A 72,089-nucleotide genomic window follows, 5' to 3' on the forward strand; every position below is an offset into this window, starting at 1 on the left:
CAGATTTCTCTCACAAAGCCATTTTCCAGACGGACCTTTACAGAAAAAAATGGACATCATTAAGAAAGGGCGGTCAACTCTGAAGCTAGCAAACCTGTTACAGCCGGGAAAATGGTGTGTGCGGCACTTTCAGTGTGCTAACTTAGCTCCACAACCAAATAGTATATTGTTGTTTTGATTTAAAGCCATTTTCAAAACGGACTATGCCAGAAATATGACAGGACAGGCTCGATTTTCATCATTAGCTTCGATGGCGATAGGAAAGAAGGAAGAAAGAAAGGAGGATGGATATTGTGTAAAAATGATTTTTGGTGAGTAAAATATGGCTATATTCCTAAATAATATTTCAATTGTGGGCCAAGTTCTGATATCTGAAAAGCTCCAGTGTTTGTATTTAATCACAAAATGTTGCTAGGAAGTGGATTTTACCCCAGTTTAATTTTTGGCGTTTCACCATTGACGTCCATTGCTGTCTTTTCCCGGGAAAAATTACCGCCCTGGCCTGGTTGTAATGTCTCAAAAGCTCCAGTATTTGTATTCAATCAATAAATGATGCTAGGAAGTGGATTTTACCTAATTTTAGTATTTTAGTGCATTTTTTGTCATTTCACGTATGGACGTATCGACGTTCATCGCTGTCTTTTTACCGGGGAAATGATACTCCGGGCCCGGTTCTGATGTCTAAAAAGCTCCAGTATTTGTATTTAATCAATAAATGCTGTTTTCGGCTGGATTCTACCACATTTTCGGGCAATGTTGGCCCGTACGCCATTGACATTCATCGCTGTCTTTTCTTTTATGTGTTGCAGCTGTAGCTGCAGTAGAGGTTTTATAGCCATAAAATAGTTTTTGAGGGTTGGATTGATACGTTGAAGGCGCTACCAGAAAATGCACCGCCCGCCACTGACTTTTTCACACCCTCCCTAACCACCGCAATTCCTCAAATATCACGGATATTGTAAACCAGAGAATGGCCGCGATAATAAAAAAACGCGAAGTAAGATAACCCCTATCACTCCTACCGTACTACATGTTTACGCGCCTATACAAAAAACAGTACAACAGAAGTGCATTTATAATTATTAAAAAGTGTATTTAGTAAATGTTACAGTTATAAGCCTACAAAAAAACTACTGTATTATTATAATGTTGTTTTTTTGTCACATGGCCAGTTTGCCTCCTTAAAAACTCCCTTGCCGAGCTGTCCTAGTAACAATTTACAGACCACCCAAATATGATACAAAGTTGCCGGGCCTATGATTGTGTTGTTTTACCAGGATACTTCAACATTCATTGTTGTCAAAGTAACAACACATAACAAAGGATGCATACTCGAATTATATCCAAAGGTTTTAACTTTGCTGGGGTTATTGATATTGTTATGAATGATATTGCTCATTCTGATCATTACTGCATTCTTTTTAAAATGACCACCCCTGCCCATCACCCGAAAAGGGAAACATAGATAATTAAGAAGTTTTATTTGAACTATAACACCTGTGCAATATTCACCCAGGTTTATGCATTACTGTTAACCCTTACAACAGCTTCAGTTGACAAACCTTTTATCAGTTTCGGTTACAGTATTTTGACTGTCATTAACTCTACTACTACAGTTTTAAAACAAAAGCAATTTAGCAGAAGAGCATAATGCAGGGAAACCCCAGGTATGTACAATAACGCCTTGACATACGAGTGTCCCAACATAAAAGAAATTTGAGATACGAGGAAATTCCAAGCAAATTTTTTGTTCTGATTTTGAAAAGAAATTTGAAATACGATGCGGCCGCTAGGTGGTCCTTTTAAAGCTGCACAGTGATATTCATATTATATTTGTGAGGACTCGGGACTCCCTAGTCCTAAGGAGGAGGCGTGATTTATCGTAACAGATTAAAGCTTGGCGAGCTGGCGGCTGAGTGGTTAGCATGCTGGACTCACAGTGGGGGACCTGGGTTCAAATCCAAGTTGGTCCACCTGTATAAAGTTTGCATGTTCTCCCCGGGCCTGCGTGGGTTTTCTCCGGCTACTCCGGTTTCCTCCCACATTCCAAAGACATGCATGGTAGGCTGATTGGACACTCTAAATTGCCCCTAGGTATGAGTGTGAGCGTTGTCTCCTTGTGCCCTGTGATTGGCTGGCCACCAATTCAGAGTGTCCCCTGCCTCTGGCCCAAAGTCAGCTGGGATAGGTTTCAGCACCCCCACGAACCTAGTGAGGATAAAACAGTTCAGAAAATGAGATGAGAGATGAGATGAGATTTAAGCCTGTTTGTAAGCTTGTAACGAAATCCAAGTTATATACATGTATAAATATGTATAAACATTTACATCTTTTATATGATAACATAGATGTTTGATGATCATCAATTTTGCCAGTACAGCTGTTTGAATGCCTGCTCAGCAATGGGGTGCCAGTCTTTTTGCTCTCGTATGAGAGCATAGCGCCACATTGACTACATTCAGTGAAGCCAACGCAAGTTTCTGTTGCATTTTCTGTTAGGAGTAGCCTGCTATTGTTTTTCCCTTTGCCTTTTCCCTACTTGTTTGGTTTCGTGTTTCATTTCCTAAATCTTTGTTATTTAGTAAGATCCCGCCTAAGTTATTCAAGTTTTGGTTATGAGCAATATTTCCCTCATCCTCGCCTGCTTCCCCGCGATTGGGTCGTAATTCCTCGTACCTCGCCTCGACGTCCCCCCGTGGACGTAACAGAATGATCCGACCTCATGGACCCAGCAAGAATCACTGACGCTTGCGCCGACGCCCTCGCCGACGCCAGCCACCCAGCTCATAGTCCACCGATAACCCGCTCCATCGCTCAATCCGTCGCTCCTGGCTACTCGCACAACTAAGTGTGAATAGTACCCGAATTCTGTCGCCCCTGTTATCTGGATTCGAACTCTAGCTATTCTTTTCTTCAATGGAGGGAGACTCCTCAGCCTCCATCGCCCCCTGTTGAACACCCCAGCTATCTCTGGACTCCGATTTTTCTGAGTGTGAGGATGGTCGGGAGCTAATTGTTTTGTGGGCTGGAGATTCGGACTCGGACTGTGATTCCCTCAGCCGATTCAGACTTTGATACATCCACCTTCTTCTCTGATTACTCCGACCTGGATTACTCCGACCAGGATTCGCCATGTCGGCTGGCCATCTACAATGGACCACCATGTGGCGGCCGGCGGGGAGGCTCAGGTAGGAGTTTTGAACACTGCCCGTCTTGTCTTTGTGGGGTGGCCCAGCAGCAAAGTTTTCTACGATGGGCCGCCGCGTGGGGGCTGGCGTGCTGCGCCGTCCTCCCGGAGGAGGCGGCGAGCGCCACGCCATAGGGAGAAGCGGAAGGAGGGGCTGGACGCTCGAGCCCCTGAATTAGCTCCTTGTTTGGCCTCGCCCGTCCAAGCTCCTCGCATCCCCGTGCCGGCTGGACCGCCAGTCGCACCGGTGCCGAAGCCACGCACAATATTCCCCGTGCCGGCTGGCCCGCCAGTCGCACCCGTGCCGAAGCCACGAACCAGCTTTCCCGTGCCGGCTGGACCGCCTAGTTCCTGCCCGCCTAGTTCCTGCCCGCCTAGTTCCTGCCCGCCTAGTTCCTGCCCGCCTAGTTCCTGCCCGCCTAGTTCCTGCCCGCCTAGTTCCTGCCCGCCTAGTTCCTGCCCGCCTAGTTCCTGCCCACCTAATTCCTGCCTGCTTAGTTCCTGCTCGCCTAGTTACTGCCCGTCTAGTTCCTGCCCACCTAGTTCCTGCCCGCCTTCTAAGATTCTGGTGTCTGTTAAGGGCAGGGTGCTTGGCCATCACTTAAAGGGCCAGCTGGGACGCCTGCCGGACCGGCCACTCCCACTCCTCGCCAAATGTCGGCGGGGACGCCCGCCGGACTGGCCAATTTGACGCCTCGTCACCGGCCGTTGCGGATGTCCGCCGGACCGGCCACTCCCATGTCTTGTTTCGGGCCGGCGTGGACGCCCACTGGACCGTTCACTTCTCTGCCTCGTCACAGGCCGGCGTGGACGCCCCGCGGACTACGTTATGTTGGTTCGCTATAAAAAAAATTCTTTGGAAAAATGGGTTAGATGAGAAAGGAACATTTCTGTTACACACAGAGCACAGCAAACGTGTACACATTTATGTACAGGTATACAGAAGCAGGAGTAGTATGCCTTTTAAGAAAAAGTAAGGAAAACTGACGGTCAATTCCAAAAGAAAGGATGACGAATTTTATGTATTTGGGTGTTATTTTTGTTAAAACATTGTTAACAATAGTGAAAAAAACCTCACAAAATAACGGTGCTGTTGCATAGTTCATCCAACTAACTTCAAGCGGAAATGACTAAGCGGAAGCACTGTAGTGTGCACAGAAGAAGGTATGGGTATTTTGAATCTCTAGAGTGTAAGGCTTAAAACTACCACAAGAGAGCAGCAAGTTAACATATTCCGTAACTTGCACTTATTTAGGTCTTTTGCCGTGTAAACGCAGCTTATGGAGAAGCACCACCAATTTCGTCACACGCAGTTTCTGCGTGTGATGACAAGTAGGCTTTTGTGTGTTATTGATAATGACGACATGGCCTATGTCCGATTATTATTATTATTATTTCTGGTCTCCCATATTCATTGATAATCCTTTCAAATGCTCAAAGCTTGAGTTTACACACTTAGAAAAGGTAAAGAAATTCATTCACTCGTCTATTCGGATCCGACAGCCATTTCTGGCCACCATAATTTTTTTTAACTCTTTACATTGCACGGTTTGGACAAACGTAGCGAGAGAATCATAACATACACACACATACCCATCCATAAATTACGCTTTATAAGGATTATAGACTAAAGTAGGGTTCGGTAGCTTCAACAAGGTTAAGAACCACTGATTTGTTTTATAACAAGTATTTCTTAGTTTAGTATCCAGACATCGTTTTAGTATACATTTTTAAAAACATATTTATTAAGTCAGCGAGAGAGACTACACATCGTTTTAGTACACATATACCGACCCAAAGCAAATCCGAAGTAATGATTGACATTTTAGGCCCGACCCGACCCGAAAGATCTCACCTCTATACAGTTATATGCATATAAAAAGACTGTAATGTTTTAAAATTTAAATATAATCTATAAATGAAAAAAATGTTAATACTTTAAGTCCTGTACTGAAAGTGAAAATAGTTCCTGTCCGCTGGATTCAAACTATAAAAAGCAGGTTATTGGAAGCTTAAGTCCAAGTCCTCTTTGTCAGATTTGAGAGGTCATTGGATCACTGATGGAATCTTCAGGGAGTGTCGTAAGGGCAACAGGAGGAGCTGTGTTCTGCGAGAGGTTTTCAGCGCACAACAAACACGGCAACCATTGTTTCTTTTCTTATACAAATATGCTTTTGTACAAGGACATGGCACTGTCAAGACGTTTGCCAAATTCAATGGCCCCAACCATGTTGTCATCAATCTCCTGAACCCGTCCGTTGTTGCGAAATGCGTGCCATATTGAAGAACTCCTACTGATGTTTTAAAGAAAGACCACATTCTTCATCGTCAGCCCCATCGTTGTCTGCTGCTTCACTTGCTGATGGGGTCATTTTGATGAGGTCCTCATCAATTGGAGACGGAAGGTGTGGGACTTTTGGCTCTCGAGGAGTTTGTTGACGTCCCCTCACCATGCCCGCTTCATGGATTTATCTACAGTGTAAATCCCTCTTCATGCTGGTTCATTTTCTCTATTCCCAGTGGTTAACACATGCCTGGTGTCCTTGGAAAAGGATATTGTTGCAGTTTTATGAATGTTCGCTTCTTTCTTTGTATTACATTGTCATCATGTCTCGTGTTTTCCCTGGCTCATTGGATGCCAGGACGCTTAGGAGGCATTTTCAACGGTGACTCAAAATCCAAACAAAGCTGAAATTAGATGGGAGAAGTCTTCCTCCACAGGTGATGTGCGGGACAAGAGCATGGTAGATTAATTTATGCATTGGCGTGCTACGCCTTTATCATATGTTGCAACATCACTTTTTCAGTCACTGTCATCATGTCTTGTTTTTTCTTGGGCTTATTGGATGCCTGGAATGGCGCAAGATGCTTAGATTCATTTTCAACGTTGAATCAAAATCCAAACAAAGATGGAATAAATAGGCTTTGTGAAGTCTTTCTCCACAGGTGATGAGAGCAATGGAAAATTCACTCCCAACAAAACAGAAGGCAAGATGTTGACCTCTTGGCCTTTAATATTAGTTGGCGTGTCATTTTTCTACTGTGAAATTTAGCTTCTTCTTCAGTGCTGAGTGCCACCCAATTCAGCGCTGAAGAAGCGATGCCCTGACTTCCGCTTGCGAGTTTCAGTGTTAACTTTGACATTTTTATGAACATTTTTATTCTTAATATAAAATAAACGCGATGTACTGAAGCCGCAAAGTGGTGAAGGATGACAGTAGATAGAATCGGCTAGATAAATAGAGGCATTGATAGACAAAATCATGAATGGACAAAAAAAACGTCAACAAATGAATGATGAGTACAAAATGTCTGTGATCGGCTGGCCACCGATTCAAGGTGTCCCCCGCCTCTCGCCCGGAGTGAGCTGGGATAGGCTCCAGCACCCCCCGCGACCCTAATGAGGATAAAGCGGTTCAGAAAATGAGATGAGATGAGTACAAAATGTCTTTCTGACTTCACTGTTGGATGAAATCAAAGAGCTAATGTACAATTATATTTGCAATTGTGGGACTCTCCAACTCAGATGATGGGTACATGCAATGTACGCTGCTGCAGCACACAACTCTGAATTATGTCAAAAATTGCTGGCTCATGGGTGGTATGGAACAAAATTGCATGCTAATGAATGGAGGTGTCTTGGCAGTCAGCAACATTTCGGCTAAATGGTTTTGCTGCTCCCCCTCGGAAGCCAAATCTATGAAGTAGCTACTTGGGCATTAAGAAAATCCATTTACAATGATTGAAGCTATCCAGCTGAAACGGCAGCAGTCTATCAGTCTTTTTACTCTCCTGGGCCAGTACATCTTACATTTACTTAAAGAGAGGCAATCTTTGTGTGAATACAAAAATATTCTCTTGCCGTTATGCCAATAGAATATTAATCCTTGATACGGTGTCACAGGGGATTGAGTGAGCAACAGCGGGGATTTCAAACCACATGAAATTGAGCATCCATTCGCTTCTTCAGAATGTGTGTGATTACTCAATCGTATCTTCGAATAAGAGATACCTCCCACACAAAGACACTGCTTGATTATTGGAAGCAATCTCTCCAGAGTGACTCTTTCCAATAACATATGATTGAGAATATGCGATATATTTTTTATCCATGCTCAGTAAAACTGGAGTATGTTATCAGTTTTCATATTAGCATAGTCCAATTACTACTATTCCTTTCCTTGGTCAGGAGATAAAAATAAAAATATCTGACAATAATGGAAAAAAACATCTTGCATCAAATGGTCATGTACGAATTATGGATTTTACACATTTATGCCCAGCAAGATTTATACTTGGCGGGTCACACCTTCACATAGTGATGTGTTAACATTCATTAAGTAATTCATTTTCGGGCACCAGGCAGGGAGACACCCTGAATTGGTGGCATGCCAATCACAGGGCACAATGAGATGAACAACCATTCACGCTCACACTCATACTCACACAACTAGAGTGTTCAACCAGCCTACCCTGCATGTTTTTGGGATGTGGGGGTAACTGGAGTAGGCGGAGAAAACCCACAGCAGCCCGGGGAGAACAAACTCTCCATAGTGAGGACCGACTTGTGATTGAAACATCAACCCCAATAGTGTGAAGCTGATACACTAACCACTTGTTCACCGGGCTGCCGATGTATTAACAATTGCGGAAATATATAACAAATATTTTAGTAGTTAATAATTCTGTACATTTGCAGCAGATTTTAACCTTTCACTGAAGCCTGGTTTGGATTGGATTGGATAACTTTATTCATCCCGTATTCGGGAAATTTTGTTGTCACAGTAGCAAGAGGGTGAGGATGCAGGAATAGGTAAGGCATTTTAGACATAAATAGATAGGTAAAAGTAAGTTAATAAATAAATACATGAATAAATATATAAATAAATAAGCGTGTTGCTTAGCACATATATACATACATACACATAAATATACATGCATGCATACGGTAGGTCTCAACACAGCCATTTTTTTGTTAAAGAGCCTGACAGCTAATGGGAGGAAGGATCTGCGGAAGCGCTCCTTCCTGCAATGAGGGTGCCGCAGTCTATTGCTAAAGGAGCTTCGGAGGGACTCCACAGACTCATGCAGGGGGTGGGAGGTGCTGTCCATGATGGACATCATCCTGGTCAGCATTCTCCGCTCTCCCACTTCCTCCACAGAGTCCAGAAGACAGCCCAGAACAGAGCTGGCCCTCCTGACCAGCTTATTCAGCCTGTTCCTGTCCCTCTCCGTGCTCCCGCATCCCCAACAGAGCACTGCATAAAACACTGTAGATGCCACCACAGTGTCGTAGAAAGTCCTCAGCAGTGTCCTGCACACTCCAAAGGAACGTAGACTCCTCAGTAGGTAGAGGCGGCTCTGGCCCCTTTTGTACAGGGCATCTATGTTTGTGGACCAATCTAGTTTGTTGTTGAGGTGAACACCCAGGTACTTAAAATTCTCCACGATTTCAATGTCTGTACCCTGGATGTTCACCTGAGTGGTCTGTTGAGGATTCCTCCGAAAATCGATGACCATTTCCTTTGTCTTACTGGTGTTGATGTAGAGGTGGTTTTGCCTACACCAGTCAACAAAGGCTGTGATGACTCCCCTGTACTCCAGGTCGTTCCCGTCCGTCACTCGTCCAATAATAGCGGTGTCGTCAGAGAACTTCTGGACGTGGCAGGTGTCTGTATTATGTTGGAAATCCGATGTGTAGAGGGAGAAGAGGAGTGGGGAGAGCACTGTGCCTTGTGGGCACAGTGCTCTCCCCACTCCTCTTCTCCCTTTAACATACTTGTTAGCATTATCACAAATGTAAGAATGACAGCACAATTCACTAAATCTTTTTGATAACAGTAATCTGAAATGGTTCAGTAGTTGTAACACTACACATTTATACAAACAATTAAACATAAATAACTGATGATTCTATCTGCTCAGATCATTAAATTGATTATCCAACCTTGACTGCACTTCGTTTATTAAAACAACAACTGTTACTTTCCTTTTCATTTCTTTTTCAGTTTTGATTGATTTAAAACCAAACGAATAACGGGCTTTCCTCTTTATTCATTCATTCATCTTCATCACTGCGTATCCGCAGCGGGCCGCTAGTCTATGTATTCAAGCTGACTCCAGGCGAAAGGCAGACTGCACCCTAAACTGGTCGCCAGTATCCTCTTTAACAAAAAAATGTATGAAAGAGAACATGTTTGGATGGAATGTTGACAGTACATTTTTGAGAATACAAACACACTTGACATATTCATAAATCAAGATCACTGTAGGTGTATTTCCAATGATTTCAATACACCTATTGAAACCGCATTAACGTGGAGTTTTGAACGCAGACGACAGGACAAAGTTATATTTATTCTATTTAATAACAATCTTCATAACAAATCATGTCGCGTGGTAAAAAAAAAAAGTCACTATCAGCAGGCGGTTTCATCTTACTGCCGAAGCTGAGCCACACCTATCAAACCCGAGAACAGGTCAAACTTCCAAACCAATGAACTCCAAAAAGAACTATGTGATGAAATTATCACAATCCCCCCAACTAAATGATCAAACATGAAAACATTAACGGAAATATATACAAAACATCACACCAATAAAGAACATGACCCAATCAAACGTTGATAGGCCCCTTTAATCACTGTCAAGTGGATGCTTCACTACACAGCAATTGTATGATAACACAGCATTTTAAACATACACTTGATCTTTTCATGGACTAAGGAATAACACACAAAATAATATTTTAGATCAAGAAATTAACGTGGATGTTACGATTGTCACGTAAGCAGGCACACACAATCTTGATCGTAGCGGTATATATTTATTGTCAATGTAAGGAAAGGAACCAGTGAGGGCAAGTCGGTGAACATGCCGTGGGGGTCGAGAACCGTGAGGTCCGTGGGGCAGGTACAAGAGGCGTAGTTCAGGCAGGTCGGTGAAGGTGAACATGGTGTGAAGATCAATAGCTGTGAGGTCTGTGGAGGGATCCAAAGTGAAGGTACAAGGTGCGTATGCGTAGTCGTGGTCCTAGGACAAAAACAAGAAGTCGGAGCTCAGGCAAGATGAACAAGGCGTGAGAAGGTACTTAACAGTGAACTGATTAAGACGATCCAACGATGTGGTCAAGCTCTGGGTGGCTTAAATAGGTTTGTGATGGTTGATGAGCCACACCTGGCATTGCTTGACCCATTGGTGCTCTGGTGACAGGTGCATCCCCCAACTGTCTGGCCCTGGGCCTGACAGTGGAAAATAATTTAGCAAGTTCATATCTTAGGACAGGGGTAGGGAACCTATTGCTCGGGAGCCATATGTGTCTCTTTAGATAGGTGTATATGGCTCTCCGCTAACCTATGTGGTAAAATATGGGAACCGCTGGTGAGAGACCTAAGTCTCGAATGGACCAATGGGAGCGTCACACCAGCACTGTGTCACCAACACTATCTCTAGCACCTTTTTAATTTTAATTTTTCTTCATTAAACACTTCTTGATGAATACTCTCATTGATACTCATTGATTAGCAACAGTGAAAAAACATGTTCTCAAAATAATTCAGACTTTTTTTTACTTTCAAAGTGGCGAAATGATTAATAAATGCACACATTTTCATGTATTTTTACTTTTAAATTCTGAGTATGCTCTCAAGGAATATTGTTTGAAAATATGAATGGTTTATGGCTCTCTTTGTCAAAAAGGTTCCCGACACCTGTCTTAGTAGATCAAGGTTTCTGAGTGCTTTGAATCCGGGAAAATGCTGTTATAAATGTAGCTTCTACTTTTGATATTCATTCATTTATTTAACCTTCTGCTTATCCAAACAAGAGTAATTTGGGTGCTAGAGCCTATGTTAGCCAGCTTTGGGCAGTAGGTAGGGGACACTGATTTAGTTGCCAGCCAATCGCAGGGTAGAATGAGGGAAACAACCGTTCACACACTCCTAGGACTTATTCAGTGTTCAATCAGTCTACCATCATGTTTTTAGGATGTGGGAGGAAACCAGAGTACCCAATGAAAACCCACGCAGTTAGGGGAGAACATGCAAACCCCACGCAGGAAAGTCGATATACTTACCAGGGATCAAACCCTCAGTCTCAGAATTATAAGGTGGATGTGCTAACCACACATACATCGTGCCACCTTTTAATAGTCCCTCGCTTTAAATTTGTTGCCCACAAGTCAGTTTCAATTGGGTTGATAGAGCAGCAGTAAAGTTAAGGAATGCTCAAAAACAATTTTTGGAACAAGTGAATTGATTCATTGGACACAGGTGTCACAATTCCCAAAAGGCACAAGACGAGACTATCTGAGAATAAGGGCACACCAAGGAAGTCCATAGTTTGATTCCTTTGGTCCAACCCAAAATGTGATGTATCTTTCTTTGGTTTGATGATCTTTCTTGTCAAGTTGCAATTTTTCAACAGTCCAAGAAATTGACAATATATGCAAATATTGTTCAATTATTGGACAAAACAGTCTAGATGTAGTAACACAAATATATGGAAGTAAAGCAGGGCTCCAGTGTGGTGCACTCATGCTCAAAAGCCTTTCTTCTTCATCGTAGTGCTCAACATCGTACATGTATCAACATTTTTGGATGAATTTTCTGGTACCGTATTTACTCGCAAATAAGCCGCTTTTGTTGGACAAAAAATGATGACTGAATCGAGGGTGTGGCTTATATGCGCATAAAACACGACATACAAAAAAACTGCAAGTTGTGTGAAATGATGACGTCGCGACAAAATGGCGCTGTTGCGTGCGCCGTGACGTCATGACGCAAGCGGATGCCAATTTGGTCATTTATTTTAAAATAGAGAAAAGATAAACAGATAAAACGCTAAACAAATTTTATTTTTACATCTATGAATGAATTTCAAGGCACAGCCATCTTACCTAGGTCCCGGGCAGCCATCTTATCTAGGGAGCTGACGTTTAACTAGTTAACTGACTGGCCAGACGCGAGTAGCCTTGATTTTGAAATAAAACAAAATTCCACTTTGATTTTTTTGTTGTTGTATTTCTTGTTCGAAAGTGACAACTATTTGAGATATTTTGACATTAGAAACAATATGGCTGCCACAACATCTTAAACTTCTGGTAAGAACATTGTAATTTCTGTGAATAGAAAGAATCAGGCTCTCATCAAGATAGACTTATTTATCAAATTGAATAATTTGATATTTTGCATTTACAAAGACAAGCATATTAACTTCCTAATGATATTGACCCTAATAATGTTCTTTTGATTCATACAATATCTCAGAAATACCACTTGTGATGATTTTTCTAAAGATTTTCCCTTCAAAGTAACACATTTGTACTCCCTATTAAAACCATAAATATGGGGGTGAAAATTGGGACTCAGGGGGCGGCTTATACGTGAGAAATTGTAAAATTAAAAAAATTCAGGGTGCTTCTTATACACGCAGGCGGCTTATATGCGAGTAAATACGGTATGTTTCTGGTTCCTCTAGGCCTGAGCTTAGTTGTGATGGGCTGGAGGTATGTAGGAAAGTGTGCTGCACTCTGTCAAATCCCTTGAACAATCTGAGTTAGGAACTACATCCGCCATTTTATTTTGCCCCACATCCTAACAGTGAAAATGACATGCTTAGCTGATATTAAGAAGAAATCTGGCTGGGTGTCCATAAGATACTGTACTTTCAGCATATAGGTCCTATTATCTATTATGTTTTACAAAATTTTCACAACTTCATGGAAATTTTGAAGGTGTGCGATTGTTGCATTTGAAATACAACTCTCTATCTTTGAATTAGGTGTGATGTGTGGAAACATAAATTATTGCACAATTCTAGCCAACATCTGTATTCTGGCTAGAAAAAAGGTGATTCTTCTCGCTGTACTGCGCGAGAACACTTATTAGGTTGCCTCTAATTGGAATGGAGATTCACATAGCTGCAATGTTTAACCAACACTAGCTTTTTAAGCAACAATTCTAATTATTCAGCAGTTGTTTGGAGTAATGTAATTTGCAGATACTGATACGCATAAAACCTTTCACACAGACAGCGATAAGTGTCTTGCTTTAATTAAACTCTTCTGAAAAATTCCCTCGGGAACCTCCTGTATATGCAACCAAAACAATGGTAAGGATCCATGGTCGACTGAGCATGACAACACTGCAATAGCTTTGATTTGTAATTCTTGTTTATAATTTTAGTGGGTATATATTTATTAAAAATAATTCAGGTAGGTGAACGTGGTGTATCACCTCAGTGAGAATGGTGTCTGCCTAATGAAATTCATTTAGTATACAGTATGAACATATAAAATTACAACTTTGTTGCTATTTCATTCAGACATACTAACTATATTAACCACAGTTCAGACACTTTAACCATAGTTTGAGTGGGAAAGTGAAATTATTCCATTCATTTTCTGAATCGCTTATCCTCAAAAGGGCCGCGAAAGGGGTGCTGGAGCACCAGCTGGAGGACACCCCAGAGTTGGTGGCCAGCCAATCGCAGGGCACAAGGAGACGGACAACCATTCACGGTCACACTCATACTGTCAGGTTTGCCATTAGACATTTCCTAATTCACGCACAAATAAAGAAGACAGTTTTCTGGATTTTTACTTACAAGGGGAACGGCCGTTGAGACAGCTTCCCAAGTCCATTCTGGCCTTACACACCTTTTCTGTTGTTTTATTAAATTTGAGGGCCCTGATTACAATGTACATCTCAACTCTAAGGGGAGGGGTGGAAACACAAATGAGACGTCTGAGCGTGCAGGTGCGTTGATATGTGTAGTCAAAATAGATGAGAATCAGGTGCCTGTGGTGGATGCAGTTGCAGTTCCCAGACCAGATTCCCAGCACTGCAAGGCATTCTGGCTCCTCTTTGTTTTGTCCACTCTCAGCAGTCCAAGGCGTTTTGGCTTATCTTTGTTTAGCCAAAACAAGGTTTTCAGGAGCAAAGCTTTTACTTCGTTGCAAGCAACTATATAATAATCTCATTTTCTGAACTGCTTTATCTTCACTAGGGTCGCAGGGGGTGTTGGAGCCTATCCCAGCTGACTTGGGGCCAGAGGTGGGGGACACACTGAATTGGTGGCCAACCAATCGCATACAAACAGTCAGCCTACCATGCATGTCTTTGGAATGTGCGAGGAAACCGGAGTACTCGAAGAAAACCCACGCAGGCCAGGGGTAAACATGCAAACTCCACACAGGTGGACCAACCTGGATGTGAACCCAGGTCCCCCAATGTAAGGCTGACGTGCTAACCACTTAGCTGCCCCTATATAATAATATCAAATAAAATCCTGACATACCTAGGGGCAATGTAGTCTTCAATCGGCCTATTCTGCATGTTTTGGGAAGTGGGAGGAAAATGCAGTATCCAGAGAAAACCTATGTAAGCCCAGGGATGCTCATTCCACTCAGTCACCAGGCTGCCCTGAAATAACTTTATCGTGCAAGAATTAAATACTTTATAGAATTTTTCCGTTAAATGCTTTTAAGACCCTTTTAATTGTCAAGAAGCAGCATTGAGTAAATCATTTTATTTCTAAATTTTCATTAGTCTTCGTAAGTAAACATAAAACATATGCACTTACCCACGCAAAGACACAGTTTAACAACTTGTTATTGTTACACACTGAGAAAAATTCAAGAAACAACTCCTTGACGAATGAGGGTCCAACATAATCAAATCAGGATTGCATCATCGATTGGAACTAAAATCACCGATAGTCCTGAAAATTAAAATTTCTGCATTCGGCGCTTTTGTTCGGATGGTCACTCGGCTCTGGCATCTGCCTGAAGCGCACCGTTTTCGTGTCGGGCTGGCACTGAGACAAAGGCACACAGATGATTGATCAGCTCCCTTCATATGAATTTCAAGTAATTGACAGTGTATGGCATTTCTCTTTACGAACGCATCAGTCAACTTTAAATGAACATTGAAAAACTCCGCCGAAGACGTTCGCGGTACGCCACACAAAACTACAACTGTAGGACCCCAAGCTGTCCGCCTAAGTACATAGCGAGAAAACCTAAGGACCTTGAGCTGCCCACATAGGTGCCTGAATGAAAAGAAACAATATAACCTGCCTTTTAATGAAAACACAACAGGAAAACATAGGAAATGTATAACAATCCATGTGAGTGTGAATGGTTGTCTGTATCGTTGTGAGTGTTAATGGTTTTCTATATCATTGTGAGTGTGAATGATTGTCTGTATCATTGTGACTGTGAATGGTTGTCTGTAACATTGTGAGTGTGAATGGTTGTCTGTATCAATGTGTGATGACCCTGATGAGGACAAGTGTTGTTAAAAATGGATGGATGGATGGATGGATAGTTATATGAAAGCAGGGAAGGACCTGTGGGTCCCTACTGTGTGGGGCTTGTATGCTCATCCTAGTGTCTGTCTGATTTTTTTTTACAGGTACTTGAATTCACATTCCAAATTCGTCATTTGTGCTCAATTCCTGTCTATGTCTAGCTGGAATGTGCTACAACATGGAGGATTTTTCCATTGATCGTAAATACTGACTGAAAATGTATATAAATAATCTTTATTTGATAAAATCCATGAGAAATCATGGGTTGAACTTGAAGGACAAAGCCTATCATCATTCTGAAAAAATGTAAAAAGAGAATAGGCTAAGGGTTTCAGATTGACGTGGATAAAAATATTTTAGGCCTCCCATAAATACATAATCGGGGGGATGATGTCCTTTTCTACTTAATTGGATCAGCAATTGTGACTTTCACATTGACAGAAATAGCGCGTGACAGCACAGAGCTCAGACTAACCTTCTTTGGTGCCCTCTGTGCATCCAGCGTTAAACATGGCGGATGAAAGAAAAGCTGACAAACGTCGCTCTCGTAATTGAGATTCATGGAGATTCATTCAGCCTTGACCTGAACAACAAAGAAATCCTCTGAAGCGTGGAGACACTTTTGTTACCTCCCCTCTCAGAAAGTTAACAGGAAATGTGACACCACATATTTATTCTTATTTTGCACATCATAAATCTAAGATTTTCTGTCGACCCATTTTGTTTATCAGTACATTCAAAGAAGGGTGTGTAGAGAAGGTGAAATTAAGTCACATTTATTCAAGACTAATTGAAAACAGTTTATTTTTTTTACTGCATGCCTTTCAATGAAGGCAGGTTAGAACCAGATAAGGATTTCCATTACATCTTGTTAGAACTCATGAAATTGCAAGCCCATAAGATCTTATATATCCGAATTGGACCGATATTTCTCCCTAAATGCAATTCTCAAATCACAAGCAACATTTGAATTTAAATTGTAACCATGCATCAACTCAATACTCACGTATCAAATCACTTAATCATTGTCGTCTGTTTTTGTTTTTGAATAATTTACAGTATATGTACTTACAGTAAATTATGTGAGATGAGCACACCCACAACAGAAGAAATGCCACTTATCTTTTAATGTGTTGAGAAGGTTTTAGAGTCACCTCAGTGACACAGTATGACTCATTATCTGCACATGGAGACGCTGTCTTTGATAAGTTGTTAGGACTGGTGCCAGGTGGGTTCAGTGGTTTAGAAACTTTCCCTGGGTTTCTTAGGGATTAAGATTCTGTTACAACGGGGGGTAGACACAACTGGACTGAAACGCACGAGACTAGACAAGAGGGAGTTTGTTGATCAAGGTTTTAGTGACCTGGCGGGAACCTCAGGTCAGTTCAAGGAGAAACACAAAATTAACTTGTTTTCCAAACTGGACAGGACAGAAAACTTTAATGAAGGTTTGTCGTGGCTCAGTTTCTTGGCAAGGTGACACACTGGCAAAGAACACTGATATAGGAAGTTATATACCGTATTTTCTCGCATATTAAGTGCTCTTGTATAAGCCATACCCTTAAAATTTCCTTCAAATTGTTGAATTTTGCAATTTCCCTTATATAAGACATCCCCTGATGAACAATTTTCACCTCCATATTCATGGTTTTAACAGGGAGTACAAATGTGATACTTTGAAGGTAAAATCGTAAGAAAAATCATCACACATGGTATTTCTGAGATACTGTATCAAAAGGATCGTCTGCTGGATTGCACATTCCGAGAAGGTGGTGCCTACACGTAGACAAATTCAAAAATGAATTCACGTGAGCAGTACAACCAGGAAGTGTGTCCGTAGTGGTGTACTTCTCACTAAGTCTCTGGGTGCAATAATAGCATGAGATACACATTATATAGGTATCAAGGCTGATATTTTAATGATCAACCGCAAGACCTTCGATCAGCCTTAAACACTATTGGGATGTGCTGACATGGTAAACATTACAAACACATGTATGTATCAAGGCTACTTGCCACTCACCAGTGAGAGCACATTTAACTCCGGTAAGATGGCGGCGCCCTGACTTAGCAATTCCAGCCACGAGTAAGTGATTTTTTTTTACGTTTTATGCAAGATAGGTTTTTTTTCTTAAATTTCATTCATAGACGTTAAAATAAATTTTGTTTAGCGACTTATGTGTTTATCTTTAGTTACTCTATTTTGAAATAAATGCACACTTACCCAGGGCCAACGCGCTAACCACTTGCGCCATATATATATATATATATATATATATATATATATATATATATATATATATATATATATATATATATATCAAGGCCTTCTCTGCTGGCCTAAGAAATATCTGAATCATATTATATTTTGTCCATCAATACTTATTATTCCAAATGGTCTGTTAGCTTCCTTTCATTGCTTTTCCCCCTGGTTGCACTGCTTCCAGATCTGTGTTTTCATATTGAAGCATTTAACCAATCACATTTCAGTCATTATTTGTTGCCAGATCAGATCTGCCTCAAAGCCTTCACAATCAGTTCTGCGGGGTCTGCTGCATTAAACTAGACTGTTGCTTTTAACCAATCAGATTTAGAGTTGGCAGCCCAACAATGATTTTTCATAGGTGTTGGCATTTTGCTGGGTGGGATACGTCATTGCTTTCACCAACTATGATTGGCTAGTAGGCGGGTCAAAGCCATAGTGAGGCAGCCAGAGATCGCAAACTCCACCCACAATGGCCGACAGATTTGGTTGCAGATTTGCTCACAAAGCTATTTTCCAGACGGACTTTTCCAGAAAAAAATGGACATCATTAAGAAAGGGCGGTCAACTCCGAAGCTAGCAAGCCTGTTACAGCCGGGAAAATGGTGTGTGCGCCACTTTCATTGCACTAACTTAGCTGCACAAGCAAATACATTGTTGTGTTTATTTAAAGCCATTTTCACGGCGGACTATGCCGGAAATATGACAGGACAGGCTCGACTTTCATCTTTAGCTTCGATGGCCATAGAAAAGAAGGAATAAAGAAAGGAGGATGGATATTGTGTACAGTTAAAAATAATTTTTGGTGAGTATAATATGGCTATATTCCTAAATAATATTTCAATTGTGGGCCCGGTTCTGATATCTGAAAAGCTCCAGTGTTTGTATTTAAGCTCCAGTGTTTGTATTTAATCACTAAATGCTGCTAGGATGTGGATTTTACCCCAGTTTAATTTTTGCCGTTTCGCCATTGACGTCCATCGCTGTCTTTTCCCGAGGAAATCCACCCCCTCGCCTGGTTTTAATGTCTGAAAAGTTCCAGTATTTGTATTTAATCATGAACTGCTGCTAGGAAGTGTATTTTACCCCATTTTTGTGCATTGATTTATTGATTATTTTTTTTATGTGTCGCAGCTCTAGCTGCAGTAGAGGTTTTATAGCCATAACATAGTTTTTGAGGGTTGGATTGATACGTTGAAGGCGCTACGAGAAAATGCACCGACCGCCACTGATATATATATACCATGCACACTCACACCCAGGGCCAACGCGCTAACCACTTGCGCCACCGGGCCGGATATATAGAATTATGTACGTTGTATTTTAACACCTAGAGGAAGCACCGCCTGAAACGGCATTGTCTCAGTTGCTCGTGTCTTGTCTGTTTTTTGTCAATAGAAAAGCCACTTTGTTTCAAAGGACGCGCTGCAATGGTTGTGCTAGCATGACACACAGGTTAGCATGCATACTACCGTATATTTTAAAAAAGGCAACAGGCGAAAAACTGAGTTTTATTTTATTTTATTGATGTAATGTGTATTCGCAAAACTATAAATGAAAATATTCAAACATCTACAAATCTGTCAAGGTCCTCATCTTCTGTATACGACATGACAAACGACAGGTCTACGGTCCTTTGGAGTGTGCAGGACACTGCTGAGGACTTTCTACGACACTGTGGTGGCATCTACAGTGTTTTATGCAGTGCTTTGTTGGGGATGCGGGAGCACGGAGAGGGACAGGAACAGGCTGAATAAGCTGGTCAGGAGGGCCAGCTCTGTTCTGGGCTGTCCTCTGGACTCTGTGGAGGAAGTGGGAGAGCGGAGGATGCTGACCAGGATGATGTCCATCATGGACAGCACCTCCCACCCCCTGCATGAGTCTGTGGAGTCCCTCCGAAGCTCCTTTAGCAATAGACTGCGGCACCCTCATTGCAGGAAGGAGCGCTTCCGCAGATCCTTCCTCCCATCACCTGTCAGGCTCTTTAACAAAAAAATGGCTGTGTGTTAAGACCTACCGTATGCATGCATGTACATTTATGTGTATGTATGTATGTATATATGTGCTAAGCAACACGCTTATTTAATTACATATTTATTCATGTATTTATTTCTTGACCTACGTATTACCTATCTATTTATGTCTAAAATGCCTTTCCTATTCCTGCATCCTCACCCTCTTGCCACTGGAACAACGAAATTTCCCGAATACGGGATGAATAAAGTTATCCAATCCAATCTAATAACACGTTCAGCCAATCCCAGTTGACTTCTGGCACGAGGCCGGGGAGAGACCCTGAATTGTTGGCCAGCCCATCCCAAAACAGACATATGAACATTTCTGCCCACACTCATACCTAGGGGCAATTTAGAGTATTCATGCATGTTTTTAAAATGTGGAAGGAAAGCAGAGTACCCAGGGAGAACATATAAAGTCCACACAGGAGGACCGACCTGGAGTCGAACCCAAAACCATAGAACTGTGAGGACAACGTGCTAACCACTCATCCGCCGTGCCGCCTAGGATAGAATTCTACTTTACAATTATGTTGTCGGTGGCCCGATGACCAAGTGGGTAGCCCGTCGGCCTCACAGTTCTCGGGTCGAGGGTTCGATCCTGTCAGGCCCCAGACTAGACTGGTGGCTGGTTGCGCCTGTCACCCTGTCACAGGTCCAGCCCCTAATGACTCGAGTGCTGCCAGGTGTGAGTCATTAGTCTACAAGGAGTATTTAAAGCCACCAGGAACATGACCATGCTGCTGGATCGTCTAAACAGAATACTGTGAGGTACCCTCTCGCGTTTTTCCTTGCCTGTCTTATTGATACTCGACCTCTTGTTTGCCCCCATGACCACGGATCACGGATCACGCACCACGGACAACGACCACAGATCACGGACCACGGACAACGACTGCGCCTTCGAACCTGTACACGCCACACGGACTCCACGGCAACCGACATTCCCGCTACGGCCAACGACCCGCCTCTGCCGTCCCCTCTTGTGCTCGCCCGCCTCGCGGACGATCGAAATAAATATTTGAAAGAACCAGACTCGCACCCTCGCCTGCTTTGGGGTCCTCCATCCCCGTACGTAACAGATCCCAGGTTGAAATTCTTTAATAAAACAGTTTTGACTCCAAAGACGTAATATTAGGAAAAAATATAAAATGAACACTCATTTTATAAATATTTTATGAATATATCCACTACTAATCAATACAATCTTATACGTATGCACAAAACATTGTAAGAGAATATTAATGACAACACGAAATAATGACTGTGCTTACTTATACTTCAAGGAGGTAGCCCAACTCGTCAGAAGACTGATCGCAAGCCCGGATAAATGCAGAGCGTTGCGTCAGGAGTGACATCCGGCGTAAAACCTTGGCAAACATATGTGGATCGATATAACCAACATATCAGCACTGGATCGGTCAAGGCATGCTGCTGAAAATTGGATTGCTTTGGATCCAAGACAAAGAAGAGGAGGAAGACGGATCCATCAGCAGTGAGAGAATTAGAATTAAAATTAAAATTGAGAGTGGGAAAATGTAATGTTGGAAACATGACAGGAAAAGCTAGACAGCTTATGAACATGCTGATCAGAAGAAAGGTTGGTGTGTTTCTTGTCCAGGAGACCACGTGGAAAATCAGCTCAGCTAAAAGTTTACGAGAAGGATTCACATTATTTTATAATGGAGGATATTAACAGAAGAATAGAGTAGGAGTTATCTTGAAGTTTGTACAGAGTGTTCTAAAGCTAAGAAGAGAGGGTTTCAAAGTAGATATTGTTAATAGGTATGCGCCATGGATAGGATGTGAATTAGAGGAGGAGAATTTCTGAATTGCGGTTGATGAGGAGATTTGGCATTCAAGAGAGGTACGGACAAGGACAAACGGTGGCAGACTTGCCAAAAAGGGTAGAAATGGCAGTATTAACACTTATTTCCAGAAGAAATCAGAGCATAGGGTGACTTAGAAGAGTGGGGGAGGAGCACATAGGTGTACTTTATCTTGTGTAGACAGGGCAGGGTTAAAAGGGGTGAGCAATTATTCCACAACAGGCCATTGTGGGTCCTAGTTTTTACTCCGACCAAACCAGCACAGAGAGATTGCTAAAGGAGGTTTCTGCTGAAACAAGCAGCACCTGATTGCAATCAACTGAATGCACTTTTGTGAAAGTGGATTGGTGACAAGGTGTCCTAACATTTGTTTGGACTAAAAACTTTCACCCACTTCGGCCGTTTATGGACAAATTGCCCACCCCTGTGATGAAAGGAGGTCAGGCACTATATGGACAACACAGTCAACACGGGCTGTGTAAGATGACTCTAGCATTGAAGATGAGGAGGATGCAAGCAGAGCAGAGGAGAGGACATAAGGGGTGGAGCCTGAAGAATATAAAGAGCGCTTTTGCTTTCAATGGAGGTGAGACAGGCTTCGGGTAGACAAGAATGCTCCTTCAAGATTGGAATATGTACAACAGCTAAGGTGGTGGTAGTGGACAGGACAGGATGAGACAGGACAGGATAGGATAGTGTGTGGGAGCATAGCGTTCCTGTGCCCAGATATGGAGTGAGATCATCTCCGTAGCATCCAGGAATGAGTGAGTGAACCCCTCGGTGTCAGCATTATATTCTACTGATGGTGTCTTACGGCACCTAAAAGAGTTATTGCCCCTGAAGAAAAGTAATCTTTGGCCTGGCAACTTTCTTTGCCTGTGTCTGAGAATGGTAGTAGTAGGTTCTGTCAATACATCGTTTGTTTATAAATAAATGTCTAAAGTTGGATTTATATTTGTCAGTGTAAACTTGAGGTCTCAAACCAATTCTCAAAAGGGCCGCAGTGGGTGCAGGTTTTCATTCAAATCGTACATCTTTTGAAAGTATAATCAGTTGATTGCAGTCAGGTGATACTTACTTTAGAAGACACCTCATTGGTTAAACTGTCAACACTGGATCGGTTGGAACAAGAACCAGGACTCACTGCGGCCCTTTGCAGAATCGGTTTGAGAACCCTGGTGAAGAGTGAATGTGGTTCACCTTCCCCCTTATTTGAGTTTCCAGGCTGGAATATCCCGCACACTCATTGTTTATAAATCAAAACATGATGGAAAAAAGTAAATTTGGAACATTTAAAGACATCTTTAAAAAAAATACGTAAAAATTCAAGTTATAACAGTAGCAATTAGGCGAGTGAATATGATCGTTATTAAAAAGTGATAAGAGAACAAAGAAAACAAAGTACAAGTATACATTTTAACTGTTGTGGCTACGGGAGTACCACTAGTTGACAAAGGACTAAGAATAGATGAAGTACAGTTTGTGAAAACAATTTAATAAGACAAATCCATTCATTAAAGGATGCAATAACTACTGGACAAGCGCTCTTTCGAGATACGTTCAAACTGAAGATCACGTTAACGCTGTGATAAAAGCCTGCATGAAAAATGACTTTTTTTTCATCTTGTCCTTCAACAAAGGTGGACACTTTTGCAGCTGATTCCCTTATTTCTGTCCCATGACTGTTCTCTTTGTATGTGTCTGTCCTCTTATGAGCTAAGCTTCAAAGTGGAGCCCAGCTACTCCAGTAGAACTCATCCAGCCAACAAATGTCTAAAGTAGGCACTAGGCACTCCGGGTGCATCACTTATCTGCCTATCTTCTCCCAGATTTATGGGTCATTCAAGATTCAAAATGTGATTAATCCATTTAGACAAAAACTACCCAACTCCATGAAGATACACCCATGAATACTCTTGGACAGGATTTTATCATTTAATTAGTGTTTAAAAATTGCTGATAGTGAGACTTGCTCAGAAATGTTTAATCAGATCCTTATGGGTTAGTAAGTGGATAAGTAATGAATCTATTTGAAATTCACATTAGCTTAAAAGGCTTCACAAAATACAAAAAAACTGAGTTTTCATTTTAGCAGTGGTGGGCTGTTAGGGCCTTCAAGGCCTTCTCTGCTGGCCTAAGAAATATCTGAATCATATATTATATTTTGTCCATCAATAATATTAAATAATTCCAAATTGTCTGTTAGCATCCTTTCATTGCTTTTCCCCCTTGTTGCACTCCTTCCAGATGTGTGTTTTCACATGGAAGCATTTAATCAATCACATTTCAGCCATTATTTGTTGCCATGGTCAGAAATCTGCCTCAAGGCCTTCACAATCTGTTCTGCGGGCTCTGCTGCATTAAACAAGCGGTGATAAGACTGTTGCTTTAACCAATCAGATTTCGAGTTGGCAACACCACAATGCATTGTCGCAGGCGTAGGGATACGTCATTGCCTTGTCGCAGGCGTAGTGATACATCATTGCTTTCACCAACTATGATTGGATAGTGATTAGCCAGAGCTACCAAACTGTATTTGGAGCGAGCTGCACAAGCAAATATATTGTTGTGTTGATTTAAAGGCATTTTCAAGACGGACTATGCCAGAAATACGACAGGACAGGCTCGACTTTCAGCATTCGCTTCGATGGTGATATAAAAGAAGGAAGAAAGACAGGAGGATGGATATTGTGTACAGTTAAAAAGGATTTTTGGTCAGTAAAATATTGCTATATTCCTAAATAATATTTCAATTGTGGGCCAAGTTCTGATATCTGAAAAGCTCCAGTGTTTGTATTTAAGCTCCGGTGTTTGTATTTAATCACTAAATGCTGCTAGGAAGTGGATTTTACCCCATTTTAGTGCATTTTTTGCCGTTTCGCCATTGCCGTCCATCGCTGTCTTTTCCCAGGGAAATCCACCCCCTGGCTCTGTTGTAATGTCTGAAAAGCTCCAGTATTTGTATTTAATCAATAAATGCTGCTAGGAAGTGGATTTTACCCCATTTTAGTACATTTTTTGCCGTTTCGCGTATGGACGTATATGGACGTATCGACGTTCATCGCTGTCTTTTTCCCGGGGAAATGATACTCCGGGCCCGGTTCTGATGTCTTAAAAGCTCCAATATTTGTATTTAATCAATAAATGCTGTTTTCGGCTGGATTTTACCCCATTTTCGGGCAATGTTTGCCGATACGCCATTGACGTTCATCGCTGTCTTTTCCCGGGAAAATCACCCCCCCGGCCCGGTTGTAATGTCTGAAAAGCTCCAGTATTTGTATTTAATCATTAAATGCTGCTAGGAAGTGGATTTTACGCACGGACCGCCACTGCGTCTTTGTAGTTAATGTGTAGATATTGGCATGTGAGGAAGGAAAGCATTGAGATGTTGTTGTCTTGAAATCATCTGACGCATGGTCGTTTTATCATGGTATGCTGACGTGCATATACAGTATGATTACTCTTGATAAATCACCCTGCTTTATCTTTTCTATTCAAAACCTGCCAAATCTGAGTTGCCAACCTCACATTATTGTTCATGTAGCAATAAGTCATCATCAGATAGTCAAAGACAAAAGTCATTTGTCTTGAAACAAATGATGCTTATCGCTGTGGAAACAAACAACTTATCCTTTACAACAGAGAACAATCACAAAGGGGAAAATATATATTCATGGGTGTGCACTTAGGCTGTAACAATAGGCTTCTAACAAAGTAAAATTCAATTAATATCATTATTTTCACGCGCTTATCCCACTTTATCTGTCTTGCACATGTGCAGTCTACCATGTAGTGAATACTATCCTTCGCTCACTCACTGAGAGGAAGGGCTTATAGCAGTATTTGAAAATATCAAATAAACTGTGTAAAGATATATACAATGAATATATTATTATGGTTTGCCTTGTGTGTTCAGCTGGTCAATCAGATTTAAAAAAAATAATTTATGAGACTTTTATAACATCCACTAATGACGAACAAGGAAAAATTCAGTATTTCTTGATTAATAACTTATATTGCTGTTTTGTTCTCAAAAGCACTACAATATGTGTGATGTTGAATTACATAGCTTAATAGAGACAAGCAGACATTTAAAGAAAATACATAATAATAAGACAAGGCGGAGAGAGAGGCGATAGGAGCCCTGTTCTTTCTGCCTTGTGAAATTCACAGCATTTGCCACTGAAGAGAAATATTTATTATAATCACATGTATTGTTTCATTGCTTTAAATCAGGGGTGCTCACTTTTTTTTTGCCTCAAGATCTACTTTTCAAGTAACCAACCTCCTGCAGTCTACCCTGTTCAAGCAGCCAACCTCCCGGGGGGTGTCGGCACAGAGGTTGGAGGGAGGGCAGCTCAGACGCGTATCTGATTATCAACAAAGGGCACCGAAATGACGCTGTTCAACATCAAAGGGAAGCCTTTTCAAGCAGCTGTTAGAAGTTGTACAGTCATGGCGAAAAGTTTTGAGAATGACACAAATATTACATTTTCACAAAGATGTTTACCAGATGTTTCTATGGTGTGATGGCATAAAATTAGAAGCATTTCACAAGTATCATTACATGCAATAGGTCAATATTTGCTGTGTTGATCCTCCTTTTTCAAGACCTCTGCAATTCTCTGGCATGCTGTCGATCAACTTTTGAACCAAATCCTGACTGATGGCCGTCCATTCTTGCATAATCAATGCTTGGGGTTTGTGGGTTCCTGATTGTCCACCCGCCTCTTGAGGATTGACCGCAAGTTCCCAATGGGTTCAAGATCTAGAGAGTTTCCTGGCCAAGGGCCCCAAATCTTAATGTTTTGTTCCCTAAGCCATTTTCCTATGACCTGCTGGGAAAGGCATTCTTCATCACCAAATTGCCCCTGGATGGTTGGGAGAAGTTGCTCTCGTTCCATTCTTTGTTCATCGCTGTGTTTTTAGTCAAGTTTGTGAGATAGCCCACTCACTTGACCAAAAACCAACCCCACACATGAATGGAGGCTTCACTGTTGGCATGAGACAAGACCGAAGGTAGAGCTCACCTCGTCTTCTCTGAAGAAGCCTTCTTCCAGATGCCCTAAACATTCGGAAAGGGGATTCATCAGAGAAAATGACTTTACCGCAGTCCCCAGCAGTCCAGTCCTTGTAACTTCTGCAGAATATCAGTTAGTCCTTGATGTTTTTGGCTGGAGACAAGCGGCTTTTTTGCTGCCCTCCTTGACACCAGGCCTTCCTCCAAAAGTATTCACCTTAGTGAGCGTGCAGATGCACTCACACCTTCCTGCTGCCATTTCTGAGCAAGCGCTGTACTGGTGTTGGTCCGATCCCGTAGCTGAAACAACTTCAGGAGACGGTCCTGCCGCTTGCTGGAGTTTCTTGTTCACCCTGGTGCCTGTTTGGCATCAATTCAACCTCTCTCCCAATCATCCAGGGGCAATTTGGTGATGAAGAATACCTTTTCCAGCATGATGGAGCACCTTGCCATAAAGCAAAAGTCATAACAAAATGGCTTACGGAACCAAACATTAAGATGTTGGTCCTTGGTCTACATTATCCGTGATATTCGAGGGATTACTGTACTCACCTGATGAAGTGTGGGATCGTAACAAACGACCTAAAAACACAATTGTCTATTATAAATGAAGACTAAGTCAAAACATAGGCTTTGTTCTTGTTTTTTTAAAGCATGAGAAAGGTCAAACTTGTTGATTAATGCTGGCTTTACCATGAAGCCAGTCAGCAGCATCCCCACACATGATGCTGGATTCCGACTGAATATTCATCATTCTTCTTCTGCAGTGAAATTCTTTTTTGGCACGTCATTCTTCGGTACGTCATTCTTCGGCACATCATTCTTTGGCACGTCATTCTTCAGCATGTCATTTTTCTTCTGCGGTGAAATTCTTCTTTGGCACTTAGTGCAATCCATTTCGCCGCCATTTTTAATCTCCCTTCTTTCGCTTGCGATTTTAATGTGAATTTTTATGAACTTTTTATCTACTTAAGATAAATTCTGCAATGTACTGAAGCCTTACTCTCAGGCGATCTACCAGTACTGCCTTGGAGATCGACCGGTCGATCGCGATCGACATAATGAGTTCCCCTGCTTGAAAATAATGTACCATATTTTTACGATTATATGGCGCACCACATTTAAAGGCGCAGTGTCAGAAATGAGTGCTATTTCTGTATTTGACACACAGGACGCACCGCACTTAAAGGTGCAACCAGGCATGGCAAAACATACACCACCTTAAACATACACCATCTTAAACATACACTAGCTTAAACACACACCAGCTTAAACATACGGACACACGCTAAAAACATACGGACACACGCTAAAAACATGTTTTTAAAAAGGCAACGGAAGCAAAACTGACTTCGATTGTACTTTATTTAGCCATTTTACAATGTACTCACGTCATCATCACCCACAAATCCATCAAAGTCCTCATTTTCTGTCTCCGAAATGAACAATTGTCCAAATGAGTCATCGAAAACGTCGGGTTCCCTCTCTTTGTTATCAGAGTCACTGTCATTGCCATGTGGCTCCACAGAAATGATGCCGGCTTTGGCAAAAGCTCGAACAACCGTGCAAGCAGACACGTTTGTCCAGGCGGCCACAATCCATTCGCAAATAGTAGCTAGCGTAACTAGCCCGGCGCTGCCTGCCACCCTTCGTAAAGCTGTGTTGATGCCGATGTCTAGCGGTTTTCAAGCATCTGTTGTTAGTGCCTTTAACAACCGTGCAAGCAGACACGTTCGTCCAGGCGGTCACAATCCATTCGCAAATAGTAGCTAGCATAACTAGACCGGCGCTGCCTACCAACCTTCGTAAAGCTGTGTTGATGCTGATGTCCAGCGGTTTTCCAGCATCTGTTGTTAGTGCCTTTAACAACAGTGCAAGCAGACACGTTCGTCCAGGCGGCTACAATCCATTCGCAAATAGGGGCGTAACTAGCGTGGCGCTTTAGTTAAGCCTCCGGGAATGACGGCAAGCTCAGAGTTCATTTTTGTGACTTGGTTTTTCACCGCTGCTTCGGGGGGGGCTTAGAAACCAAACCGAAATTGTTTTGCAATAACCACATGCCCACACTATATACGGGTACCTTGTAGGGGCATGCCTTTAGCGTCTGACCCAACCCACGTCCACCTTCTCTCTATATAAGAAACGTGTCGCCAAGAGGTGTTCTCAGTCAGGCTTTAGAGCTTACACACGGCGCTCCGCATTATAAGGCACCCTGTCTATTTTGGAGAAAATTTAAGACTTTTTAGTGTGCCTTATAGTCATGAGAATACGGTAGCTATTTAGCATTTTTTAGTTTGGAGTAAGGACGCCTGTGGAATTTACAATCTTTTGTTGGCTGTGTAGGTAAAACTAGTTTTTTTACACGATTAACTCGATTACCTAGGCATTGTGTGCCCAATAGGAAGGAATGGTGGCTTTGTTCCTGACTTGAGGGAACATCACACCTTTTGTTCCAAACTCTTCTCCTTTTTGTCAAGGCTTGCTACAGACATGCCTTTTGTTAACACTTATATGTACTTGCAAAAAAGCAAGTTGTGGATTGGCAGGGACGGGACAAAAGGGAGAAGGGTACTGGAGATGGGAAGTGTTTGTTTTTCTTTGGGGGGGAAGTTTTTCAACTCCTGGGAAGAGACCAGCCCGGTCTGTTTAAATTGTTTTAATTTTTACTTATTTTCCTTTTTTTAGTTTACATGATTTTGTTTGTATCATTCTTCTTCTGTCCACTTGGGAGAATTAAAGAATTTGCAATTAAAAGAAGCCGCCCTACTATGTATTGCAGCACACACACAATGTATCCATCACGGCAAAATTGCCAGCAAGTCTGAACTCTTGCCTGAGAAAAGTGCACTTCGTGGAGAAGCACCTTCAATTTCGTCATACGCAGCTGGGTATGATGACAATTAGGTTTTTGTCTAGTCAATGATGACGACAAGCCTAAGTCTGATTTTATTTTTATTTTTTTATTTTTTTTAAAAAGCATCTTCCACACTACCTACATAATAAAACAAGTCCACCAATTAACATAACAATCCAAACACGGAATACAGGTAGGCTGAAGAAAAATGAGGAAGGACAAGGAAGAAATCGCGTGATTGCCCAACCAAGAAGGCCTCTAAAAACGACGCCTAATCGGCATCACTAGCCAGCATGCTTGCTCAAAATGTATTGAACAAAGACTTTAAATATGGAGATGTTGAGCTAAATTTAGTGGAAATACTGGCATTTGATTTGGTTAAACCTGAGATCACATTTTTCGTGAATGGAATTCGATTAGATTTTTTGTGTGATACTGGAGCTTGTAAAACTGCAATTAAAATGGATATTCCATGTGCTAGGCGTACCGTGCGTAGGATACCGCCATTTCGGAAACAGTTCTGGTTTGGATAAGAGATCCGAATGGATAGACGTGTAAAATGTCTGTGTTAGTAGTACCTGAATGTCCTGTCAATTTACTGGGATGAGATGGTCTATTGCAGCTTGGCCTGGCTTTGATCTTGTCCGCTAGCGGAAATATGGTGGTTAAAAGACGAAAAGAAATTCAAAACGGCCAATTAAATGTTTTGCAGGGTTGCTAACCTGCGTCTTTATTATACTCTAGACTTGGGTCTTTCAAGGTGATAGACAATCTGTTTGGTAAAAGATTGGTTTGTTTGGCTTCAAAATTGGGAATAGAGCAAGATAACCATTTTTGACCAATTTGTTGATTTCGAAGTGCTCTTAATTAAAGAAAATTAGCTTTTGGAGGATAAAAGATTATTAATACTGTTTTTGAATGTTTGGTTTGTTCAAAATACTTTAACATAAGAGATTAGCTGGTTAGAGAAAAAGGGATGAGAAAATTTACAATATTATGACATATTGGTGACAATTTGTGGGTCCTTTATTAAATAATGAAATTTGTCATTAGGAAATGCCTAGTAGAAGCTTATTTTCTCCAATTTACTTATTGTAGGTTTTGCAGTAAGGAATTCAGCCAGTGAATTTAGCTATCTTTGTGTGGGTTAGCAATATGGGGGTGATTAGCGAATTAGACCTTAAGTATTACGAATTATTTGGTTGTTAATGATATCAAACATGAAAATAACAATGCAGAAATGGCATTTATCCATATAATTAGGTAAATTGTACCTGGCTGGTTTAGATAAAATAATTGATTTAGGATAGGCATAATTTCCCTAGGACTGAAGAGGCATGGAGTGTTTTCAGTGCACGGAAGACGTTCCCTGTTTTGTCTTGAGCGGGTGAATTATGCTTTGGCGTGGGTCATATTGATGACTATTAGAATATTACGGATTGCATAATCATCGAACAATTGATGACAACCAAATGACATTGCTTTCTATTGCTTTGAAGGCATACAAATTAAGAGAACTTTAACTTATAACTTACAGACTTGGCTTTGCAATTATAGGGTTAATGCAGCTAAATGTTACAGAGATAACGATTGGCAAGGACAATCTTAGATAAGTGGGAAATGGACAATTCTCCAAGGTCCAAAATCTGGCGAAGAAACAGATTGTCGCTTTGGATTTGACAAAATGCGTTGGCGCATGAGTTCTGGAATATTTGGGGAATGTGAATCCCATTTCTAAAACAAATACGAGGAAATTTGGAAATGGGCTCTATTTGGCACTGGATGCCCGGAATCTGGGGGGCCTTTCACGGTATGAAACAAGTGCTGGAATTATGGTCAAAAATAACACTTCCAAATTATGAAATACCAACTTCTGAGTAATGCTTTAAGTAGACGGGTTGTCTAAGAATAAATGGAATGGACAAAACTCGAACGGAATACGATATATATTGACTGCTACTATAAAAAAAACTTTAGATGCAAAACTATTGCCACCTCAATTCTATGTACAAACAGCTAAACTGATAGCATTAATGGATGTGTATAACTTAATACAAAACATGGATGTTATTTTTTTTACAAATGGTTAATATACTTGTGTGGGTGTGCGTGTGTTTTAATGTGTCATAGTTTTTCCGTTATTGCATTATTGGCAAACAAAGACTTAATCACAGCCACTCGCATGGCAGTCGCTCATGCTAACTGACTAGGGCGACGAACGGCGGCAATTGAACTTCCAATCCAACTCCCACAATTCAAAATTATGGATGCTAAACTGGTTGAACACTCTAAATTCCCCTGATTATGAGTGTGAGCGTGAATGGTTGTCTGTCTTCTTATGTTTTTGATTGGCTGGCCACCAAGATATAATCAATCGATCAGATATCAAGGTGGAAAAGGATTTGGAAATTTGAAATCGATTTCTGAAATCGCCAATAAGCCTTTTTCAGGGATGGCGGTGACAAATTATGGAATAGAAAAAAAATAGATTTTGTCAAATGATTTTTTTGATGAGAATGGAGCAGTAGTACTCCAAATGTGAACCTTGACGTGGAGGAACAAATAATCTGCTCTGTGAAATGGGAAATTTGGCAGCACTGAGAAAAAACAAAAAACAAATTTGTAAATCAGCTTACTTGGGTGAGCTGCCATATTGAGTCATGGGAAGTCCTATGTCTCGACAGGGGGGATGGTGGCCTTGGTACGGTGCCACTACACAACGTATAGGGTTAAGTTAGTTGCAGCGCATGCTTAACCTGTGCTCGGCATATCAGTGCACAATTTTAAATTCCAAAGAACCACTGATTTATAGTGATAATGGCACTCAAATTGTGTTAACAAAATAATTGGCTGGATTGACAAAAGGTTCCATATCTTGTTATGAAATCACTGCGCCTACATAATAAGTTCAACCGGACAACAACATATGAAAATCCTATTTGGTAGACCATACAAATCGCCATCATTCACTGCATGATTGGAACTGGATGATGAAGCTAATCTGGCTGACTACATCAAAAGAGAAAATCTTTAAGAAAACACATTGAATTTGGGTTAGCAGAAGGAGACTTTGGTTCTCAACAGGAAACGGACTGGACCAACGGTGGTGCCAGGAACCTGGGTGCTCAACCTGCAGTATAAAGAAGAAGCACTAGCACGACCCAAAGTGGGAACCATGCCAAGTGTTGCTGACCAACCAGCAGACATGAAAATAGCCAAGAGGGGGATGTGGATCCACCTTTTACAATGTAAGAAGGTTCTCTCAGTTGAAATGTTTGAGGAGGCAGGTGAGATAAACTTTCTGATGTAATAAAATGAAACGGCAACCACTCCAATATTGATTAGAAAGATTATTGCCCAGGGAGCAATGCCATAAACCATAGGGAACTCTTTTATATTGGTTTTATTGTCTCCATATGCAAAAAGGTGAAAGTATTTCAATTGAGACTCAACCTTCTTACAAAGTGTTAAGACAAACGACCAGACGAGGGAAAATACGATCGGGTATAACAACAACTCCCTCAATCACCACTCTTTGGGGAAAGTGTTTTTACAAAAGAAAAAAAACGTCTCCTGCCTGTAAAGAAAAGGAAAAATATTGAAACTGTGTCCATCCTGTTGCGAAAGCATTGAATGACAAGCCAATTTTTCCACTGTGCTAACTTTACCTGTTTGAACCTTACAGGGCATGGTCTGAATCTGGGTGTGGTAGATGATACATGGTGTGCCCATTGTCCAAGACAAATTGTGCCACTGATTCCACGTTTTGGCTTATGATGGTGAAGTCATGCAAATAAATTATATAACTCCTGCCAAAAAGAAACAGGACTATGTGCTTTGGTTTCACTGTTTTTACCAGTATCTGTTATACAGTCAAGGAGAGGGATGGCGATCCGACTTATGGGTTGGTTTGCCAAATTGCAGCAGGAGTCTATTTTTCTTTGGGTTACGCCAAATAAAAAATATGAATAGGGTGGACAACATCCATTACAATGTCCAAAAAAAAAGAAATTGGAAATAATGCTGAGCAGGGATTTGCAGCAATGAAGGAACAGCTGGCAGCCACCAGTCTCATGGCTTTCCAGGACCGCAAAGCGGTTGATATGCTTCTGAAGGTTGATATGCTTCTGAAGGTTGATATGCTTCTGAAGGTTGATATGCTCTTTGTGGAGCAGGGGGCGTGTGCAATGTTTGGAAATGTTGTATTCAACAACACGTCACCCAATGGGTCCCCAACCAGAGCCGTTGAAGGCCTGCAGACCCTGAACCGGAAACGAAGAAGCACTCTGGAGTGGAACTATCCGCCTGGGCAGACTGGTGGGATAAGACCTTCGGTAAGTGTAAAAAATTGGCCTTCACCAAGGGTATATCAAAAGCTGTTTTGCTAATACTTTGACAATGTGTGAATGTTGTCTTATCCCCTGCTTATGCTCTTTGCTAAGCCGATTTATGGTTACTGCAATTGCTCTAACAAATTCCAAATTGCAAGAATTGTATCTCCTGATTAGACAGCCTTCTGGTGAGAACATTGATTATGCTAATTATGAAAATGAGTTGGACGAGAATGATTTTGTTCTTCCTTTTTCAGACCAGACATGCAGGTAAGGTGATTTTGGGTAAAGATCGAGACAACTGACTTCCCCCAAGTGTATTTGTATTTGTCATAAAAAAATGATAATGGGATTACGTACAGATATAAAATAACAGGGGAATGTTAGGGTTATTAGTCTTACATTATTATATATTTGCTCGCAATGAAGAACACTTTGCTTTACTTAGCTTATTAGTCTTACATTATTATATATTTGCTTGCAATGAAGAACGCTTTGCTCCTTAGTTAGACCAAACAATCCTCTTGGACAGCTAAAATATGGAGAAGACCTTCATCTGTTTTGAGAACTAAACCTTCTATTGTAACTCGGGTCCTTGACTAACAACTTCTCACGCCTGTTTTCCCACCCCTCCCTTGAGAGCTGAGATGTCCATTGTAACTAGGGTCCTTGAAGCTAATAAACAGGATAAAGATGCAAGTCGGTTCGATTCTCTCTTGCAAGAAAGGACAATCATGTGGGTTGTCTCTTTTATTTGTGCGTGCATTTGGGAATGCCTAGTGGTGAACCTAACAAGGTGTCTGTCAACCTAAATCCATGCTTGTGTTCTCTGTACTGCTCACATACAGTGGGGTAAATACGTATTTAGTCAACCACCAATTGTGCAAGTTATCCTACTAGAAAAGATTAGAGAGGCCTGTAATTGTCAACATGGGTAAACCTCAACCATGAGAGACAGAATGTGGAAAAACAAAAAACAAAAAAGAAAATAACGTTGTTTGATTTTTAAAGAGTGCATTCAGCCAAAAGCACCTTCTCTGTCCGTGCCGCACATACCTGGAACTCAATACCAATCAACATACGTGAACTCCCATCTCTGAACATCTTCGCCAATCATCTTAAAGCCTGACTGTTAGACAAACAAAATTACGATCACAACGCTTTCTAAAAAACTGTGCTACTTGTATATGTTTGTCTAGTATTTGTCATCGTCTATTTTCAACCTACACAAGGGAATAAAGATGGGAATTACCTCTCGGCTACAATCTTACATACATATTTACATTTATATGTTCATTAATATGTACTGTCACTCATTAGATAAATTAAACCCGCCTCGTGCCCAAAGTCAGCAGGGATAGGCTCCAACTCCCCCAGGATAAAGCGGCATATAAAATGAATGAATGAAAAAGGAAGTTCCAGTGATTTAGTGCATATGGTATATAAAGGAGAGGTTATTGTTACCAGATTTCTGTTGACGTCAATTCAATGTTAGAAAATAATTTAAAATATATATATATTTAAAAGAATGGCATTGTACATATCAACTGTGAAGGAGCTGGATAAGTTGTTGCTGGGTATGAGGAGTTCACTTATGTGGAGAACAGAAATTTGGTATTTGATGACGCAGAATTTTTGTAGTTTGAGAAATGGATTGACTAAACTGCATTAAGAACACTCTTGTATTAATTAACGTGGCCAAGGTATGCTTGGTGATGACCCTTCAGACCAATTTACTTGCAATTTGGAGCCTGTGCAAGATTTCATCTGGTAGAGTTCAACGCTAAACCAGGGAGCAGAGTTTCTGAACATTGACATTTTTTTTCATTTTAAAGGGGGTAAGCAGATTGAGACAGTAAAGTGAGTGGTTGCAATAGGTCACAAGGATATACAGTGGGGCAAATAAGTATTTAGTCAACCACTATTTGTGCAAGTTCTCCTTCTTGAAAAGATTAGAGAGGCCTGTAATTGTCAACATGGGTAAACCTCAACCATGAGAGACAGAATGTGGGAAAAAACTGAAAATCACTTTGTTTGATTTTTAAAGAATGTATTTCCAAATTACAATGGAAAAAAGTATTTGGTCACCTGCAAACAAGCAAGATTTCTGGTTGTTAAAGAGGTCTAACTTCTTCTAACGAGGTCTGACGAGGTATCCACTCGTTACCCGTATTAATAGCAACTTTTTAACTCATTATCGGTATGAAAGACACCTGTCCACAACCTCAGTCTCTCACACTCCAAACTCCACTATGGCCAAGACCAAAGAGCTGTCGGTGGACACCAGAGACAAAATTGGCACCAGGCTGGGAAGACTGAATCTGCAATAGGTAAAACTCTTAGTGTAAAGAAATCAACCGTGGGAGCAATTATTAGAAAATGGAAGACATACAAAACCACTGATAATTTCTCACGATCTGGGGCTCCATGCAAGATCTCACCCAGTGGCGTCAAAATGAAAACAAGAACAGTGAGCAAAAATCAGAGAACTACACGGGGGGACCTAGTGAATGACTTACAGAGAGCTGGGACTCAAATCCTGCACTGCCACACGTGTCGCCCTCCTGAAGCCAGTACACATACAGGCCTGTCTACGGTTCGCTAGAGAGCATTTGGATGATCCACAAGAGGACTGGGAGAATGTCTTATGATTAGATGAAACCCAAATAGAACTTTTTGGTAGAAACACAGGTTCTCGTGTTTGGAGGAGAAAGAATACTGAATTGCATCCGAAGAACACCATACCCACCATGAACCATGGGGGTGGAAACATCATGGTTTGGGGCTGTTTTTCTGCAAAGGGTCCAGGATGACTGATATGTGTAAAGGAAAGAATGAATGGGGCCATGTATCGAGAGATCTAGCGTGAAAATCTCCTTCCATCAGCAAGGACATTGAAGATGAGACGTGGCTGGGTCTTTCAGCATGACAATGATCCCAAACACAGTCAGGGCAACAAAGGAGTGCCTTCGTAAGAAGCATTTCAAGGTCCCGGAGTGGCCTAGCCAGTCTCCAGATCTCAACCCCATAGAAAATCTGTGGAGGGAGTTGAAAGTCCGTGTTGCCCAACGACAGCCCCAAAACATCACTGCTTTAGAGGAGAGCTGCATGAAGGAATGGGCCAAAATACCAACAACGGTTTGTGAAATCCTTGTGAAGAGTTACAGAAAATGTTTGGCCTCCGTTATTGCCAACAAAGGGTACATAACGAAGTATTGAGATGAACTTTTGGTATTGACCAAATACTTATTTTCCACCATGATTTGCAAAAAAATCTTTAAAAATCAAACAATATGATTTTCTGTTTTTTTCCACATTCTGTCTCATGATTGAGGTTTACCCATGTTGACAATTACAGGCCTCTCTAATATTTTCAAGTAGGATAACTTGCACCATTGGTTGTTGACTAAATACTTATTTGCCCCAGTGTACACGCAACAAGCAAAGCTACTATGTTGCTGTGATTAACAAAAATTGTAAAATTGATGAGTGAAGAAAAAGCAATTTGTCCTCTTTGATCCCAGTAGATAAGCTTTGTATAGCTCCACATAATGAAAACACTAACCACCATTTGTCAGGAAAGATATTGAATTTTGATTAAAAGCTGTGTGTGCCTTAAAATTCAACGAATGCTAGCTGACATTGAAAGGAGTTTGCCTACCAAGCATTCAATGGGTTTACAAAAGCGGGATGCCAATAAAATAATTGGTTTGTTAGCATGAAAGGCGAACGAATGGGAAGAGAAGAAAGACGATGTTGCTTTTGTTCATCGACCATGCTGAGCATGAGCTTTACATACCAATGTGCTTGTCAATGGCCATCTATTTACATTTCAGCTACGCTGAAGACAAGATTGCAGCAAATTTAGGAAAAAATAGAAATAAAGACAGATGAAAATTAAAAAAAAAACAAATAAAAAGAAAAGAAACCATTTAGTTTGACAGTGCATGGAATATTAATACACTGAACTTTAAAGGGCATCATGTAAACAGTATGGATCTTTGTAGACAGAAAGAAAAATGTACTTGTCAGACAGGAGTGCAGATATTCCTCATATTTTTATGAAATAGCATCTACTAATAAAGGTGACCATGTGGTGAAGCAGTACGAATGTGTTGGGTCATACAGTCCATGATGTAAAGTATATCAAAATCTTTTAATCACGTTTTCATTGTTAACAAACGATTAATGGCAAATCTTCCTCCATACTTGCGTATGTTTTGAATTACATGTGGAAACTTGATATAAATCTGAAGTTTTTCACCTTACTGAGTTTTGAAGTTTGCTAATTTAATAAAGTGTTTAATTGCCAAAGTAAAATAACTTGATTGTTTTTCTCTTTTTTGGGTAAGGTTGTGCATACTTCATTTAACACTATAATGCGCAAAATGCGCAAAATTTTTCTACAAGAAATTATAATTATAAAACTCTGAGCCTTTGTACCTCAGAAAAAAACACTTAACATTTTATGTGATAGATCAGTCTATATTCATTCATTCAGTCATTCATTCATCTTCCAAACCGCCCACCATCAAAGGGTTGCTGGAGCCTAGCACAACTGTCTTCGGGGGAAAGGCAGACTATACCCTAGACTGGTCGCCAGTCAGTCGTAGGGCACACAGAGGGACAGACAACTACTCACACTGCCACCGAGTGGGAATCAAACCCAGACTGCCCGCACCAAAGTCAGGCGGAGGAACCACTGCACCATCGGGTGGCCTCAGTTTATATGAAGGAGAAAATATCATACTGTTATAAATATCTCATCTCATCTCTCATCTCATTTTCTGAATTGCTTTATCCCCATCAGGGTCACGGGGGTGATGGAGCCAATCCCAGCTGTCTCCGGGCCAGAGGCATAAATTCATAAACTTTATATCTTCACCTGTCACTTTTCATGCCAGGGAGTCGCAACTACGTCAATGACGAGCCAGACACACACTGCAAGTAGCCTTCAATGATAATTTATTAACAACAAAGTCCACCAAAACCTGGACTACGGGACAACATAGGGGAAGCAAAAGATACTAAAGTGGCACCCTCAAATAAAAACGGTAAAAAACCACCCTCCCAGACAGGTGTTCGAATGAAGACCCCCAAAAATACAGGAAATAAGGCCTAAGGGTGCCACTGTCAGAACTGATGTAATAAAAGGGTACTCTGATGATTCGCCTAAAGACGTTTCGCCGACGGACGTTTGACAGACGGACAGGTCGCCGAATGGACGCTCCGCCCAACATTTATTCGGCCGAACGGCCGTTCGACCGAATGAACGTTCCGCCGAACGGAGGTTTCGCCGAAACGGGATTCGCGCGCTCGCCCCGCCCCCGGATCGTGTGTGTACAAGTTTTTCAACCTCGGCCCGCGGGCCATATACGGCCCGTTAGGATTTTTAATCCGGCCCGCCGCCGGCGTTGTCCAAATTATAGTAAAAATCAATGATTCATTTCCCTTTGCCGCTCATCACTCTCAATTTATGAGTCTACCGTCAATGGCAGCCTGGGAGCAAGCACTCTTGGGCGGGCATGTCAGCCCGGGAATAAGCACTCTTGGGCGGGCATGTCAGCCCGGGAATAAGCACTCTTGGGCGGGCAGATGTAGCAGAACCGAGCCGTGAAATGACAGCAATCAGGTCAAATCCATCCTAAAACAGCATTTAATGATCAAATACTGGAGTTCTTTGGACATTAGAACCGAGCCCAGGGAAGTGAATTCCTCAGAAAAAAGTTGCGATGATGTCGCGATAAGGCAAAAAAACGTCTATATACGTCCATTCGCCAAACGGGTCAAAATGCTCTCAAATTCGGTCAAATCCAGTCCATTTGTACAGTGGTACCTCGTCATACGGCCCCTCGTCATACAAAATTATCGTCTTACGAGGGAAATTTCGATCGAATAATTCGCCCGTCATGCGATCAAAATTTCGTGATGCGACCAAGCCAGGTCTTTTTTGCATATCTTTCATGTATAACAATATTTACGAGCACGGAACGATTAATACAGACGAGTTTCTCATACGACCAGGAAACGCACATGCACGGGCAAAAAGAGGGCTTTCTGGGTAATGAAGTATACTCGTGCACACAACACCCATAGGCAATGGCAACCTTTCTCAGAATAAAACTTCATTACCCACAATCAATACGTGGGTAAGCTCAACACAGCGTTGTGCGTTTCCTGGTCGAAACTTGTCTGAATAAATTGTTCAGTCCTCATAGATATAGTAGTTATACACGAAAGAGATGCAGAAAAAAAAGACAGTGCGCTACAATGATAAACAGCCTATCATGTCATGGCCACTTGGCTTGGTCGCATCTCGAAATTTTAATCGTATCGCAAGCGAATTATTCGATTGAAATTTTATTCGTACCACGAGCATGTTGTATCACGAGGTACCACTGTAGTCACAGCTGTGTTGGCCTGGGCAAGGCTTTGCCGCAGGTGTGGAGCCACAGCCCCATGTACCTGCAGAAGAAAAAGAACACACAAAACAACACACCTTACTATTTAGTGTGTACCCAGGCTGACAGCCGTAACAAATCTGTTCAAACTCGCAATAGAAAATCAAATGGTTAAAGCATATTTATTTGATAGGTGGCGCTATGGCTACGACCATACAGTACTAACTCATATTTAGCAATTGTGTGAATTTTGAAATCCAAAAACTTTTGGTGTCATTTCGAATCATCAGAATTTGCAGCAGGGGCATAGCCCCGCCCTGTGGAAAATTCTCAATGCATTTTGTGGACTACATAAGAGATATATGTGAGATTTAAAATGAAGGCTCAGATCAAATTGGTTGATGTGTTTGGCACAATACATTACATAGAAATACATAGAAAAAGTTTTTCTCAAACGTTGACTGTTCATGTAATAAAAGATTCCACATTTGTTCGTTGTCATTAAACCTTTGGATATATTGGGCCATGTACATGTACATACACAGCAGTAATGAACCTTTTCTTATTTTATAATTTACACACATGCAAAGCTTGACATTTCACTCTGTCACCTATGACCACAACAGAAAAAAAATATTTCCCACATGTGCATAGTTTTGAACTCTCGTCAAGTCTGTGAAATCATGAGGAAGGACTATCTGGACTAAATATCCAAAAGCTTCTTTAAATGGCAAATCATTACAAATGAAAGTGCTGGATGCAGTAGATGGTACTATGAAAACTGTGGTGGAGAATTGTACCTTCCCATTTCATTGCACATGACCATAACCTATTTTATATAATACTTTTTTGTACCTAAATTCATGTCCTCACTTACATTGGCCTTAGACTGGGCCCAAATATCCATGACTCATGTGTTGAGAACAAAATGATCCATTGTTTGGATTCATATTGACCCCAGAGGCATTCTTCTATTATTGACAATTCGGATAGATATTAACTTGGTTGGACTGAAGGAAGGGACGGACTGGTGGTGATTTTTACACTTCACTATCCATGCTTTCATTCTTGTGTAATGTCTGTTAATGTCTCCAGAGAATCAATAAACCTCTTTCATTTTTAAGACATTACTGAATGAGTTCTGGCTTTGAAAATCAAAAATCAATCTTTCTTTGAAGATCAAGTTCATGTGAAATTTCACAACCATTAAAATGAAAAAGTTTAATATTTCTTCAAATCTGGTCTTTCTGCATGTGTGGAAAATATAGATCATCCTAGGTCAAAGGTTAAAGTAGAACAGCTTCTATTCATTCATTTGTTTTCTGTACCGATTATCCAGCCTAACCTGCAAGCTTTTGGGATGTAGGAGGAAACCAGAGTAGAGAAAAACCAGCACCTTAAAATACAATGGTGCCTTTAGTTACAAAATAATTGGTTCCAGAAGTGATGCTGTAACTTGGACTTTTCTTAAGTAAAGGCACATTTTACATTGAATTGGCATGATTAATTCCGTGAACTAATTGGCATGATTAATTCCGTCAACTAATTGGCATGATTAATTCCGTGAAGTTTAATACTACCCCTAAACCTTTTTAAAAAATTAAAATTTTGCACGAAATATGTATTTTGAATTGAATTGAATATTTTCACTGTCATTATACAAGTATAATGAGATTTAAAGCTTTCACCAAGAAGTGCACAAACAACAACAACAAACAAATAGATAAATAAATAATCAATAAATAAGTAGTCCAAGTGAGATCAGCAGAGCAGAGCGGCCCTGTGCTCTCTGAAGTCCAGGATGAGTTCCATGGTTTTGGAGACATTCAGCGCCAAGTTGTTGAGAGTGCACCACTCACTGAGTCTATGGACTCAACAACAAACAAACAAACAAACACATAGATAATCAATATGTAGTAATGATAACTAAATAATCAACACATAAGTAATAGATAAATAAGTACTTTTATGAATGATCTGTTATAAAAATTAACTTATAATTAAGTTAATAATTAAGTTTGAGCCATATTCGAATTTGCTCACTATGAATTAACCATGATCAATGTGATTGCCTCTATTTCATACCTGTCAACCCCAGCCAATTGTTTCCCTTATAAATGTTCGCACTTGCCCTTATTTTGTGATGATAAACCTTATAAACACAATGTGGCACGTATTTACTCAATGCAAGACAGACAATGTAGAATAAAAACAAAGATAACTGTGTAAACAAGGTATTTTATTGACCAAATAAACAACAATTATTTCTTACTGCACTAAATTTATTGTTGCTTATTATAAGTAGCAGTGCAGGATTTCGCACACAATCTGTTCTAAAGATGGTTTTACTCTGTAACAGAAACTGTAACAATGTAGTTTAATTTGCAACAAAGATGTGAGACTATCAGCTCCCATTGTCTTCCAATATTCTGTATGTATTTTCCTCTCGTGGCTAAATACTCTCTCTCGGCATTAGAGTGAGGAAGGCAGAGCAGAACTTTGTAAATCTGTTTGATCAATGAAAAGCACCAAGTCAGAGAAATGGTCATCAGTCATAAATGGGATAATTTGCTCTGCATGAAAATGGCGGAAGAGAATATCTGCATTTGTGAGTTTGTGAGATCTTGCTGATTGGTTGGGGTCTTGACCGGATCCTTGATTTCTTGTCCTCTTAGTTGGCAATCCATCCATACTAGCCGTATTTTCACAACAATTCAAAATGGGTGCATTGTTACCTGACGCGCTTTACTTATATAGTGAAAAGGCGGACGTGACTAACAACCGAATGCAGATGTGAAGGGGGGGGGGGCATTGGGGATGGCTGAGGCGTTATAGTGAAAAGGCGGACGAGACTGATGACACGATGCGGGTGTGAAAGGGGAGGGGGATTGGGAAAGAATGCACTAACGCCTCGCTACTTTGCGCTTCGGTTATTGCTGATTCACTCCTTCGCGGGTCAAAAAATATTCAATTAAAAAAACATTAACATACTTCCAACAGTGCCTCCCGTTTCAGACAGCCAAGATTCAAGCCGAATGTGAGCACCCTCGTGACGTCTCGGATGCTGATTGTCAAGAGTTCTCGGATGCCGATTGGCTAATTTCTCCCTGCATTTCTGCAGCCTTCTTCATGGCGCCAAAACGCTGTATCCGTTCGTGCATCGACTGAACCGAAGAAAAAGCGAAAAATGCTAACAATGACTGAAAAAAGTAGCTCTGTTGGACATGTTGAAAGCGGGAAATGGCTTCGCGACCGTAGCTGGAAAATACGGACTTAATGAATCTACCGTTCGCTACATCAAATAGTAAGAGAGTAACATCCGTAAAACTGCCTCAATATCATTCTCAAAGGATGCCAAAAGGGTCGTAAACACATAAAATAAGACCATCGTCAGAATAGAAAATGCACTTTCTTTCTGGATCCAAGATTGCAGGCAGAAGAATATTAGCCCGGATGCAAATATAATCCGAGGTAAGGCTATAGCTTTACACAATGTTATGGTGCCTGAAGGTACTAAAGGCGACAAAGACAGCGACGAACACGATCCCAGCCAGGGACCTCAAGTCAGACTAGCCCAGGACGACCTCGTACAATTTTCGTTGCCAGCAGGGGTTGGTTCGAGAAATTCAAGCGGCGATTCGGCCTTCATAGCTTGTCGTTATATGGAGAGGCGGCCTCTGCAGATGAAGCAGCAGCGAGGGGTTGTGTTGAGGATGTGTTCCCTAAAATGAATGAGGAAAATCTCCCGGAACAAATCTTCAACATGGATGAAATTGGCCTCTTTTGGAAGAGAATGCCGTCCCGGACATTTCTTTTCAAGGACTAAAGAAGCCAGGGTTCAAGTCACACAAAGATCAATTGACTCGGGCGGATGAGGGGTGGTGACCTAGCTTCATGTGCTGGGGTCGGTTGACCAGCCCCTGGTTCGCCAACTTGGGGATAAGAATGTCCAGTCTTATGGTGTTAAAGGCTGGGCTGTAATCGATGAAGAGCATTCTGACGTAGCTCCCCCTTTTCTCTAGGTGGCTTAATGCAGCTTGGAGTGCGGCGGTTACTGCAACTTCAGTGGATCTATTCAGCCGATATGCAAACTGATCCGGGTCATGGATGAGGGGAAGAGAGGCTTTGATGTGTTTCAGTACATTTTTTTTCAAAGCACTGCAAATATATGTATCTATAAAGAAAAAGAGAAAAAAAAGTAAATTATTTATTAAGACATCACAATGAATAAGAAATGCAGATGTGCAAAATGCAAGATATTTTCCAATTGGTGGAATTGCAAGTGGCAGTGGAATAAAGATATAGTACGTACACATTCACGTCAACCTACAATGTAACAACTTAAAAATTGAGTTACACAGAAAACTGAAAAAACGCCTCTTTTGGCATGTCGCAAATGCCAATTGGTCAGTGGTGTCTGGAGCACAGGAGAGCCGATCTCGCCTAAAAATTAGGCCCAGTGGGGACAGTGCGAACTGGCACCATGCGCAGCGTAGTGAGCACCAAGGAGGATGCCGCCAGCTCTGTCTGCCCATGCCAGATGCGCGAGCCAGTCCTCGTGGGCTAGGGAGCGCTGTAATGTCTGCCTACAGCACGCTAAATGGTTCCGGCATTGCAGAGGTGCAGCTTCCCTTTAGCTAAGGAGTGGCCAGTGAGGTTTAGGGAGATGGCAAATTGGGTAGTGCGATGACAATTTAAAAACTATATACTATGATCCTTTACCACTTCACGGCTTCAGTACAGCACAGATTTTATATTAAGTATAAAAAAGTTTATAAAAATGTCCAAAAAATCACATTGAAATCGCAACCAAAACCAGAACGCCTCCTCAAACTGTTTCATCCCGAACGCAAAGATGTACCTCGCTGAAAGGTGGCTCCCCTTCAAGGAGTTGGACCAAATCTCCCATTAACCTGTTTTTTGGGGATATATATATCAAGCGGAGAGGATCTATTTTCACTGTGAGTACAATATTTAAAGCATTCCCCATTTTTTTAAATACCGGAAAACCTCTATTTGAACGGCACCTCTAATAAAACGGCACCTAAGTGGAAGAATTGAAAAATAGAACGGCACCCTCTAATTGAATGGCACCTCTAATTACACGGCACCTCTAATTGAACGGCACTACGGGAAAAGTTTGAAAAATAGAGCGGCATGCCGGTGAAATAGAGGTTTTTCTCAACCTGAGAAGGTGATGAGATGGCAAGCGCCTTCTTGCTGTTGTCACATTAGCGATGCCACAAAGAAACAATTGAAGAAGATCCATATCGATGTGGCTGTGATTCCAGGAGGGGGCACCAAATTTATACAGCCCACCGAGGTCTATTGGAGGCCAAAGTCCGACAGTGAGAACTGGATGTTGCACGGCGAGAAGAGCTACACCAAATTCGGAAACATGCGAGCACCAACTGCTTTCGACTGCTCAAAGGATTGCCAGATCCATTGTTTCACATCAGACGGCCCGATTCAGACTGGTCTGCACCCCCTAATTGAACGGCACTACGGGGGAAAGTTTGAAAAATAGAACGGCATGCCGTTGAAATAGAGGTTTTACGGTATATACATTATATTCATACATTAGTCTTTTCATATGCTTTTAACTAATATTTAATAAATACACTGATAATTGTACAATTGTGTACTTGTATTTTTGTATAGGTGTGAAAACATGTACAGTGGTCCCTCGAGATACGAGCTCAATGCATTCCAGGACTGAGCTCATATGTCGATTTACTCGTAACGCAAACAAACGTTTCCCATAGAAATGAACTAAAAACAAATTTGGAGAGACTTTTTGCACGGCAACGCACTCGTAACATAACATAAACAAATTTAAATGAACTTGGATTACAATGCAGACACTCAAAAATAAGTTGAATCTAACCATGCACTAAACTAAATTCTAATTTTGTTTTAAATTTTTATACCTTTCTTCTCCTGGGTTGTCTCTATTTGCCCCGCCTCTACCCTGACTTTCAGATGCAACCTATCGAGGGTGTTTGCTTTTGTATTCCCTTCAAAATATTCCAAAAATGATGCACACAAATGTCCTCACAATGGGATAATGCACGACCACTCTCCAACGAGACATAGTATATACTCCTCTCGTATTAGTGTTCGCGCCGCCATTCGCACTGACTAAAGGGATAAAAAAATGCAATACTCCGCCCAGTGCTCGTAGAGACATTACACGGGGGAGTTGCGACCAGAGAGACATTAAACAAGGGAGTTGCGACCAGAAAGACAGTGCCCATGATGTTCTTATGAGTAGCCTCTTGCATCCGCTGTATGCTCGTATATCAAAATTTGTCTCTTATCACAAGATAAATATTTGCTCAAAATTTGACTTGTATCTCAAATTGTTCGTATGAAATTGCTCGTATGTCGGGGCACTCGTATGTCGAGGTATTACTCTAGTAAGGTAGTAATAATAGGGGTGCATCGTGGTTTTTTTATTATTGGGGCCATGTCTGGTCTACATTATGCATGAAAAACAAGGGGTTTAGTGTCTATTGGATAGATCAAGTCTATTTACGTTACAAGGCATGTTTGATGTTTGGTAACTTGGACTCTTTTTCGGTGCTTGGGACAAGATGGTCCCCATCGAGGCTATTTGTAACCTGAATATTATGTATGTAGAAGCAGAGGTACCACTGCATATTGCTATATTTTTGCAGCAAATAATATTTTTTTTGTACTGATAGAGGATAATCGTTATCGATCGTAATCGATATCGAGGCTTTACTCAGGTCACTGGACAGGCCCTCACAATACCTACGATGATACCACTACTACTGTTGTTGAACAGCAGCTTTTTATTCAAAGTCATGAGCAGAGCAAAATGTCATTGTTCCATCCTTGCATGAATGCTGATTGACAAGGCTTTTACACTTCTACTATTTTACTCTGCTAAAAGAAAAGGTTTCACCAAAATTTGAATGCATGTACAAAATATTCATTTCTCTACTTATTATCATTCTGCAGCAGCTTTTAAGCCCTTCCATCACTCTGTGGATTTAAACTCAATCATATCCCCACTTTCAGAGGCCCGCAGACATTGCGATGCATTTGTATGAGTTAGCATTTAGAGCGCTGATAATGATGCAGTGTGAAATTAAAGCATGTCTTCAGTCCACTGAAGTGCGTGTGGTTTTGTGTCGCTATCAATGCAAAGCCATACCTCTTTATATCTTAGAAAGAATTCATGGAGTAAAAAAAAATCTAATAATGTTTTTTATTTATTTTTTAAACTACTCCCGGTATTTTTATTTTGAAAGTGAAAGGTTCGAAAACATTTGAGCAACATTATGATGTCTAAATAATATAATTACTATATTTGTCTTTCTTTTGTCTATTCTGCGCTGGCAGGTGAATTTCCCTAATTGGGAATGTATAGCGAACTATTTGATTCAATTCTATAATTCAACCATTGTTTAAGATTACAGTAATCATTTTTTTTAGGAAAAACATAGCAAAAATATGATTTAAAAGTTTCTTAACATTATTACATAGTATGTAAGTTTGCCAATTCTATAATTTAACTATTGTTTAAAATTACAGTAATCAAAATATTTTAGGAAAGACAGCAAAAATATGATTTAAAAGTTTCTTAACATTAATTCATATGTATAACTTTGTCATCAAGAGGTAGTGACAAAAAGATGTTAGAGTGTGCTCAAGAGTTTTAGATCATTCAAATGAAATGCAAGAGTCACTTTTTCCTTACTGATCATTATAGTTTGTCACTAAACAACTAAAATTTTCACCATACATTTTTCTATTTTTTGCAAGATCTAAAAATTGGCTGGATGACCAATATGCTCTCTCCTGCATTTGAAAACAAAATACTCCAACATCTCATATGCAGCCATATTTAGTCAAGCCAAATTTGCACTTCGCAATCATACCTTGAGAGAATATGATCATTAAGCACATTTATGGAAATGAGGGTTTTGAAAAAAAGGCATGATGGGATGTGCGACAGCATAATGAGGCATGTAAGGTCACCAGAAATGATGGAACAGCAATTCTGCCTCTTCCCCCCTCCATGGGACGATAGTGCACCACCTGGTTCATAATCACTACTCATATTGCTGAAAAGCTGAGACCTGACAATAAACAAAATGTATATATAAATACAAAATAAATACAGCAAAGTTCTCAGGAGACAGAGCCATACTGGGTTTCTTCCTCTTTTTATATGCTGTACACACTGCTGTGCTCATTTGTTGTAATTGACTGTAATGGTTTAGTTTCCAAGGAGACCAACATCCTCATCCATAGATAACTTTATAAATAAATGAAATCTTGGGTGAGGTCTCCATTATCCTCTAAAAATGCAATATCCATATTTCTCTCTCTCTCTCTCTCTCTCTCTCTCTCTCTATATATATATATATATATATATATATATATATATATATATATATATATATATATATATATATATATATATACCATATTTTCACGCCTAGTTGGCGCATCGTATCTTACGCCGCAGTGTCAGTAACGAGTGCTATTTCTGTATTTTAGACACACAAAGCACGCACCATTTCATTAGACGCATATATATATTATATATACGCGAACATCGAAACGCAATATCGCTGGCTACCGGAAGCAGCTTATTTCTGGGTTCCGGTGTGCAGTGACTGCTGGGAAATATAGTTCTTCCTCGCTACACCCACACGCTAAAAACATGTTTTAAAAAGGCAACGGAAGCAAAACTGAGTTCGGTTGTACTTTATTTAGACATTTTACAATTTACTCAAGTCATCACCTTCAAATCCCTCAAACTCCTCATCTTCTGTGTCAGAATTAAACAATTACCCAAACGAGCCTTCCAAATAGCCGCCCCCCTTTTCGTTCTCAGAGTCACCGTCATTTCCATGTGGCTCCTTAGAAATTATGCCGGCTTTGGCAAAAGCTCGAACAACCGTGCAAGCAGACACGTTCCCCCAGGCGGCAACGATCCATTGACAAATCGTAGCGTAAGAAGCCCGGCGCTGCCTGCCACTTTTCGTGAAGCTGTGTTCGCCAGCGATCATCCACTGCTCCCACGCCGCTCATAACTTCGATTTGAAAGCCCGGTTGATGCCGATGTCCAGCGGCTGTAATTCTTTGGTCAAGCCTCCGGGAATGACGGCAAGCTCTGAGTTCATTTTCATGATCTGGTTTTTAACCGTTGCTGTGAGATGAGCACGCATGGAGTCGCAAATCAAAACAGACGACGAGCCGTGAAAAAAATCCATCTGGTCGCTTGACATATACGTCACGAGCGCCGCCGACGTGACGTATATGTCATTCATGTGAGTCCCCACGCGGCACGTTAAAGGAATTAAGACTAAGATTATTAGGATGCAAGTACCAGGGGTAGTGTCATTTGGGGAGAAAAATTTCAGAGTTTCTGCCCTAATTGACTCAGGGGCAGATGACTGTTTTATGGACCCATGCGTTGTCACCATGATTAAATGCCCACTTACCACACTTTCTGATCCTAAAAGAGAGTGTGATCTTGATGAGTGACTCCTGGCGGATGTTAGATATGTAACTACACCGCTAAATCTTAATCTATCCGGAAACCATTTTCCTTGTTATGGCATGCAAATCTGCTCCAATTGTTCTGGGTCTCTCTTGGCTGAAGATACACAATACAAATTTACATTGGGTTAGGGCGAAAATAAGAGCACCTGTTTCTATGTTCACTGTTTAAAGTCTGCATCGTTATTACCCAATAAACCGCAGACAAACCCTGATCCAGTTAGTTTGGCAAATGTACCACCCTAATATCATGCTATGCAGCAAGTGTTTAGTGTGGAGCAGTTGAAGACACTCCCTCTGCACCGACCTTACATTTGTGCTATAGAGATACTGCCAGGCACGTCATTACTTAACTCAAGTCTGTTTCAGGTCTCAAAGCCTGAGCAGGCGGCATTAAGGGAGTATCTTTCCTTCTCGTTAGTCGCTGGCATTATTCTCCCGTCATCATCACCACTAGTGGCGGGATTCTTCTTCGTTGATAAGAAGGACACGTCTCTTAGACCCTGTATCGATTACCATGGTCTTAAAGACATTACTGTTTAGAACAAATACCCTCTCCCTTTGTTAAACTCTGCATTTGCACCACTGTCATCTGCCACCAATTTCACCAAAATGCGTTCAAGACCCCACTAGGACATTTTGAATAGATGTCATTGTCTGTGGGAGCAACCACAAGCTGACAGTTCCTGTCTACCGACCATTCGTGAAAGCAGCTGGCCTGGTGAAGAAGGTTAGTGAACGCTTCCTTCTGGTTTTCTTCGATGAGCCTCCTGTTTGGATTTCCCATCTCGATTCCTGTCCATTTAATTCTCTCTTGCCTATGCTAGCTCCAAATTCAGCTTCTGCATATATTTAAACTTTTGCATTGTAATCACAAAAAAACATTTACTTTTGTTTTGCCAAAAGCCATATGTATTATTCAGAATTATGAAAATATTTTGGGAGATCATTGACCCCTTGCTGGTTTGAATGATTGTATTTCTGAGATGAACTCATAACAAAATACAAACATTCGCAATAAAATGTATCATTCCATAGTTAAAACCACATCACTTAACATTCAGAAAAATAAATGATCACTGCATAATTACTTCTCCCTCTCTTTGCCATGTTCATCACAATAAGCATGGCTAAAGCACCAAATTTCTTTTTGCACCATTAGTTCACATATTTATAAAAATGCACAATGACAATGAAATAATTCCAAATAAGTTTTCTTCAAATTGCGTGTTAAAATCAATAGATCAATCAATTTAACTATCTGAATGGAACAATATAAAAGTAACTTGTAAAGTCTATATATTCTTGGAAGTTTTCTCCATTATTGGTCCCCCAACATCAACAATAAGAAACTGTTACATAGATAAAAATGTTTCCTTCCATCATGTTACTATAATTGATGGATACATTGTATTAATTTTCAACAAAATATTGGCTGAACATATCTTTCATAGTCAATTTCATTTCATTAGTACCATGTCCACTGTAGTACCTGAAAATCATCTTGGATAAACTAAACAGTATAACAAAAACAGAAACAAAAGAAACCAAATTCTTTTTGTAATGTGCAACAAGAAAAAACATTGATTTATTTAAAACAAAAATGAAACCAAACGTTTTATGAAAATAAAAATGTCTTTGACTCGAATTAAAAAACTTTTTTAACTAGTACAAAGTTAAAAATTACAATGAACATCATTACATAAACGTAAACTCTCAAAAGTCCAAATTACATTTTGGTTGAGAGGATAAAATTTGAAAACATTTGTAATACACTACATAGTGGCGCTTCAAAGCAATAATCAACTAAATAAACCTGCTCTATTGAAGAGTATTACAAATGACACTTAACCACAGAGGTTTTGCAACACAATATTTCTACTATTATTCCAAATGCCAAGATTTGCTTATGCTCACAGAAGGCTTCAATTCCTCCTTGTGAACTAAATGTAGTCATTTCCCAATTTAGTTTGTAAATTAAATTTTGCTGAGGTGTGTTTTACAGTAGTTGACATTAATTACACACAACTAAAGTTCACACTATTTGTCCTTTTTTCTGATTTTGGAAAAGTCAAAATAATTTCTCGTTTTGGGTCACAGTGATCGCCTATCGCTATCAACATGTGATTCAAAAATTAAGCTTCTGCAACATCATCATAATATTGATGAATTGTTTGTAGATTCATTTAGTAATCAATTAGAATTTTCATGTTAAATTTGCATCTTTGATGTAGCAGTGTGTTGTCCGCTTAGTCAAAATCTGACTTTTAATGACTCAGGCAAAGTTTTTATTTTGCATGAGGGAGCATTGTGGGACGATTACAATACTCTTGAGGAATATTTTAATGATTTATCTTTCTCCCATAAAATTTCCAAAAACATGAAATTATATACTAAATTAAACTTCAAATTTGGTTTCCCCTATTTTCTTTTCTAAAATAAGTACAGTGGGGCAAATAAGTATTTAGTCAACCACCAATTGTGCAAGTTATCCTAATTGAAAAGATTAGAGAGGCCTGTAATTGTCAACATGGGTAGACCTCAACCATGAGAGACATAATGTGGAAAAAAACAGAAAATCACATTGTTTGATTTTTAAAGAATTTATTTGCAAATCATGGTGGAAAATAAGTATTTTGGCACAACCAAAAGTTCATCGCTATACATTGTCATGTACCCTTTTTAGGCAATAACGGAGGCCAAACATTTTCTGTAACTCTTCACAAGCTTTTCACACACTGTTGCTGGTATTTTGGCCCATTCCTCCATGCAGATTTCCTCTAGAGCAGTGATGTTTTGTGGCTACCGTTGGGCAACACGCACTTTCAACTCCCTTCACAAATTTTCCATGGGGTTGAGATCTGGAGACCGGCTAGGCCACTCCAGGACCTTGAAATGCTTCTTACGAAAGCCACTCCTTTGTTGCCCTGGCTGTGTGTTTGAGATCATTGTCATGATGAAAGACCCAGCCACATCTCATCTTCAATGTCCTTGCTGATGGAAGGAGATTTTCACTTTAAATCTCTCGATACATGGCACCATTCATTCTTTTTTTACACAGATCATTCGTCCTGGTCCCTTTGCAGAAAAACAGCCCCAAAGCATGATTGTTCCACTCCCATGGTTCACAGTGGGCATGGTGTTCTTCGGATGCAATTCAGTATTCTTTCTCCTCCGAACACGAGAACCTGTGTTTCTACCAAAAAGTTCTATTTGGGTTTCATCTGACCATAACACATTCTCCCAGTCCTCTTCTGGATTATCCAAATGCTCTCTAGTGAACTGCAGACGGGCCTGGATGTGTACTGGCTTCAACAGGTGGACACGTCTGGCAGTGCAGGATTTGAGTCCCTGGTGTCGCATTGTGTTACTGATAGTAGCATTTGTTAGTGTGGTCCCAGCTCTCTGTAGGTCATTCACTAGGTCCCCCCGTGTGGTCTGGGATTTTTGCTCGCTGTTCTTGTTATCATTTTGATGCCACGGGGTGAGATCTTGCATGGAGCCCCAGATCGAGAGAAATTATCAGTGGTTTTGTATGTCTTCCATTTTCTAATAATTGCTCCCACGGTTGATTTCTTTACACCAAGCGTTTTACCGCTGGCCTAAGAAATATCTGAATTACAGACTGTTAATTATATTTTGCCCATAAATACTTATTAAATAAGTATTTAATTAGCTGCCTTTCTTTGCTTTCCCCCTGGCTGCACTGCTTCCAGATGTGTCTTTTCATATTGAAGCATTTAACCAATCACATTTCATCCATTATTTGTTGCCAGGGTCAGAAATCTGCCTCAAGGCCTTCACAATCAGTTCTGCAGGCTCTGCTGCATTAAACAAGCGTCAAGAAGACTGTTGCTTTAACCAATCAGAATTCAATTTGGTGACACCAAGGCCTACTTGCAGGCGTAGGGATACGTCATCGCTTTCACCAACTATATGATTGGCTAGTGATAGAGTAGGAGGGCCAAAGCCAGAGTGAGCGACCCAGACCTCGCAAACTCCACCCACAATGGCCGAAGGAGGAAAACAAATGGATTTGGTTGCAGATTTGCTGACAAAGCCATTTTCCAGAAAAAATGGACATCATTAAGACAGGGTGCTAGCAAGCCTGTTACAACCGGGAAAAGGGTTTGTCCGCCACTTTCAGTTCGCTACCTACAAGCGCTACCCCTGGCTCACGGGCTCCGAGGAACACTGCAAATTGTATTGCTGGGAGTGCTTGTTATTTGCCACCGATCGACATGGTGTTTGGAGCAACACTGGATTTGCAAATTTGACTTGTTTAACCAAAGCAGCAACGAGACACCAAAGCACTGCCGGACACTTACAAGCAACGGTGCTCTCCAAAACTTTTGGGGAAACCCGAGTGGAGTTACAGTTCAGCGAGTAAGTGCGCAGGGAAATGGAGAGCCACAACGAAAAGGTAAAGAAAAATAGGGAAATCTTAAAAAGTTTGATAGATTGTGTAAACTTTCATTTCGGGGACACGATGAAAGCGCTGCATCCCCAAACAAAGGAAATTATGTGGAACTTCTTTCTCTCAATGCTGAGAGAAACACAGATTTACATTATCACATGTCCACTAATAAAGTATTTAGTGGCACGTCGGGCAAAATACAAAACAACCTGATCACTGCTATTGCTGAAGTGATGGAGGAAGAGATCAGAAGGGAAATAAAAGTACTGTTTGTCTCTGTAATGGTGAATGAGTCTGTGCGGTGTGCTGATGGATTGATTTTGAATTTTCTTTTTTGCTTCACACATTTAAGGGCATTTTTGAGCATTCAGATGTGCTTTTTTCAATACTGCAGAACAACAAACTGGATTTACAGTTTTGTCTTGCAAGAGTAAAGGAGTTTTGTGACACAGTTCAGCGCGAGAGGAGCCGATATGATATGCAGTGCGGGTGCTCAAAGCGCACGAAAAGGTCAAGCGCAAGATTCTGGCATGCACTACCACCAACTCCACAAAAGGATTCTGGACAATCATATTTGCCAGATGCGGACCAGATTTCAAGAACACAAAAGACTGATGTTTCTCTCCCTCCTCAACCCGCAGAAGTTTCGGGAATACCAGAAAACTTTCCCACATCACACATCAAACATAATACAGACACCTGCCACCTCCAGAAGTTCTCTGACGACACCGCTATTGTTGGACGAGTGACGGACGGGAACGACCTGGAGTACAGGGGAGTCATCACAGCCGTTGTTGACTGGTGTAGGCAAAGCCACCTCTACATCAACACCAGTAAGACAAAGGAAATGGTCATCGATTTTCGGAGGAATCCTCAACAGACCACTTAGGTGAACATCTAGGGTACAGACATCGAAATTGTGGAGAATTTGAAGTACCTGGGTATTCACCTCAACAACAAACTAAACTGGTCCACAAACATAGATGCCCTGTACAAAAGGGGCCAGAGCTGACTCTACCTACTGAGGAGTCTACGGTCCTTTGGAGTGTGCAGGACACTGCTGAGGACTTTCTACGACACTGTGGTTGCATCTACAGTGTTTTATGCAGTGCTCTGTTGGGGGTGCGGGAGCACGGAGAGGGACAGGAACAGGCTGAATAAGCTGGTCAGGAGGGCCAGCTCTGCTCTGGGCTGTCCTTTGGACTGTGAGGAAGTGGGAGAGCGGAGGATGCTGACCAGGATGATGTCCATCATGGACAGCACCTCCCATATATATATATATATATATATATATATATATATATATATATATATATATATATGTATATGTATATATATATATATATATATATATATATATATATATATATATATATATGTATATATATACTACTGTGACAACGAAATTTCCCGAATACAGGATTAATAAAGTTATCCAATCCAACTGCAGCATTCTCCATCTTAACGCAGAGCCACAGAACACTTTTCGATCTGCCTCGGCTAAGAACAGAACTTATTGTAATGTATGGCACGGATGATTTTACAGGAACATCTTCCACTGATCACCTAGACTTCCTTCAGCAGAAAATGGGGCGGCTGTACACATTAGTGGGTTTGACAGTGACCATCCCCGTGTCCTCTGCTTCTGTCGAACGGACATTTTCAGCCCGAAATAGAATCAAAACTTATGCCAGAAATACAACAGGACAGACTCGACTGTCAGCATTAGCTTTGATGGCGATAGAAAAGAACTTCTTGATGGACCTGAAACGCTCGTGTAATCTGTACGACAGAGTAATTGGAATCTTCTTGAGTAAAGAAAGGAGGATGGATTTTGTGTATAAATAAAAATATTTTTTGGTGAGTAAAATATTTCTATTTACCTAAATAATATTTCATTTTTTTAGGTTATTATTGGTTCTTTTTTATATGTGTCGCAGCTGTAACTGCATTAAAGGTTTTATAGCCATAAAATACTTATTGAGGGTTGGATTGATGCACACACAGCACTACTGAAGGCCTAGGTGTGAAATGCACGGCCCGCCACTGCGTTTTAACTATTGCAGATTCAGTATTCCCAGCCTGGTGCAGATCTACAACTTTGTCTCTGGTGTCCGTTGACAGTTCTTTGGTCTTTGCCACAGTGGAGTTTGGAGTGTGAGAGACTGAGGTTGTGGACAGGTTTCTTTTATACCGATAATGAGTTAAAGCAGATGCGATTAATACAGGTAACGAGTGGAGACCTCGTTAGACCTGCTTAGAAAAAGTTAGACCTCTTTGACAGCCAGAAATCCTGCTTGTTTGTAGGTGACCAAATACTTATTTTCCACTCTAATTTGGAAATATTTTTTTTAAAATCAAACAATGTGATTTTCAGTTTTTTCCCCCACATTGTCTCTCATGGTTGAGGTTTACCCATGTTGACAAATACAGGCCTCTCTAATCTTTTCAAGTAGGAGAAGTTGCACAATTGGCGAATGACTAAATACTTATTTGCCCCACTGTATACCAATTTATAATACTATACAAAATGCTAACCAGTTTCTTTTCACACTTCTTTGTGAGGATCTAGGTGTATTCAAATAACAAGACTGCTGGCCAGGCTGTCGTTGCATTTGATACCTCTAGTCTCCCACAAAATGCAGATTGCTTTTTAGCTCACACACACATACACACGCATGCACATGCGCACAAACGTGAGTCAGTGTTAGATTTTTTCACTTTCACTCTCATCTCATCTCATTTTCTGAACCGATTTATCCTCATTAGAGTTGCGGGGGGTGCTGGAGCCTATCCCAGCTAGCTGACTCCGGGCCAGAGGCCGGGGACACCCTGAAACGGTGGCCAGCCAATCGCAGGGCACAAGGAGATAGACAACCATGCATACTCACACTCATACCGGGACCCCAGAGCTGTGAAGCCGACGCGCTAACCACTCGCTCTACAGGGCCACTTTCACAATTCTTTAAATGAAATTAAATTCAAAATTTTCACCTGCTCAATTACCTTTACACTACTTCAAATTTAAACTCACTGAAAACCATATATTCCCTTAACATGCATCCAATATTAAACTCATCATCCATTTCGTCAACTCAATATACAACTTTCACAAGCCTTCAGCAACACAGTTTTAGATAAAACCATACTAAAATGATTACACGACAACAATAAAAACCACATGGTTTATAAACACCTTTGGTACAAATTGACAAGACCTACTGAGTGGGCCAGCCCCCACTTTCTGAGTCCCTGCGGACGCACATGTCCTCTGCACAGACGAGGACATCAGACTATCTATCTACTAAATGTAATGATAGACAGGATCCAAATTTAACACAAAACAGATCCGCCAATGCGCTCTCTGGAATTATTTCAGAACCAGATCCGCCAATGCGCTCTCTGGAATTATTTCAGAACCAGATCCGCCAATGCGCTCTCTGGAATTATTTCAGAACCAGATCCGCCAATGCGCTCTCTGGAATTATTTCAGAACCCAGATGTGCCAATGCGCTCTCTGGAATTATTTCAGAACCAGATCCGCCATTGCGCTCTCTGGAATTATTTCAGAACCCAGATGTGCCAATGCGCTCTCTGGAATTATTTCAGAACCCGATCCGCCAATGCGCTCTCTGGAATTATTTCAGGACCCAGATGTGCCATTGCGCTCTCTGGAATTATTTCAGAACCAGATCCCCCAATGCGCTCTCTGGAATTATTTCAGAACCAGATCCGCCAATGTGCTCTCTGGAATTATTTCAGAGCGCTCTCTGGAATTATTTCAGAACCAGATTCGCCAATGCGGTCTCTGGAATTATTTCAGAACCAGATCCGCCAGTGCGTTCTCTGGAATTATTGGATGCATGAAAAACAACAATCCCACGTTATTCAATTGACATTCCATCCTCTTTGGGACAGTCAGTTGATTTTAAGACAAAACAATGTGTCCTACATTTATTCCATGAAATGCCATCATCTGTCACCAAAGAGGTTTGAATTCAGAGCCATTATTCCATCCACATTGATCCTTGCCGACAACTCCAATTTATAGAAGAGAGGGACTGAGCTTGTATGTCGATTTACTCGTAACTCAAACGAACGTTTCCCATAGAAATGAACTAAAAACAAATTAGGCGAGACTCTTTGCACGGCAAATTTAAATGAACTTGGATTATGATGCAGACACACTCAAAAATAACTTTAATCTAACCTTACACTAAACTTAATCCTAATTTTGTTTTAATTTTTTATTCCTTTCTTCTCTCGGGTTGGCTCTCTTTGCCCCGCCTCCACTCTGACTTTCAGACGCAACCTATCGAGGGTTGTTTGCTTTTGTATTCCCTTCAAAATATTCCCAAAACGATGCACACAAATGTCCTAACAATAGGCTAACGCACGACCACTTGCCAACGAGAAGTAGTATATACGCCATTTGCACTGACTAACAGGAAGAAAAAAAACACTGAAAAAATGCAACGCTCCGCCCAGTGCTCGCAGAGACATTAGGGAGGGAGTTGGAACCAGAGAGACAATACACGAGGGAGTTGTGGGGAGACCAGGAGAGCTTGTCCATGATGTGGACCCCCAGGAATTTGAAGGTTTGGACCCTGTCTACGCATACTCCATTCATGAGGATTGGGGCCAGATCTGTGTTTCGTTTGTGAAAGTGTAGGATTATTTCTTTAGTTTTCGTGGTGTTTAGTGTGAGATTGTTCACCAAAAACCACGAAGACAGTTTGTTGACCTCAACTCTGTAGGCAGACTCATCCCCCTGAGATGAGTCTGACCACAGTGGTGTCATTGGCAAATTTGATGATGGAGTTAGAGTGGTGGGTCGGTGTACAGTCGTATGTATACAGGGAGTATAGAAGAGGTCTCAGTACACAACCTTGAGGGGAGCCAGTGCTCAGTGTAATGGAGGAAGAGAGGGGGGACCAAGTCTACCAGTTTGTGGACGGTTGGTTAAGAAGTTCTTAATCCAGTAGCAGATGGAAGAGGATAGTCCAAGGTTGGAGAGTTTGTCAGCCAGAATGTCCGGTATTATAGTGTTGAAGGCTGAGCTATAGTCAATGAAAAGCATTCTCACATGGTGCTCCAGGTGGCTCAGTGCTGTGTGTGGAGCTACTGCGATGGCGTCCTCAGTGGACCTGTTTACTCTATACGCAAACTGGTGAGGGTCAACTGAGGGAAGGATTGTGTCCCTGATGTGGCGGGCGACCATCTTTTAAAGCACTTGATGATCACAGGCGTAAGTGCAACAGGCCTGTAATCACTCAGGTTGTCAATGGTTGGCTTTATAGGGGCACGGATAATGGTGGCAGATTTCAGGCAGGAGGGGATGATGGATTGTTGCAGGGAACAATTGAAAATCTTCGTGAAAACCCCAGTCAGCTGGTCAGCACAGTCTTTGAGCACCTTCCTAGGTACTCCGTCAGGGCCTGCAGCCTTCCTGGTGTTCACAGTCCGCAGTACCTGTCTCACTTAATGTTCCTGAAGCTTCAGTGTATTGCTGCAAGGTGGTGAATGTATTGACACTGAATCCGATTTGTCAGTCTCAAAGCGAGCAAAGAAACAGTGTGGCAACCTTATTATTGTCATTGTAATTGGTAATGTGTCGTATTCACTGCCCATCTTCTTTGGGTTATTTTCTGTGAAGTTTTCCTCAATTTTCGGTGGCCAAAGTATGCTTGGTGATGACCCGTCAGACCAATTTACTTGCAATTTGGAGCCCGTACAAGATTTCATCTGGTGGAGTTCAGCGCTTACCCAGGGAGCACAGTTTCTGAACATGACATTTTCTTTCATTTTAAAGGGGGTAAGCAGATTGAGACAGTAAAGTGAGTGGTTGCAATAGGTCACAAGGATATACAGTGGGGCAACTGAGTATTTAGTGAACCACCAATTGTGCAACTTCTCCGACTTGAAAAGATTAGAGAGGCTTGTAATTATCAACATGGGTAAACCTCAACCATGAGAGACAGAATGTGGGGGAAAAACAGAAAATTACATTTTTTGATTTTTAAAGAATTTATTTCCAAATTAGAGTGGAAAATAAGTATTTGGTCACCTACAAACAAGCAAGATTTCTGGCTGTCAAAGAGGTCTAACTTTTTCTAACAAGGTCTATCGGTATATATATATATATATATATATATATATATATATATATATATATATATATATATATATATATATATATATATACATACACAGGGTATATTTAGATATTAACACATTAGACTTTGTGAGCTTATAACTGTAATATTTAATAAATACACTTCTTGATAATTCTACTTGCGTTGCACTTTTTTTCTGTATAGGTGCGAAACTATGTATTGTGATGGTAATAATGGGTAATCCTACTTGGTGGTTTTTCATTTATCGTGGCCATGTCTGGTCAACATTAACCGTGATATTCGAGGGATTACTGTGCTTCCTGTTTTTAGCGGACAATGGGTCGCCATGGCAAGATGCCAGGACCATGGACATAATCTTCAAAATAAGTAGGACAAATGTCTTTTGGACATATTTACTTAACCTCAGAGAAAAAGACTCAATATGTTATACTGTTTTTTTGGATAGGCGTGAAAAAAATGCTGTATGATAGTAATAATAGCGGTGACCCTATTTCATGGGTTTCCGATTATCGCAGCCATGTCTGGTCTACAATATCCGCGATATTTGAGGGAATACCGTATATACTCCCGAGACTTCTACTGCATATGCAGCTGTCTGCATTTTTTTAATATTCCCACTATCCTCCTCAACATTAGCAGAATTTTGACAACTACCGCTACACCCACATTATCAGCTCCTTCACGAACAACCCTTGACAGGGGAGAAAAGCATTCACTTTTCAGTATGTGCTGCTTGTGGACCATCTTGATGAACAGACTTGCTATTGTCACTTTCTCTGTAACTGGACAACTGAAGAGCTTCTTTAGAGGGGGAATACTCCACTTCAGAATCTGTGTCCTCTCAGCAGGATACCATTTCTCTCTCTACTATTGGCTCTCTGTTATGATTTTTCAGTGATAGTTTTAAACTCTGTTAACTCTGAGTTCTCTATTATGACTCCTATAGCTACAAATGTCCTAGTGGTGATTTAACTCTGTTAACTTCCAAACTTCCGACATACCCCATCTCCTATTGCGAAGTAGTAACTACATGATGCACCAAATTTGTGGCTATTACATTTTCCAAAGTTGCTTTTTGCAGTTTTGTGACTATGGTGCTTTAAAGGCAAACCAATGTTTTAGGAGATTATTAAAACGCTACACCATGTATGTTTCAGTTCTCTTTTCTGATTCATTCGCTCATCTTCCATACCGCGCATCTTCAAGAGGGTGGCAGGGGTTGCTGGAGCCCAACCCAGCTGACTTCAGGGGAAAGCCAGACTACACCCAAGACCAGGGGTGGGCAATGTATTGCAGAAAGGGCCACAGTGGGTGCGGATTTTCATTCCAACCCATAAAGAGGACACATTTTCACCAATCTGGTGTCCTACAAGTACAATCAGTGGATTGCACTGAGGTGCTTCTTGTTTTCTGCAGAAATCTCATTGGTCAAAGTGTCTGTGCTGGATCGGTTGGAACAAAAACCTGCACCAACAGCGGCCTTCGAGGACCGGTTTGCCCATCCCTGCCCTAGACTGGTCGTCAGTCAGCCGTAGGGCACACAGTGACTAACAACCATCCGCACTCACAGTCATACCTCCATAAGCGGGAATTGAGCCCACGCCTGCTCGCACTGAATTCAGGGGAGTGAACCTCTATACCACAAGGCGGCTCTCTTTTCTGGTATTTATCATAATAATATTTTCTTTCTATATTTTTGTTTTTTTTCTCCTCTTTTTGAAAAGCATTTCAACGCTGATCTCCTTAACAACCTGTGTTATGTAATCACACAGTGTACTTGTTAGAAAGACAATCTGTTGTTTTGTGATCCAATCAGGCATTTTCAATTGCTGTATGTAAGGACCAGATTCTTCAGCGTCCCCTGTTTTGCTTAAACACATCAGTCATACGTACACCAAAATGTTCAAAACATTCATAATTTCTTTGTTTTGTTTGACTGATTGCAGTTTAATCTGCTCTTCTCTTGAATTTAATTCATTAATTCCCCTTAAGAGTTCACTGTCACCATGAGCCAAGACATTAGGCACATTGTAGGAGGAAAAGAGTCCCTCTTATATGTACCCAATCATTCCCAAGCAGGGCTATATACACTTGATGTACCTCTAGTGTGATTGTAGTAGGTGTTGCAAACCTCAAATGCACTGATTTACATCAATTTGCAGTTTCATGACACTTTCTACAGCTTTCTTTCATTCATTCATTTTCTGAACCGCTTTATCCTCACAAGGGTCGCGGGGGTTGCTGGAGCCTATCCGAGCTGACTTTCGCGCACGAGGACACCCTGAATCCGTGGCCAGCCAATCGCAGGCCACGAGGAGACAGACAACCATTGACGCTCACACTCATATCTAGGGGTAATTTAGAGTGTGGAATGTGGGAGTACCGGAGGAAACCCACACAGGCCTGGGGAAAACATGTTCCACACAGGTGGACCGACCTGGATTTGAACTCAGGACCCCATAACTGTGAGGCCGACACGGTAAACACTCAATCACAGGGCCGCTACAGATTTCTTAATATATTTGAAAATCCAAGTACAATAAACCAACATGGTCAACATGGTCCCATCCAAACAATTTTAATTTACTATATCAATAGTTGGACGTGCATCATTCCACTCCTGGTAAAACACAGGATGATTTCCCATCATTTCCTAATTCCACTGTAAACTCTATTGTGTACTTGCTTACGAGTGGCAACCTGCATTACTAGTGGATAATATTGTGCCAGTGGATTATTATCAGGTGGCAAATGGATATAATTTTGTTTCAGAAATACATCCCCCCGCATGGGATGGGTCTGTTCACATTCCTGACAACTCCCTCGTACTGTTCCAAAACTTCTGGAGACACAGGAGTCGGCTTCGAACAGCTGGTCCACTTCCTGGCTTCAGACAGCCACTTATATATGCCTCAGCCTGACCAATTTTTTTTGCTAATGTTTGTTGCCACAACAGAGCTGCCAAATGTCAAAAATCATATTTCCTAGTGGGTAAAGAGAATTTTCATATTTTGTGACCCTTTTGCCTAGTGGCATTTACCAGCGATGTGTACAAAAATAAAGCTTAATATTATCTAATTTTCGAATGCTTTTCAAATAATTTCCTTTTTTCAATAGTTTATTCTTGCAAAAAAAACCCACAAACAGCAAATCAGCTGCTACTTACAGTTTCGTTTTGTGTTACATACGACCAGTGGCGGGCCATCAGGGCCTTCAAGGCCTTCTCTGCAGGCCTAAGAAATATCTGAATCATATTATATTTTGTCCATCAATACTTATTATTCCAAATGGTCTGTTAGCTTACTTTCATTGCTTTTCCCCCTGGTTGCACTGCTTCCAGATGTGTGTTTTCATATTGAAGCATATAACCATTGACATTTCAGCCATTATTTGTTGCCAGATCAGATCTGCCTCAAAGCCTTCACAATCAGTTCTTGCGGGCTCTGCTGCATTAAACTAGACTGTTGCTTTTAACCAATCAGATTTCGAGTTGGCAACCCCACAATGATTTTTCATAGGCGTTAGCATTTTGCTGGCTGGGACATGTCATTGCTTTCACAAACTATGATTGGCTAGTAGGCGGGCCAAAGCAGCCAGAGATCGCAAACTCCACCCACATGGCCGACAGTGGCAAAAACAAATGAATTCTGTTGCAGATTTCTCTCACAAAGCTATTTTCCAGACGGACTTTTCCAGAAAAAAAATGGACATCATTAAGAAAGGGCGGTCAACTCCAAAGCTAGCAAGCCTGTTACAGCCGGGAATATAGTGTGTGCGGCACTTTCAGTGTGCTAACTTAGCTCCACAAGCAAATAGTATATTGTTGTTTTGATTTAAAGCCATTTTCAAAACGGACTATGCCAGAAATATGACAGGACAGGCTCGACTTTCATCATTAGCTTCGATGGCGATAGGAAAGAAGGAAGAAAGAAAGAGGATGGATATTGTGTAAAAAGGATTTTTGGTGAGTAAAATATGGCTATATTCCTAAATATTATTTCAATTATGGGCCAAGTTCTGATATCTGAAAAGCTCCAGTGTTTGTATTTAAGCTCCAGTGTTTGTATTTAATCACAAAATGCTGCTAGGAAGTGGATTTTACCCCAGTTTAATTTTTGGCATTTCACCATTGACGTCCATCGCTGTCTTTTCCCGGGAAAAATCACCCCCCTGGCCTGGTTGCAATGTCTGTCTCAAAAGCTTCAGTATTTGTATTCAATCAATAAATGATGCTAGGAAGTGGATTTTACCTAATTTTAGTGCATTTTTTGTCATTTCACGTATGGACGTATCGATGTTCATCGCTGTCTTTTTACCGGGGAAATGATACTCCGGGCCCGGTTCTGATGTCTAAAAAGCTCCAGTATTTGTATTTAATCAATAAATGCGGTTTTTGGTTGGATTTTACCCCATTTTCGGGCAATGTTTGCCCGTACGCCATTGACGTTCATCGCTGTCTTTTCCCGGGAAAATCACCCCCTGGCCTGGTTTTAATGTCTAACAAGCTCCAGTATTTGTATTTAATCATGAAATGCTGCTAGGAAGTGGATTTTACCCCATTTTTGTGCATTAATTTATTGATTATTTTTATGTGTTGCAGCTGTAGCTGCAGTAGAGGTTTTATAGCCATAAAATAGTTTTTGAGGGTTGGATTGATACGTTGAAGGCGCTACCAGAAAATGCACCGCCCGCCACTGCATACGACACACGTCTATATCGAAGCTTATTGCATTCACCTTAAAAATACAAAAAAGCCCTGGCTTTTCAAATTAATTGATTCAAAAAAACAATTCTAAAAATAAATTAATTTGAAAAACATCCAGGGCTTTTCTTTATTTTTAAGCGGAATGCACTAAGATTCCGTACGTTTAAACTGCTTGAATTAGCTGATGAGAATACACCTGTTTATTTTGATAGGAAATGAGCACACTACTTAACTTTCAAAATAATTGAACGTTTTGAAAACATGCAAATGCAAAACTTATTAAGAACATGACGTTGCATTCAGAAATTAATCGTCACAAAAAACGAACTTTCAACATTTTAATTTTCTTTCCTGTATTTTCCTGAAAAAAAACATTCTTTGAATTGTTTTTCTTTTCATTTTTGTAGTTTTGATACAAAATGCGTATTTAGTAGGTTGGTGTATTAAATTATGGAAGATTTGTGGTATTTGGCAACTCTGCCACAAGCCTCCAGCTTAGTGCAATTTATGATTACTTCAATCTCTTCAAGATTCAGGTTACCATTGAAATTAATTTTATTTAGCCATTTCTTAATGTACTTCTCTGAACCTAGAATATTTGCTTTCATTAACACCCAGTTTCTATTTTCAAATGCTTACTCTTTTGTCGATTTGTTTCCAATTTTATGTACAGAAATAAAAATCAACAAAATTATAAGGTAAAAAAAAAACTGATACACAAAGAACTCACTGCACACCCAGCCAAAAATGAAATGTGCCAAATAATATTCACTACAAAACAACTAACACAATAATTACACTTCATCAACACAAAATGTCAACATCTTAAACATTAAAGTGTTACAGATATTAAAATCAGAGGTGTCGGAGAGAAAAAATGTGTCCTACAAAAGTTTGGTGGATTCTGCACATGGTCTACCTAATCTAGGCGCGCAGCACTCATGTACTGTACAGTCAAACTACCGTATAATTGACAATGTGGATGTAAGCATTGTAAAGCCTTGTTTCAATTAGCTAGCAAGTGCTCTGTGATGTGCTAATGGCTAATCAATGGCTCTCCAGTGCCGTGTGCAAAGGATTAGGTTCCATTCTCACAGGACAAAATGGATCAAATCCATCCGATTACTTTTAGCATTGTAGAAAGATTAATTCATGCTTTTTCCATTTAGCGCTCAATAACTTGTTAAAATACATCTTGTTTCAGGTTTCTATCAATATCTCAAATCTTGGAAGAATGATGACTGAATGGATGATAGCCTGACGCCTTAAACATCTAGAGCAAAGGTTCAATCCAAGGGAATATTTTGATTTTGAGAGAACAGTGCTTAAAGAAGCAATCCAGAAAGTTTTTCTACTGCACCCCTATAGTCAAATGTTTTGAGATTTTTCACAATTCAGTAGAATAAGAAAGAGTCTCATAACCTTAGACCAAGTCTGTCTGTCTATCTATTAACTTCAGGTAATATATACCTGTGAAAGTAAAATTGAATTCTTTGACTATATAGACTAGTTAGCACACCGGCCTCACAGTTCTGAGATTGAGGTTTCAATCCCAGGTTCGGACCTTCCAGTGTGGCGTTTGTCTTGTTCCACCAGGACTTGCGTGGGTTTTCTCCAGGTCCTCGGATTTTGTCCAAGATCCCAAAAACATGCAAGCTGATTGAACTCTTTACATTGTGTCCAGGTATGAGTGTGACCATTAATGATTGTCCGTCTCCTAGTGCCCTGCATTTAACTGGACACCAATTCAGGGTGTCCCCCGCGATCTGCTCATAGTTAGCTACGATTAGGCTGCAGCACCCCCCGCGACCCTTGTGAGGATAAGCGGTTTTGAAAATGAATACATTTAATGTAGCAGAACACCCATACATTTTTTTCAGAATTGAATCCCTAATCACCGATCCAGGACAACACAATGTGGATCGCTATAAAACAGACATTCCTTGAGACGTTTGATATCAGCTAATTGTAAATGTAAAAAAATAAAAATTCTAGGGCTGAGTTACCCTTTTTGTGGAATTTGTGTATACAGCAATTCTCAAACGTTCCACCTACATCCAGCAGTTTTTCCGCAGTACGTAGAATACAAAAGAAAGCATTAGCCAATTTAATGATCAAAAGCCATTACAGTTCTGGGGCTTTAGAACACAGTTAGTTTTTTTGCTGTCATTTATTTGTCCAAAATCATGCTATCTGGAAATATATGCCATCAACCTCCTTTTTCCTAGGAAAATGGAGTGTTTCAGACAAATCTTTCCAGTTTATTTTTTTTCTCAAGACAAGGGTGTTGTTGATGTTGAGGTGGTTAAACTGAACGCTGGGTTTGTTTAATTGGTACAAGGTCAATTGGTCGCCAGTCTTTTGGTTGCCGATCTTTTGGTCGCCAATCTCTTGGTCGCCGGTCTTTTGGTCGCCCGGAAGGTAAGTGATAATTACCATTTAAATCGTTGCTCAAATTCCCTAAATACAAACTGTGAATTACTATTTAGTCATACTTAATGCCCTAATAATTATTAGGCTAAAGAAAAGCTCCAAATTTCCCGGACTGCTATTGGTTTTTGTTGGAGAACTTGTTAAGACCCTGACTGACATAGCTTCTCAAAGGGACAATGCATTTACATACAAACTCTTATACACTCACACGTCGGCTCAGTGAAACTGCTCATGGCCATTGTTGGCTTTTATTGATGCGTAGAGCGTGTTGTTTTACCTTGTTTTGTCGCCTGTCTTTTGGTCGTCGGTCTTTTGGTCGCCCGTTGTCGCTGTTGGGGCGACCAAAAGACCGCGACCAAAAGACCGGTGACCAATCGACCACACGGTTAAATTCACCTAAATGAACAATCGTCCCACTGATTTACACTACTCTGTTATAGTGGCACACTCTTCTCTAAATTCATCAGAAAATAAAAACATGCTATAAACAGTTCCTATCATTTTTTAATTATATATATAGATATAATATATGTTGGGGCCTCTGCCCCTACCAACTGATAACTGCCTTATCTGTAACAGGTGAAGGGAGCATCTAATTACGGAGCCTATTATAAGGTCAGATGGGTTAAGTGGCCAAGGCTGAATGCAATCTTCATCAGCCAGCTTTAAAAGCAGAGTGGACGCACCATCGTTCGCCCAATAAACTCATTTGTTACTCACGTCAGTTGTATCTCGTCTTCTGTGTTCCTGATCCCACGGCTCATGAAATTTTGCTTCCTTCTTCCAGGACCTGATTTGCACGCTCCCTGTGGAGCACCTCTTATATATTATGTCATCAGCTTCCCCACAAGCCAGATGATCACCAACCTTTCAAACCCTCTCTGTTCCCCAGGGGAACTCTCACTTTGCCCTTCCATGTCTGCTGATGTCTGCATTGGGATCTCCTCCCTCTGAAATTCCTAACAACATATATAGAGATATATTTCAACATATTGATGAGGCAATGGTTAATGATATTGTGAGATTGACGCAGACTTCTCTGAAATTGTCACAAAATACAAACAAGTAATCATTTCCTATCATTTTAGTGATTTCCAATTATTCTAACCAATCAGTTTTTGCAGGTCCTAAATTCTCATTTGTGTACCAAAACTTGTTAGTGCTCAGCCATGTCCAGCTTTGCCTCAGTTACGATGCGACGGGTTGGAACTATATGATTCTGTTACGATCGCGCCGCGTCGTCGTGGCGCGATCGGGAATATATTAGGACCCATCCGCCGGAAACGGGAGTTGAATCGAGGCAGTTGGCTTCAAACGACATCCTTTAATAAATCAACAGGGATCTATAAATCAACAATGGCTTGGAAACAAAACGGCAGCATGCTGGGCGCATGCTGGAACAGAAGTAACGATCCGGCAATGGTACTACGACTCATTGTTCTTTAAATAACAAAACAGGAAGCAATCAGCAGATTGACTGCAGCTGCTCTGTGACGGCACATCAGGAGGGACAAATAGGCCGCTCCTGACAGTACCTCCCCTCTAACGGACGGATCCTAGACGTACTAATGCCGAATGTCCATGAAAAGCAAAAAACAAAAATCAGGCAGGGAGGGAGGGCGCTTGAGCTCCGTTCTCATCGTCCGGGGGGCGTCCCCGCCAGCCCGTGAAGAGACCAGGGAGGGGCCGGTCCGGCGTGCGTCTGCACCGGCCGGTGACGAGGCGTAGGAGTGGCCGGTCCGGCGGGCGTCCGCGCCGGCCGGTGACGAGGCGTAGGAGTGGCCGGCCCAGCGGGCGTCCGCGCCGGCGACGAGGCGTGGGCGTAGCCGGTCCGGCGGGCGTTCGAGCCAGCCGGTGACGAGGCGTGGGAGTGGCCGGTCCGGCGGGCGTCCGCGCCGGCCAGAGACGAGGCGAGGAAGTGGTCGGTTCGGCGGGCGTCCGCGCCGGCCGGTGATGAGGCGTGGGCGTGGCCGGTCCGGCGGGCATCCACGCCGGCCGGTGACGAGGTGTCGAGGTGGGCGGTCAGGCGGGCATCCGCGCCGGCCTCAGACGAGGCTTAGGAGGGGCCTATCCGGCGGGCGTCCACGTCAGCCCTTGGAGAGAAGTGGGAGTAGCCGGTCCGGCGGGCCTCCCTGCTGGTCCTTAAGGTGCTGGCCTAAGCCCCCTGCCCTTAACAGACACCAGAATCTTAGAACGGTCATCGGGCACCTTACCCTGGCTGCTCGGGGGGCTGCCTGCCCCCTTGGCAGGGAGGGCTGGAGAGTCCCTCTCGCCGCCGCCACCAACCCCCTCGTTCCGGGGTGCCGGAGAGTTGCTCTCGCCGTCGCCGGCCCCCTCGTCCGGGGGCGCCGGCGAGTCGCTCTCGCCGCCGTCACCAGCCCCCTCGTCCAGGGGCGCCGGAGGGTCGCTGCCGCCGTCACTGGCCCCCTCGTCCAGGGGCGCCGGAGCGTCACTCTCACCGGCCCCCTCCTCCAGGGGCCCCGGCGCATCGCCGCCACTTCCGGGTGGGCAAGAGCTGGGCGGGCAAGAGCTGGGCGGGCAAGAGCTGGGCGGGAAAGCTGGGTGGGCAAAAGCTGGGCGGGCAAGAGCTGGGCGAGCAAGAGCTGGGCGGGCAAGAGCTGGGCGGGCAAGAGCTGGGCAGGTGGGAACCGGGCACCGGACAGGGTGAAATTAGGCAGGCGGGGACTGTACACCCAGGAACTGGGCAGGCCGAAACTTGGCAGGCCGGGACTGGGCAGACTGGGACTTGGCAGACTGGGACTGGGCAGACTGGGACTGGGCAGACTGGGACTGGGCAGACTGGGACTGGGCAGACTGGGACTTGGCAGACTGGGACTTGGCAGATTAGGACTTGGCAGACTGGGACTTGGCAGACTGGAACTGGGCAGGCTGGAACCGGGCAGGCTGGAACCGGGCAGACTGGAACCTGGCAAACAGGAACTTGGCAAACAGGAACTTGGCAAACAGGAACTTGGCAAACAGGAACTTGGCACACAGGGACTTGGCACAGAGGAACTTGGCAGACTAGAACTAGACAGGCCAGCCGGCACCGGAAGCCTGGTTCGTTGCTCCGGCACGGGTGCGACTGGCGGCCCAGGTGGCAAAGGGAGTAACTTGCGTGGCTTGGGCACGGGTATTTGAGAAGCTTGGAGCGGCATGGTCGGGCGAAAAGCTTGGAGCGGCGTGGTCGGGCGAGAAGCTTGGAGCGGCGTGGTCGGGCGAGAAGCTTGGAGCGGCGTGGTCAGGCGAGAAGCTTGGAGCGGTGTGGTCGGGCGAGAAGCTTGGAGCGGTGTGGTCGGCCGAGAAGCTTGGAGCGGCGTGGTCGGGCAAGAAGCCTGGAGCGGCGGCGTCGGGCGAGAAGCTTGGAGCGGTGTGGTCGGGCGAGAAGCTTGGAGCGGTGTGGTCGGCCGAGAAGCTTGGAGCGGCGTGGTCGGGCAAGAAGCCTGGAGCGGCGGCGTCGGGCGAGAAGCTTGAAGCGGCGTGGTCGAGTAAGAAGCCTGGAGCAGCGTGGTCGGGCGAGAAGCTTGGAGTGGCGTATTCGGTCGAGGCGTCTGGACGGGCGTGGTCGGGCGAGGAGCTTGGTCAGGGGCTCGAGCGTCCAGGCCCTCCTTCTGCCTCTCCCTGCGGCGCTCGCCGCCTCCTCCGGGAGGGCAGCACAGCACACCGGCCGGCACGTGGTGGCCCATCGTAGATGGCCAGCCGACAAGGTGAAAGACCTCGCTGCTGCGCCTCCCCAAAAAAACAAGACGGGCGGTGTTCGAAACTCCTACCTGAGCCTCCCCGCCGGCCGCCACGCGGTGGTCCCTTGTAGATGGCCAGCTGACCTGGCAGATGCTGGTCGGGGTAATCCAGGTCGGAGTAATCGGAGGAGGTTTGGTCAACGTCCTCCGGTGGAGCGTATCGGAGTCCGAATCGGCTAAGAAAATCACTGTCCGAGTCCGAATCTCCAGCATACAAATCTATTAGCTCCTGGTCGTCCTCACCCTCAGAAAAGTCAGAGTCCCAACCGACAAAGATTTGGCGTTCCAACGGGGTCGATGGAGGCTGGGGATTTTGCCTCCATTGAGGAAAAACCTCGCAGGAGTCTGAATTCAAATAACTGGGGCGGTGAACTGGGGGTGTCGGAACCTTGGTATTATGACTTAGCTGTGCTGGCAGCCCAGTGCGACGCGTTGAGCGGAGGGTGGGTTTAAAGGTGGATGGAGGCTCAGAACTACCTCCTAGTCGGGACTCCTCCGCTGCCAGAACGTCTCTGAGGTGCCCACACCAAGGCGTGTCCATTATATCCCCAAAAGACCTTGGGGGGCATCTCGCTGAATCCATGTGGTCGCGGGACTTTGAAAGGGGTGGCTGGCGTCGACGAGAGCGTCGGCGCAAGCGTAGGTGGCCTCCCGCTGAGTCCATTATGGCCGGATTGTTCTGTTACGATCGCGCCACGTCGTCGTGGCGCGATCGGGAATATATTAGGACCCATCCACGGGAAACGGGAGTTGAATCGAGGCAGTTGGCTTCAAACAACATCCTTTAATAAATCAACAGGGATCTATAAACAATGGCTTGGAAACAAAACGGCAGCATGCTGGGCGCATGCTGGAACAGAAGTAACGATCCGGCAATGGTACTATGACTCACTGCTCTTTAA

General features: G+C 41.9%; 1 long non-coding RNA gene across 2 annotated transcripts; it reads right to left on the reverse strand.

Moving 5' to 3' along the window:
* Positions 1-9,806: 9,806 nt before the first annotated feature.
* Positions 9,807-16,123, reverse strand: LOC144086965 (uncharacterized). 2 transcript variants are annotated; one of them, XR_013304616.1, is made up of 2 exons: positions 15,975-16,123; positions 9,807-10,219 (listed from the first exon to the last, which is right to left on the reverse strand). It is a non-coding gene; the product is annotated as an uncharacterized LOC144086965 (long non-coding RNA). The 2 variants fall into 2 exon arrangements; XR_013304617.1 differs by lacking the exon at positions 15,975-16,123 and adding an exon at positions 14,771-15,153.
* Between the last annotated feature and the right edge of the window lie 55,966 nt (positions 16,124-72,089).

This window comes from Stigmatopora argus, chromosome 13, assembly GCF_051989625.1.
Source record: "Stigmatopora argus isolate UIUO_Sarg chromosome 13, RoL_Sarg_1.0, whole genome shotgun sequence".
Taxonomy (NCBI): Eukaryota; Metazoa; Chordata; class Actinopteri; order Syngnathiformes; family Syngnathidae; genus Stigmatopora; species Stigmatopora argus.